We start from the raw sequence: 72,089 nt of genomic DNA, 5'->3' as shown, positions 1-72,089 counted from the left end.
GGAAGTCTGAAAAATGCCCAACAAAGACTTTGTTCTCTGGTTAAGTCTGATGAAGAGAATTTTGAACAAACATAGAAAACTGAGAAAGGAAAAGTACAAAATATATAGTTTGAGTATTAAAGGGGCTCCGGGGAGTGAGGTGGAGCTGAATTCAAGGATATTAAATTGAATTAAGGGAGTGGTGACCTGGGGGCAAGATTCCTCTCTGCTAAATTTAGGTCCAGGTGAGATAGTACAAGCCATTAATCCCAGGAGGCAAAGATAAGCAGATCTCTGAGTTCAAGGTCAGCCTAGAACAGAGCAAATTCTAGGTGAAGAAAAACTTAAATCCAGGTTTGGTGGACCACACCTTTAATCCCAGTGTTTAGGAGACAGGCATGCAGATCTCTGAGTTCAAAGTCAGTCTATGGAGCAAGATTCAGGACAGTCAAGCTTAGGCAGTGAAGGAGCTGTGGAAAAGGGAGCTAGTGATAATGTAATAGAACAAGGGGGCCATGTTCCAGCTCCTGCAAGCAGCAGAACTCAGCAGCTTCGGCCATGTGTCTCTGGCTCTATATTGAAGAGGAGAAGGAGACTACTGGGACAATTGATACTGGTTAGCTGGAGCTAAGAAATTAGTGGTGATTAAGAAAAGACCAGCATTACTGAGGTAAAATCTTCGGGGAAGTGTTTTCTGAGAGAACAAAGAAGCTGTATTCCAGAGAGAGCCAAGGTTGTTCCTCATGCTGCAGCTGTACTTGGTAACGTGTAAGAATCATCCAGGTGGTACTGGTTTTGAAGGCATAAAGGCATCATGAAGAATGGCTGAGGTTTGGCACTGTGAGAGGCCATGGAAAGCCATTGGTAAAAGTGCACTCTTAGTTGTAATTGACAGCCCAGGATTGAAGGGGTCGTACAAAGGAGTTGAGGCTTGGTACCATGAAGAGAGCCTATGAGAGGCTTTGGTGAAACATAGTTGCAGTGGAAGACCCCAGCATATTGGAGATGCCAGTACCATGGGATGACCACCAAGAACAGCAGTAGCAGCGGAGTGGCTCAACCTGAACTTTGAGTGCTACAGAGGGCAGAGCAGGAGAAGTGACTCCAGCTCTTTGGAGATGCACAGAAGATTATGTGTGGATCTCAGACATTATAACAAGAAGCTGTGAAGCTGAAACTGACTTGGGAACCCCAAGATGGTAAGGATGCCAGAGCCACAGGATGCCTGCCAAGGAAAGCTGCTAACAGGGAGTGGAACAAGCCCAGCAGACAGAACCTTGGTGCAGTCAACAAAGATGAAAAAGGAGTTGGAGATCTGAAGACTGCTTTGCCATCAGACAAGGAGATGCAGAGTTTGGACTTTGCCCAGCTGGTTTCCTGTCTTGCATGGGGGATTACAGTTAAGTGATTGGATGAATCTCAAAAGAGACCTTGAACTTTGAACTTGTTGAGACTGCTATAGACTACAGGGGCTTTTGAAGTTGGACTAAATATTTCTCATTATGCTATGTTTAAGTATGGCCCCCATAGACTCATGTTTGAACAAGCCTATGGGGGCCAGGGAGTGGAATGTGATGGTTCGGATATGATTGGCCCAGGGAGTGATCCTATTAGGAGGTGTGGCCTTGTTGGAGTAGGTGTTTCACTGTGGGTGTGGGCTTAAGACCCTCACCCTAGTTGCCTGGAAATCAGTCTTCTACTAGCAGCCTTCAGATGAAGATGTTGAACTCTCAGCTCCTACACCATGCCTGCCTGGATACTGCCATGTTTTTGCCTTGATGACAATGGACTGAACCTCTGAGCCTGTAAAACAGTCCCAATTAAATGTTGTCTTTTATAAAACTTGCATTGGTCATGGTGTCTGTTCACAGCAGTGAAACCCTAACTAAGACAGAGAGGATAGGAAAAGGTAGGCTGGTAAACACCTTACAGGGAAGGAAACAGAATGAAGACTCATCTCCAGGCAGAGACTGAGGAATTGTATCCCAGGCAATAGGGATAGTTGAGCTTTTAGAAGTCACAAGGAGAGAGAAAGAGAGAGAGAGAGAGAGAGAGAGAGAGAGAGAGAGAGCGAGAGAGAGCATTTCAAGGCAGAAGGCTTCCATGGTAGGCTAGAGTCCTGAAGCCTAAACAGAACTTCCAACCATTTTTCTGAGAACACCAGAAAGGATGCCTCTGAGGTCCAGAGCTCACAGGAAAGTATTGAGCCAACTGTAGTCTTGAATTCACTGCAGAGAGCAGGTAGGGAACTTGGTTCAGACCAGGAGCTACAGGGAGCTACAGGGAGCTAAGGCAAGTCATTTCCCCCCCTCCTCCTGCTCCCTCCCCTGACAAAACAGACCTGAGAATAGTCCCTGCATCTGAGCCTGGAGCCCTTTTTCCTGTGTTGGGTGTCCCCATCCCTCCACTCCCCACTCACCTAGTTTCCGGTTAGAGCCTTTTGTCAAGGTTTTAGTAATCTCAGTTTTCAGGAGTCCCTGCTGGTGTGTGTTAGTAGCTTGATGTTTCCTGGATGATTCAAATAGAGCAGCTGAAGGATGAGATAAAAAAAAAAAACAAACTGAGGTTGGCCTAGTAGGCTTAGAAAGAAGAATCTAGGGGCTGGTGAGATGGCTCAGCGGGTAAGAGCACTGACTGTTCTCCTGAAGGTCCTGAGTTCAAATCCCAGCAACCACATGGTGGTTCACAACCATCCATAATGAGATCTGACACCCTCTTCTGGTGTGTCTGAAGACAGCTACAGTACATTCACATATTATAAATAAATAAATCTTTGGGCCGGAGTAGGCAGGTACTGAGCAAGCAAGCAGGGCCGACCGGAGCGAGCAGAGGTCATAAATCCAATTCCCAGCAACCACATAAAGGCTCACAACCAGCTACAGTGTACTCACATACATTAAATAAATAAATAAATAAATTGTTAAAAAAAAAAGAAAGAAGACTCTATTAGATCGTTGTTTAAAGAGAAACCTGGGTATACATAGAAATTTGTATTCTCTTGTTTAAAGAGAAACCTGGGTATACATAGAAATTTGGAGGAAATGACGGCGGTGATAGAAGAAGATACCACTTGTTGCTTTGTGGCTTTCTGGTGGCTGCAGATGCTGCAACCTGTGCCTTATTTAGGGATCCATTGCCTAGGATGGATGATGGCTGACAGCCAGGCTAGGTCATGCTGCCAAGGACAGGGAGGTGATATGTCTTGTGTCCTCTGCACTGTGGCAGACCCAGCAAAGGCTGCACTCAATAAATGTTTGTAGGGTGAGTGAATGGAAGCAGGAAGGCATGAATTCATGAAAAGCAGCCCACGATACGGTCCCTGCCCTCTAGGAACGTACAAAGGGGCAGCTGAATAGACATTACAATGACAGTAATCGGATGGCAGTAATAGTTGCCGCATGGGTGGATCTGTATGTCTATACACGCAGCCCTGCAGCCAGGGAAACCAAGGAAGGGCTTTTGAAAACTCTGTTTGGTAGCCATGGTCTCTCTTATCTTTATTAATGTCCTGCAAAGCACTGTCACCCTGCCCCCTTCTTGATAGAACATGTCAACAGGAACATTGCAAAAGTTACCAGTTGCCAGAGATACCCGAGCTCACCTGGTGATTACAGAGAGGTGAGCAGAGGTGAGGACTGAGTCTCTTAGATGGGAGTCAGTCTGTTGACTTTGCTTGACTAAAAAGATCACCCAAGATCTGTAGCCTGTAGATAGATGAAACTGATCAAGCTAGAGCTCATTGTCAATCAATGTTTACTGTTCGTGAAAGTATACGAGGGGACAGAACACCACCAGGCTATGGGAGAATGGGGGATTCCTCTTTGGTTATCAGTCATCTACCCGACCTGACCTTCAATAACCCACACAACTTCACTGTATTGCAAAAGGAAGCAGCAGGTTGCTTTCTGTTTTCTGGGCCTAATGATTATACACATTCAGCAAAATACAATTATTGACTTCGGGGGGAAAAAAATCCAGGCAGAGGGACATTTGTCTGAAATGGTTGAGTCTCAAAGATTATGGATTTTGATCGTTTTTTTTTTTAGCTTCCTGCCTGTGTCACAGGGATAACCTTGTAAAAACTCAGAGTTTGGAATGTTGGAAGTGAAGGATGATCAATCACTCAGTGTGTTTTAATTTGCAAGTGTTTTTGGGTGTTTTAATTGCTTTGTCACTCATAAGGCTGAGAGACCACAGATCCTTCAAGCACAGACCATCCCACAGGCTGGGGATATGAGCATGGTCAGCTAAACTTATATCTCATGCTGCCTCTCCTGCACTGGGAAAGGCAGATCACCAGAGGCCCGCAGCACTAGAGTTCTATAAGGACACATGTCCCCTCCTGCTGCCCCTCTTCGCCACACATAGAGCTTCAATCATCCAGGTGCTATATGAGTATAGCCCCTCCTTTCCTGTCCACTCTCAGGCACCCCTTCCTTTGTTTCTAAGTAAAACAACAACCATTTCCTTGGTGGCCCATAACTATTTTACAGATTTCAGTGTTTTGGGATGACCTTGGATCACTGGTAGGTTGTGAGTGGTACACTACCCCGACTGCCAGCCAGTACTATTGGCTCTGAGCCCAAGGGGCAACTGTCCCATGGCTTCCCTGTGTTGTGGAGATCTGGTGGTGGAGCCTAGCCCCAGCCAGCCTGGCCCCAGTCAGCCTGGCCCCAGGCAGACTAGCACCAGCCAGCAAGTCTTTAGGCCTGGCCAAGAACTCCTATCTCATTTAACCTCTACAGTGCTCTTAAAGTATAGTGAGCTGTGTGTTCTTTCCCGGAGAAGCAGACAGACACAGGAGTAGACTCACTCATTTTACCAATGAGATTTTACTCCAGTAGCCTTCCACTGTTTTTTCTTTTTTTCTCTTCTTAATTAAATGGCTCTGATTCAAATGAATTCTTATACTGAGATATCCATCTTTAAATCAAGAAAATGCCCGATAAGCTTAGTTATTTGCTAGCATCCATCTCTTAGCTTAAAATTATAAGTTGACTTGTCATAAAGTCAAAGAGAACAAAACAATGGTTTTAAGGTTCACATCTAAGCACAGCTTATAAACGAAGCAGAGTCAGTGTGTTTATGTTATGGAAAAAATCTAATTATGTCAACTTCATCACACAGTCTAGAAGAAATGACTGGCTGCACAAATTAGGTAGAAATTTGGTTTATATATGAATTCAATCCTCAGACTGACATCAAGTGGCACACAACCACTTGTAACTCCAGTAGCAGAGGATCTAGAGCCTCAGGCCTCTGAGGGTACCCACTTCTGTGGCATACACTCACATAGACACATACCCAAGACAAATAAATAAATCTTAGAAACAACAATCATGGAAGTGAGCATTTATGGAAGATGTTGTGCTAAGAAATTCTTTCTGCAGTCTTAATGTCCTCCACAGTGTTCAGGAAAAGGCAGTGAGGCTATGTTTGGAGATTGGTACCAGAACATTCGCCTGGTGGAGTCCCCTAGAGTGTCCCAATGCGATAAGCTGTCCATAAAGTTTGCAGTTACAGACTCAAAAGCATTCCAGAATAAGTAAAGCTATTTATGTACCCAACCTCTACCTATTATTTAAAAAATCCAAAGGGCTATAGCTCAGTATATATCATAGTATATCCTGAGTGAGGACGCTTGCCTAATACCTCAAAATACACATAGAAAAACAAAATCATCTGAATGTTATTAATCCCTTAAGCAGTCTTAGGCAGCAAGAGTCTGGATGAAATAAAAAACTATTTTTACTTGAAAATAATGTCTATCTTCACATTAAATTTGAAGTGTGAAGACAATGCTGTCTTTTTAAATTTTAACTTAAAAAGTTAAGAAAGTTACGACTCTGTGTGCGTCAGAGGGTGCGTTTGTATACATGAGTGCAGAGATCGTGGAGGCCACAAACAGGCTTCAGATATAGTTTAGCTGGAGTTCAAGGCGCTTGTGAGCTGCCCCATGTCGGAGTTGGGAACCAAACTCAGGTCTGCTCAAAGTATCTTGACTTTAAAACTTTTTTCTTCAGGATCACACAATACATTGCAGCTGGGTGTGTGAGCCCATCTCTGATGAGATCTGCTAGATTCACAAGTCAATGCGGCACCATCTCCACGCTGCCTCTTCCTCTGATCTTTGGCTTCTTTGGAGTTGTCATAACAAGTAGACTTCCTCCCTTCCTTTCTCCTTCTCTTCTTCCTTCTTTTTCTTCTTTAAATGTAAAATCATTTACTTTAGGAGCCATATCTGAGAGCATTATAAGGAAAGAACTTTAAACGATACTCTTCCCCTCTTGTGCATATTCCGCGCCTACAACTGAAAATGAATATATAGTTTATGAATATTTTCCTTTATTGAAATAGATTTTTGTATACAGTGTATTCTGATTACAGTTTCCCTTCCTCCCCCTCTCAGCTCCTCCTCACCTCCTCTCTCATCTGGATCTATACACTTTTTAAACATACTATTTTATTATTCCTTAGATGCCTGTCCTTTTTCTGAGAGACAGGAAGGAGACTTTCAGTCACTTAAGGATACCCAGATGATGTGCCTGGTCCTAGGATAGATATCATTGCAGCACTTGGCATGCTTTCTAGAGAAGTACCTTTTTCCAAGGGTAGTTGCTAGGTATTTAATTCCTTTTGACGAAATACACCACCCCCCCTCCCCCCCCCCACACACACAGATCCTCACATCCATGATTGGAATTACAGAGAGAGAGAGAGAGAGAGAGAGAGAGAGAGAGAGAGAGAGAGAGAGAGAGAGAGAGAGAGATGTTAGAGATAGATGGATGGATATTAATCTCCGTTTGGGCTGACTGGGCCCTGTGTGCTGAGGACAGGGGCCACATAGGAGCTCTGCTGCTGGTGTGACCCAGGTCTCCATCTTTTCCTCTGCGTCCATGCATCTCCTTGTAACAGACAAGGTAAGTGAGACCTAAAACTCCAGTCACTCTCTCTATGCTCGAGGCAGAATGGGAGCACTCATTTCCCCAAGCTACAGCATAAACACAGCATCATTTCTCTCAGACTCTTGAGACATTTTCAGGATTTTTTTTTTTAATGAATCCACACCTATTGCAGCATTCACATGTGGCAGATCCACTAGGGAGGTCCTAGGAAAAACTCACAAGCACACCCCACGCCAAGTGTCATAGTGACGGGTAGACTGGCTTTAAGAACCAGGGTAGTACCCTCAAGAGGAGAGGCCTCTCCACTCTTCCTCAAGAGTGGAAGTTTCTCTGCCTTCATTTGGCAGAGGATTCCCATTTACCCCTTCCCCACCCCACAGCAAAGGGAAAGAATGGTTTCTTTGTTCTGGGGCACACTTAGCTGGGCCTGCCCCCCCCCCCCATTAAAAAAACCACCTTATCTTCACTGCTGGTAGGAGACTTTTTATTTCCTCCCTGTTTGCTGAGCTTGGTTCCTCAAGGCCCCTCAGCCCAGGCCCTTTGCAGCGTACCAGGTAACATCATCATTACCAGGAGTGTTAGAGCCCATCTGTCACCTGACAAACTGTCTTTATAGCCACAACAGGCCGCCAGAGCTGGGCTTGGCTTCTGGAAAGTAGACAAACCTACTTCTTTGGCACATCAACCTACCAGACACTTCTGCACCTTTCCTTCCTTTGTGGACACCCAACAGCATTCACAGAACAGCAATCTTCATTTTGTCACTGAAGTTCAGACTTCTGCCAGCCCCTCTTTTGGCTGGAAGCCAGGCTCACCCAGAGAACAAGATTTAGGGTAATTTCACTTCAGGTATAATGTGATGGCAAGGTACACACCAACACAGATGGGTTAAGGTCCCAAGTGTGAGGATGGAAATGGAAACAGACAAGAGGGACTGCAAGGAGGGTGTGGAGGAGCGTGCTCAGGACTGGTGATCCCTCAGGCATGGCACCTGTAACAAGACTAGAAACAGATGTACCACATGTTAACCCTGCTGTGCCTTGACCCTACTCATATCATCCATGTCTTCAGTGAGGGGCGAGCAGCTGCTCTGACAGGCGAGGTGCACCACAGACAACCCCAACATAAACACAAACTTGCCCTAAAGATGGCAGTTCAGGCATGGAGAGAAAAACTTTGGGGCACAGAAGACAAACAGTGGCTCAACTGTTGAGTATACAGTCTTTCATCAGTATCTGTGAACCTGATGGCCTTCTGGAACATTCCCTGACTGGGTACCATGGATGCTCTGACTCTCCTGAACCTTTTGCTCCCAAAGCAAACCTTTTAAATGAAAGTGCCTTCAAGCTCCCATGGGTCATAAAGATCCGAATGAGCTGGGAATAAGATATTAAACTGATACCACTCAGGCCGGAGGGGATGGATTAAGTGTATGAGAAACTTTTTCTCCTTTGGGGTAAGACCTCTTGAGTACCAGAATTGCTGTGTAGAGGGAAAAAGCAAAGGTTCCCTGTGAGGGGCTGCGGGAGCTTTCTGGGTTATTGTGGTATTAGGAAGACATCTTCAGCTCCACTAACGTGGTACTATCCTGAGTAAGGAGTTAGGGTCAGAGAAATGGAGGGAACATCAGGTTTGAGCTCAGATGTATATGTAAGCTGGTATTTAAGAGGAAGCACGTTTCTTGGAAGCCTAGCAGACAGCTGTTTGGGCATCCTTGAAGGGCATATTAAAAAGGGTGTGTGTGTGTGCGCGCGCACGCGCTCGCATGCGCACGCGCCAGGGTTATATGTGGGAGGGGGAGCTTTATCTATAAAAATAGCACTGCAGAACATCTGCTGGGCACCCAGAGGACTCCCAGTCCTTGGTAAAGAGAGGAGGAGATGTGTAAACAAGACTGAAGCAGGTGTGGCCAAGCAGCCCCTGCTGAGTAAGCCTGGTGCCTGCTTACACCACCTCCCCCGCTCTGGCCACAAAGAAGTCACATGGTAAAGACAACTTCTCTCACCAAGTCAGTGAGGTGCCCCTCCAATCACCCAGCCATAGAAGAATGACTTCTCTCTAAAGATGAACAGGGTTTTTTTGTGGATACATTTGGAACTTCCTGCAGCTGAAGGAACAGAGTGGCAGAGAGAGCAGCTGGGGGTGGGGTGGGGCTCTGCCAGCAGGCAGGCAGGCAGGTGTCTCTTGTAGATCCACTTAGCAGTTCATTACCAAGCTCCATCTGCCTGGGTAACCATTACTCATGCCAATGAGTGTCGGAGGCTGTAGTGCCACTCCATCTGGGAAACTCTTTGGTGAGAGGCCATGCCTGGGACACTATCACCCAGGGAAAAGGTGGCCTCTCTTCTCTAGAGCGCACAACAATTGCAGCACTGGTTTTCATTTCCAGACGTGGTCTCCTTGGTGTCTCCATTTTGCTGAATCATCACAGCACCCCTGTTCAGCAACCACAGGCAGGACTGTGTTGACTGACGGTTGGAGATACATGTGGTGCAGTGTGAGAAGGAGTGGAGCGTGGGCATCTGAGTTGTTAGACCGCCAAACAGTTTGTTCTTATCTATGAGATCGTTTGTACCCACCTTGGGTGGTGACCAAGCTTTTGAGCATTAAGAATTGAATAGGAACTGGGGAGATGGCTCGGCTGATAAAATGCTTGCTGTGAAAAGCATGAGAATCTGAGTTTGATTCCTCAGAACCCACATCAAAAAGTCAGAACAGTGGTGTGCCATTGTAATACCAATGCTAGAGAGGCAGAGACTGGCAGGTCCCTAGGGCTCACTGACAGACTAGGGATCTAGCTTAATCAGTAAATTGCAGGTACAATGAGACATCCTGTCTCCAAAAGCAAGATAGAATGTGATCGAGGGAGACACTTGACATTGAATTTTGGCTTCCTTAGCACAGACACATGCATGCACACTAGCAGTGCAGATGTGAATACACACACACCACACACACATACACACACACACACACACACACACACTGGAATATATTAAGCTCTGTTGATAGTATGTTTGCTCAGTATGTAGGAGTCCTTGGGTTCCATCCATCCCTAGCACCATAGAAACTAGATATTTGACTCACCCCCTTCATTCTTGGCAGGTAGAGGCAGGAGGATCTGCTGCTCAAAGTCATCCTCCCCTACAAAGTAGGTTTGAGGCCAGCGCAGGCCATGTGAAAAAAAGTTAAATGCAGTTTCTAAAGTGGCACCTGGCACCCATACAATATCAAATAATACAGTTTAGTGTTTGCTTTACCATTCTGACTCTTCCTCGCTGAGCCTTTCAAGGACATTGGGGGCACCATTCAACTCCCTAGATCTCTATCCTAAAATCCAAGCTTAAGGTATTCCTCTGCAATCTACCTCTGCAGTCACTGCAATGGCCAGTGCCATCAGAAGAAGTCACTCCTGCAGTATCTCTGGCAAATCATTGGCCGGACACTTCCAGGATGCACTGGGACACAATCCGTTGCCCTGCTCACCACTCTGCTTTTATATTAATGCCATTTAGGGAGGTCGGTCTTCAGAATGACCTGGTTCGTTGGTTGTTCATGCGGAACCACCAAATTGTTCTACCACTTGTCCCAAAACTGTGTGTGGGCCCTTGTTCCATGAAGCCTTCCCGTCCACTAGTGTGGAGGGATGAGGGCTCTGTGTGTCCAGGGTCTATGGAAAACCCTGTGGTCTCTAGTAAGCACCAAGGTGGAGGAAAGACAGCCCACCCAAGAGTGCCACAAAGCTTGATTCTGGTGGAAGCCAAACAGCCCCCTTTGGGATATTTCATGGATATTCTCTGCTTGCAGATTTGAAAGTCCTCAAAATACTTAGTTCAGCAGGTAAGTCTTCAGACCTGGTGGTTCAGGACTGTGAGCTCCAAGGGGGAGGGTTGTTAGGATCTGGAGAAGGGTAAACTTATTTTTAATGGCCTTTCCCAGCTTTATATTATAAAAATCTTTGAACACTAGAAAAATTGGATAAAGGGCTAGAGAGATGGCTCAGTGGTAAAGAGCACTGGCTGCTCTTGCACAGAGGACCTGGAACTGATTCCCAGCCCCTGCATGGTAGCTCACAACTGTCTGCAACTCCAGCTCCAGGGGCATTTGACACTCTTCTTATCTCTATAGGCATGGGACATAAGTGGTGTGGAATAATGTTAAGCTTCTCCGAAGGGTCCTAAATGGTGAGAACACCCCTCGAGAGATGGGAAGAGTCTAAGAGCCAGAGGGAATGGATGACTCCAAGGAAACACGAAGGGACTGATGACCACACGAACTCTCAGAGACTCTAGCAGCGTGCACCAGGCCTATACAGGTTCAAGCCAGATGAGGTTCCAGCACTGAGAGAGGAATTGGACTCCTTGCTAAGAAGCTCTCTGCAACTGATACCAATTTGCAAAGGGAAATAGTTTTCTCCAATGAAGTATCACTGAGTATATTAACCATACTTTAAGATAGGCCACCTTCCCAACAAATTTAATAGTATTAAGTTTGTATATTTTGGTGTTGGTTTTTTTTTTTTTTTTTGGCATGGAGTTTATTTTGTGTGTTGTTTTCTCTCTCTCTCTCTCTCTCTCTCTCTCTCTCTCTCTCTCTCTCTCTCTCTCTTTCTTTCTTTCTTTCTTTCTTATTTTGGTTTTTTGGATTTGTTTTTTTCGAGACAGGGTTTCTCGGTAGAGCCCTGGCTGTCCTGGAACTCACTCTGTAGACCAGGCTGGCCCTGAACTCAGAAATCCTCCTGCCTCTGCCTCCCAGAGTGCTGGGATTACAGGTGTGTGCCACCACCGCCCAGCTTTTTTTCTTTTTCTTTTTTAAAGAGAGAAGAAAAGGATGTGGAGTTGACTCGGGAATAGTTGGGACAAGTTGGGGAAAGGGAAAATTGTGATCAGAATTTATAGTATAATTTTTTTCAATTAAAAAAGAAAGAAAGAAAAACACCCCTCAAAATTATCACAGTCAAGATTTCAAATCTGACCATGGAAAGAATAGTCTTTAAAGGTGTCTTTTACTTGAAACATCACCCAAAAGGAGGAACTAGAAGTTCCCACTTCAGTGTCCCACAGAAAGTAATCACAGAAAATTTTCACTTTTATGAAAAATAATTACTGCTGCAGAAAGCGTATGGACATACTGCTTTGTGCTTGAAAATACAAGCAAAGTGAAGTCTTAGGTTTCAGTTTTTTCCCAGTAAGTGTAGAAAATTCAGAGTTTTTGATAGTCTGAGCAAAATCATAAGTAGAATTTGGAAGCTACAAGGGTGCCTTCTGTCTTGGTTTGTGCCAAAGTCACCAGATGAGCAAGTCTATTATATCAGACACTGGGAAGAACGTAAGCATTTGTTCATCTGCTGCTGAGGAATTCTACCTGGCCCAAGTCATGTGCCTTTCCAGGATAATCCGGAGTCTGAGCAACACTAAGAAAGGGAAACATGGGAACCTCCCTAGCCCAAGCACTTCCCTTGATGTCAGCTGAGGGTTTGGGGGTGGGACTCACTCCTTCCTTCCCAGCCTATATCCTGCCTTTGTGCCTGCCTCATTTGCATGGTCAGCTCTACCATTCACAAGCCCCTGGGTGGGGTCACCCTGGAGAGGAAGGAGCACACTGCTTTCAGTCTAGCTTTGATTCAGAATTACCTTCCAGTCAGGCCAGATTATAGCAGCACTTTGGAACTTAGAAAGCAAGAGGAGTCACACACACACATGCACTTAGGGGTACTGTGCAGAGGAACAAACACCTAGGGGTGGCGTGTGTGTGTGTGTGTGTGTGTGTGTGTGTGTAGAGGCCTGAACAGGGGACAGAAGTCTTTCCATAGAGTGACTTGGGTCCCACTTGGAGGCACAGTGACCACTTAGACTCAGAGCCACCATCTTACTGTGCTGGACTTTATGCCATTCTGTTGAAGTTTTCTTGTTTGTACATTTAATATATTATTTTTATTAATTATTTGAGAATTTACTATAATGTATTTTGGTCATATCCACCCTGCTCCCCACATGTCACCTAACTCCTTCCAGGTCCACCAGACTGCTTGCTCTGTACCCTCCAATTTTTTTTAAAGTAATCCACTGAGTCCAGTTTATGCTACCCATATATTCATAGATACGATGTGTGTGGACCCATTCATTGGAGTGTAGTTGGACTAACAGGAGTGAGATAGGGTAGCACTATCAAGTCCAGGAGAGCTTCAACTTTGTACCTGTCTCAGCCTCTCAAGTACTGTAATCCCTGGATTTTAGCATTTCTCTTTGTCCTGGATTTCTCAGTGTTCAGCACGGATTCAGAGAAGGCCCGGTGCTGTCACAGTCAGAGACAAGAAGAGAAGAGTATCCATTCAGAAACCCTTGAGGTTGGAGTCTGGCCCCCAAGTGCCTGTGTTTCTGTTTCCAGGATGAATGCATGTCATATTTTCATGATTTATGAAAAACATTTTAGATGCGTGGAATACAAATCAAGACTAACCAATCTTGATAAAACTAATCTCTTGATAAAATTCCTTAAAACATGGACTTTTAAAACTGAAGAATGTTGTAAGAAGTTCTAGAAAGCTGAGAATGGGAGAGAGGGCAGAAGTTCTCAAGAGAACTATGATGCCTATCCTCTAGACATCTTAAGCATCTCTGCAGGGCTTGTTCTCAAGGTTCCACTGGGGAGATTTCTGTTGCTAGAGCTTGAGGTTTGCCTCTTGACTGAATACCTATCTGATGGTGATACTAGTTCATGATCACACTTGGAGAAACACTGACCAAAGGCACAAATTGCTGCTGTAAGGTACAGGGTCAGCTGAATGAAATGGCTAAATGTGATCTTGGGCAGGCATGGTAGAGTATGTCTTAATCCCAGCACTTGAAAGGCAGAAGCAGGCAGATCTGTGGGAGCTTTAGCTCATCCTGGTCTACATTGTGAATTAAAAGATTTTATATCTAGTAAGACTATGCGAAGACACAGTGAAACTCTATCTCAAAAAAAGGAGAGGTGACTTTGGGCAAAGAGTCTTTAAGGACCAGGGCTTTATGAATGCTGGACACCCTTATGCCACTGCCCAGTTCCTGCCATCACAAGCATCAGTGTTGCCAAGCTCCTGGGTAACTACAGAGAGTTGGGTGCCAAAGGGGAAACATGTAGCTCCCAGGAAGCATACACAAACACTTTTTGCAAACATTCTGAAGCTTGGAAGACCTCTGAGTAGGGCCTGTTACTCCATGCTAGAGAATGCTTGCTTTGTAAACAGCAGACACCAGAGTGCTGCGAAAACAGCTTAGTCAACAAAGTTCTTGCTATGCAAGCAATGACTATATCTGTTTGATCCTTAGCACCCATGTAAAAAGCTGAGCAGGGTGATGAACTGGGATACAGGAGAGTCCCTGGAGCTTACTAGCCAGCCAACCTAGCCTAACTGGCCAGCCCTGGATCAAAGTGAGAGACCTTGTCTTAAAAAACAGAGCTAAACAGAGCTGGTAGGGCTGGAGAGATGGCTCAGCAGTTAAGAGCACTGACTGCTCTTGCAGAGGTCCTGAGTTCAATTCCCAGCAACCACATGGTGTCTCACAACCATCTGTAATAGGATCTGATGCCCTCTGTCTGAAGACAGTTATGGTGTACTCATATACACAAAATAAATAAATAATTCTTAAGAAAAAAGCTAGGGTTGGTAGATGTGAGGAACAACACTAAGGTTGATTTTTTTTGACCTTCATACACTCATGCACACACACACACACACACACACACACACATACACATAGTAATACACACAAACACACATATATGTACATACATATATATGGATACATGCATACAATACACACACACACATATATACACTCTAATACACACATACACAAGAGGGAGACCTGGTAGAGGCCTGTACCCTCTTTCCTTCCAGGTTGAATTTCCTTGACTAAAGTTCTGCTTATAAGCTCTGTTCATTGGCTGAAGGCATCTCCTAGATGGGTCAGTTTCCCAGTACTCTGAACACCTCACCTGGGAAGAGCAGCACCTCTCTGTCGAGAAAATGCTCTTGGGCAGATAAAGTGATTCTGACCATTAGCAGGCCGTATGGTGGCTGTCTGAATACTCCCGTTGCTTTCTTTTCCCATATAAAGAATGGGCTCTTTCCAGGTGTGGAAGTGCAGCCATTAATTTCACTACACTAAGAGGTAGATGTGTCTCTGTGAGTTTGAGGCCCAGTCTAGTCTAGATAGAGAGTTCCAGGATATCCAAGGCTACGTAAAAGACCTTTTCCCCCCCATCTCATTCCCTCTCCTCACCAAATCAATCAATCAATCAATCAATCAATCAATCTTAATGTAGGGTTTAAATTTGGGATATCCTGAGCTAAGACATATACCTTCCTCCCAGAAAATGGGATGATGCCAATACAATCCATCGTTTTCCTCTTCATTCACTTTCTAATTACAGATTATCGATATGATTCCATCCTGGGTATAGTGTATGAGGTCATTACCATCAAGACACTGAGTAAAATGTACTGTCTGACCTACATGATCATCTCCTCCAAAGTGACACCAGGCTCCAAAGTGACAGAAAGTGACACCCACTGGCAATCAGAGGGCCCATTGGCTCCAGGATCTCTCCAGCGAAACCCTGTCCACATGGTCTAATCCTCTCAGGGTCATCAGTCTGTTGCTCCAGTTCCTACAAGTTAGGCAACTTTCATGTCTTCATCTGCTTTAAAAAAAGGAAGTAAATAAAATCTGCCTTCACTTCAAATGCCCTTGATATCATAAAGATAACGGAAGAAATTGCTCTAAAGTCTTTGGCTCAGTCAAAGGGAGTTGGATGAATCTAAGGGAGGGGACCATGTAGCCTGTGAGTGTGATATCTCTCAGACAACATCTTTAATCAGCCTACATTGCCAGTGGTAACCCTCATGCTCACAATTCCCAGAAGGACATTTTTCCCTTAATAGCTCCAAGCTTTTAAATCCCTGTCCCTTGGCAAACCTATTTTGAATGAATGATGTTCTCTGATTGCTATTAGCTGCCTCTATTGACAGCCAGGATGTTTTGGTCTCAGATGCTGACAGTAAGAAAAGGTAGTGTTTTGTTTTGTTTTGTTTTTTAGCCTGTAGGGGGCAAAACATCTTGTTGGTGGTTTCAGAGACCAAGAAAGAGAGAAAGGTTCAGGAAAAGACCTGGGAGCCAAGGGTTCACCTTAGCACCAGTCATGATTTAGGGGCTACTTCTGTGAAGAAGGCTAAGGAGATGGGTGTTCTTCCTACAAAAACTGCTGTCAGCATTCCCTGAAGTGTCAAGACAGAGACAGAGACATCAGAATTGTTCAGTTGTGACTCTAAAGCCAAGTTTTAGGAAGAAAACACTCTGGCTGTTACAGCAAAATGATATTCCCCTGGACCCCATGCAAGTAAGCAAGCAAGCAGTAGGTTCATTTTTGCCCCTACCCAACCCCTTTTTTGTCCCGTTAAGGGGAGTTGTGATCCAGGGAACTGTGGGCAGAAACTCTTAATCCTCGGCCTTGCCCATCAGAGCTTAGTGTTGTACTAGGCACCAGGGTTCCAGGCTGGGGCTGTAGAATCTGAAAGAGGTGCAGGATGGATGGACAGTATGATGAAAAGGGGCTAGCCTGGGACAGGCAGGATTAGGTGGAAAGGTTACAGGCAGGTCCAGCAGGACTCAGACATTGTGTAGAGATCCTGGAGCCAACGGGCCCTTTAGTACCTGGCTCTGCCTGCAGCCGGCCCAGGGCAAATACAGGCTATCAAAGCCTTCAGCACTCCTGAATGGGACAAAGAAAAGGCGCATTAATGATTAACTCTGCTAAAAGCTCCGGCTTTTGTATTCCCATGGTGCCTGGCCTATCTGCTTGCCATGTGACCGGCTCTGGCCATTTTCTCGCAGATTGGGGAAAGCTAGTGAGCAAACACAGGTGGTTCGGAGTCGCCTGGCTGTCAGGGACAACCGCGGGCAACACCAGCTATGCCTGGCGAAATTAGCTGCTCTGTTTGCCTCCAATTTTGCTTCCTGGTGCTCCTACTTTCTAAGTCGAATGTCATTTTGCCCTTATTTTCTACTATTCACAGGAGATGCAGAAAAAGGCGGCAAAGCCCCCGTCCCACAAAAAGGGAAAAGGAGGCACACCGCCTCGTGTTCTTTGAACTCTGCAATAACGTTTGGTGATCAAATGCAAAGGCCGGGTAAACTAATTAAAACCCCTCAGGTCTTTAACTCCCTGCAAGAGCAAATTGATTCTTCTCAAAGGGAATTATTTTAGTGATCCTGACCAAATACGCAAGCCACATCAGTGACGTCATAAGCCTGCTAGCGTGGACCTCAGCTGAGTACCCTGTGATGCACGGGTCATGGCAAGCACCACTGGTGAAATCGCAAAACTGGATAGGGGGCCCCTGGAGCGTCACCTTGTCAGTGTGTCGTTCAGTGTCAAGGTCCCTCTAGTGGCATTTTTTGTTTTGTGTGTTTAAATTCATTTCTTCCTTGGCCCACATCAGGCAGACTTTCTTTTTCTTGTTCAAATATTTATATGCGTGTAGTATTGCACGCGGCTTCCATTGCTCACAATCATAGCCATAAAGCATAGATTATCAGCTCAATGTGATAAAGGCCCTTTAAGTCAACACCAGAAATGAGCAGAAAATGAAATAAAGTTATAAAAAGGAGAGCATCAGTGTCTACACCGGGTGTGTCAGTCTGCAAGGACTCAAGCCATTAGCAACAAGAAGGGAGCCATCTTATTCACACCAGCAGCGCCACAGAACCTGTTAGCGGCCTTTCATATTTAACTACAGCATCCCACTAACTCCCATTTAAAACAGAGGACAAGAAGGAACAGAGAATGAAGAGGTGGAGGAGGGGGTAGGAAAAGCAGGGGGGAGGAGGGGGAAGAAAGAAGAAGGAGGAGGAAGAGAAAGAGGAGGAGGAGGAAGAGAAGAAGAAGGAGGAGGAAAAGGAGGAAAGAGGAGAAAAGAGGAGGAAAGAGGAAGAAAGGCCGTCTGGAGTAGAGGTATTTTTGTTCAAACATTTCACAGGTGCTTCTATGCTGCCCTCTGCTTCCAGGACTGGTCACCACAGAAAAGACTCTTGCAGTCTCAAGGTTAAGCATTGTGATGAATTCGAGATGTTTTCATGCGGGACCCAGTGGTGTTGATTCTGCACTTGCCCATAGTTCCTAGGCTTTTGATTTTGGTGTGATGAAGATTGTAGGGCCACAGATCTTGGCTACAGAGGAGACTTGGTTATCCTCACGTGTATGATAAACCCAGTTAACAACCACAATTAGATAATCAATTCTGGGCTTTTGTTTGGTTTTGTTGTTGTTATGTGGAAGGATACTAAAAGATAATTCATTTCCCCTTGTAGGTGCTTACAGAACACAAGACCTGTCATTAAACAAAAGTCATATTTATTCAGCAGGTCTGTGGAGCTTGACTGTGAAACTCACATATAAGGATAATCTTTGGTGTTGGACTAAAATACTCAGCTTCTGGCTTGTTGTTCCCAGGGCATCTCCTTTACTGTTTTTAGTTATTTAACACAACCAAAAGTTGGTGCTAAACAAAGACCATGTATAGATAAATGTTTAGCTAGACTTACCAAGAAATCGTGTGTGTGTGTGTGTGTGTGAGAGAGAGAGAGAGAGAGAGAGAGAGAGAGACTGCCATAAAACAACAGGATCTCATTAACACTCATAAAAAATAACCAACCGCACCAGAACTTGTTGCGCTGCACCCTAGGCTGTACTCCACCTCCCTGTAAGAATTGAAATTATAAAAAGTATTCACTGACCAGGATAGAAGAAAATAAATTAACAACAGAAAGCCATCAGGGAAGTCCTTTAACACCTACCACCTAAATGATAGCCCAAACAACAGAAAAAAAAAATCAAGTTAATGAAACTCAACTTAAAAAAAAAAAAAAGAATAAAAGGAAATACATCCCATCAACATTGATTGTGCTCAGCTAAGGCATTGTGAAGATGGAAAGTATAATCCTAAGTGTGTAAATTAAGATAGATTAAAACCACAAATCAGTAGTAATAAGTGCTTATCCTCCAGAACCTAGAAGAAGAAAAGCAAATAAGCAACTAACATGTACAAGAAAAGAAGTCAACGAAGGAAAAAGCAAGAGGGCTTTACTAATTTTTATTAGCAAAAAAAAGCATTTTTCCCTCTTGGAAAAGACCAGTTAAACGGATAGACCAAGCAATACACAGACATAAAAAGAAGGCCACAAATCACCCATATCAGAAATAATACAGGAGATACTACTATATGCTATGCAGACAACAAAATACACACAGGAAATAATTAGTATAAGTCTACATATTGACAGGGTGACTTCAATGAAATAGACAACTTCTTGAAAAGCACAGATGATCCTAACTTTTCCAATATATATAGGACGTAATTTTAAAGCCTCATAATAATGAAAAACATTGGGATCTTTTTACTAACTGACCCACTCCAAAGAAATCTCCACTCAAGCATGGGACCAGATATTTAAAGAAGAGATGGCATATTCTCTACACAATCTCTGCTAGAATATAGAGGAGAGGAAACGCTTGCCAATTTCTTATATGAAGTTAGTACAATCCGGACACCAAAACTAGACAGACAATTTAAAAAGAAAATTAAAGATCAATATCTCACTAAATACAGACAAAAGTTCTTTAGCAAAATTTTAGTAAGAGGAATTCAGTAATATATCGAAAGTTATATACCATGGCCAAATGGGATTTGTTTTGTAGCTGCAAGACTGGTTCGATATTGAAAATCAATTAAGGTAATTCACCTTTTTAAATGGCTAAAGGAGAAAATCCACACAATCATATAAATCTACAGAGTAAGTACTTACCACAATCCAACACCAATGCATGACTAAGAACTCTCAGAAAGAGGCCTGGAAAGTTGGCTGAGTGGTTGAAAGTGCTTGCTATTGTTGGAAAGGACCAAAGTTAAAATTTCAGGATCTACCTCATGTGTCTCACAAATGTAACTCCAGTTCCAGGGGATCCTCTCCTGGCCTCTGAAGGCACCTGTACACACAGACCACCCTCCTATACACACACATACTCCACACCACACACATACACACACACCACACATACACACACCATACCACTCCACACACACAGAGCACATATATCACACACACCACATACACACACTACAGCACTCACATACACACACACACCACACATACACCATACCACTCCACACACACAGAGCACATATATCACACACACCACATACAAACACTACAGCACTCACATACACACACATACCACACATACACACACCATACCACTCCACACACATAGAGTACATATATCACACACACCACATACACACACTACAGCACTCACATACACACACACACCACACATACACACACACATACACCATACCACTCCACACACACAGAGTACATATATCACACACACCACATACACACACTACAGCACTTACATACACACACACACCACACATACACACACACATACACCATACCACTCCACACACACAGAGTACATATATCACAAACACCACATACACACACTACAGCACTCACATACACACACACACCACACATACACCATACCACTCCACACACACAGAGCACATATATCACACACACCACATACACACACTACAGCACTCACATACACACACATACCACACATACACACACCATACCACTCCACACACACAGAGTACATATATCACACACACCACATACACACACTACAGCACTCACATACACACACCATACCACTCCACACACATAGAGTACATATATCACACACCACATACACACACTACAGCACTCACATACACACACACCACACATACACACACCATACCACTCCACACACACAGAGCACATATATCACACACACCACATACACACACTACAGCACTCACATACACACACACCACACATACACACACCATACCACTCCACACACACAGAGCACATATATCACACACAGCACATACACACACTACAGCACTTACATACACACACACACCACACATACACACACACATACACCATACCACTCCACACACACAGAGTACATATATCACACACACCACATACACACACTACAGCACTCATATACACACACACACCACACATACACACACCATACCACTCCACACACACAGAGCACATATATCACACACACCACATACACACACTAAAGCACTCACATACACACACACACCACACATACACACACACATACACCATACCACTCCACACACACAGAGCACATATATCACACCACACACACACACACACACACACACACACACACACACACACACAGTAAATACAAATCTGAAAAGAGAACCTTGGAAAAGTGTAGTTGGAAACAGACTCAGATTGTTAAAGACCATTTGCAGAAACACACAGCAGACACTATGTTTGGTGATAAAAGTCTGAACATCTCCTCTGTGGTCGAAAACACAGTGAGTATTCATGTCTCCATCTATCTCTACCATGGCACTGGAACTTCTTGCCAGTTTATTAAGGCAAGAAAAGTAATGAAACACATATTGACCAGGAAAAAAAAAGAATAAACTCTGGACTGGAGAGATGGCTCATCAGTTAAGAACACTACTGACTGCTCTTCCAAAGGTACTGAGTTCAATTCCCAGCAACCACATGGTGGCTCACAACCATCTATAATAGGATCTGATGTTCTCTTCTGGTGTGTCTGAAGACAGCTATAATATGCTCATATAAATAAAAGAAATAAAAAAAATTAAAACAAAGAAAGAGCAACCCCTTCTGTTTCTTGCATAGGACACCATCGTTTCTATAGAAGATTTTGAGGAATTTATAGGAAATATCTTAGTGAATAAATCAAGGCAGGGCAGAAGAACAACATGCAAGGATTAGTTGTATTTCTCTTTTCTACCAGTGACACATGGGTGCTGAAATTAAAATATAGTAACATTTATCAGTTCTAGGAAGGAAGACAGGAAGGAAGGAAGGGAGGAAGGAAGGAAGGAAGACTTAGTGTTTACCACATAGAGTGGCACATGTTGTAATTCTAGCCCATGGGAGATAGAGGTAAGAAGTTCATTAATTTGAGGCCAGTCTGGGCAGCATAATGAGAGCGTGTTTAAAAAAGGAAGTAAGGAAGAAAAGAGGGAAGGAATTGAGAAATTTAATTAATTAAACAAGTACAAGGTATCTATGCTACCAAATCCATAATGCTGATATGATGGAACTAGTCAAGACAAAAGTAGAGAAAAATATACTATGTTCATGGATTGGAAGGTTAAATATAAAGATACCAATTTTCTCCAAGGGTACTGATGAGATTCATGTAGTCCTTATCAAAACTCCAACAACAGTTTAAGTAGTATTTCTCTAAAATTGGCATGGAAAGGGTAAGGGAATTAAAATAACCTAAATTTTCTTTAGAAAAAAAAAAGAGGAGTCAGTTTTTTTATGTTTCAGTAACTTACTACGTGACTGGGGACTGCACTTGACACAGTTACAAAGGTTATCAGTGGAGGAAGACAGCACTGAAATATCTGGACATCCCTGGGGCAAATTGCACAGTGACCTAAGTTTTGAGTCTTAGACAAAAATTAACTTGAAATGGATTATGGACTTACATGTAAAATTACAACACTTTTCGAAGAAGACATAAAGCAGCCTTTCAGAGATGAGCCAAAGGTTCTTAGATTTTTATACCCAAAGTATAATCTGTAAGAGAAAAACATCATTACACATCGTAAACATTGCAACTTATGCTTGCTGAAAGACTCTGCTAGGGAATGTATCACACACAACTTATTGAATAATGACTGAGACAAAGAATATATACAGGGCTTTCCATTCACAGCAGAAGCTCCCCAAACATTCCCACTTAAAAAAAATAACTGTGAAGGGACATTTCATAGCCGAGGTTATGAATATTAAATATAAGCACATGCAAATATATTCAGGACTGAGGAAAATCATCAGGCATTGAGGATGCTAATAAAAGTCAGAATGAGAAATAGTGACAGTATCTAACACTAGCAAGGAAGTAGGGAAACTGCATCTGAGATTGCCAGTAAGAAGGTCAAGCAGTACAAATAATTTGAAGAACAGTTACTTTTAAAAGAAATGTGGGGCTGGAGAGGTGACTTAGTGGTTAAGATCACTTGTTTTTTCTCTCAGAAGATCTGTACAACCATTTGTAACTCCACTTCTGGAGGGTCCAGTGCCTTCTTTCTGACTGCCACAGGCACCAGGTATGTGCATGGTGCACGTACATACATGCAAGCAAAGCAAGTACACACCAAAAGATAAAATAAATAAATATAAAATGATAAAAAGTAAACGTGTTGCCACCTATGATCAGAGTTCTTAGACATTTCTGCCCAAAGGGATGAAGGCTTATATTTCCACAAACACTTTTGTGCAAATGACCGTTTCATTCACGACAACCTCAAGCTGATGCAATGTACATAGGTTTCAAGGAGTGACTTATTAGATACAATGTGATAAATCACATCATAGGATACTACTTGGCAATAAAAAGGGAACCAGGGCTGGACAGATGACTCATCCATGTATGTATGTGTATATTTATATACACATATAATGCATATATGTATGTTTATAGATATACACACATACACACATATGTATATACACATATATCTATATGCACACATATATGTTTATACACATATATGTATATACACACATATATGTATATGCACGCATATGTATATACACACATATATGTTTATACACACATATGTATATACACATATATGTATACACATATATGTATATACACACATGTATATACACACATATATGTGTGTATGCACATATATGTGTATACACACATATGTATACACACATATGCATATACACATATATGTATATACACACATATACACACATATATGTATATACACACATATGTATATACACACATATGTATGCACACATATATGTATATACACACATATATGTATATATACACACATATATGTATACACACACATATATACATATATATATATGTATATATATATATATATGAATACCATTGATGGTTTCCAGATAACTATATGAAGCAGAAAAAAATGTAATGTGTGATTCCATATACGCAACATTCTTTGTATGTAAATGAATGAAATGGAAGACAGTTTAATAGTGGTTATGAAGAGTATAGGATGGGAAAGAAACTAGTAGCTGTGACAATTTGTAGTGTCCTTTGTTTCTCACTGTGTCTTCTTTATGCCTCTTCCAGGTAGTGTGCATTTTCTCCAGAATTGCTACCTAAGTAAACACATTTCTTACTATTTGAAGCAACTTGTGAGGATGGTTGATGCCTCTTCTAGGCACAGGGAGTCCCACACCTTCATAAGCAACATAACAGTGTGGCTTTTTTGAGCCCCACAAAGGGTTGTGTTCCCAAGGGGAGCTTGCTTCCTTTGTGAAAGTGTGGGGAGGGAAGCGATATGGTGTTAATCAATACACCCAGTGATAAATGTTTATCTTGAGCAGAAAGCAAATAAAGGCGGGTTAGCGAGACCTTTATTGCCTGCAGTGGAGTCAGATCCACCTAGAGCAGCTGGAGTCTTTTCTAGGTCATGCAGCAGAAAAGTTGAACAACCGTTTTAATTTTTTTTTCCTGAAGTGCTAGGACATAGAAGAAAATCTTTTCCAACCCCAATATGTATTATTTATAGACTCTAAAAGTTGCATGAATGGTGTGTGTTTCTCAAAAGCATAGTATCAAAACTGGAAAACTATGTTGATTGAAAGCATGTGGAGGCATTATTTTGGGGTAAGAGGAATTAAGACTAGCTTGAGAGTTTTAGAGATGTTCTTGTCTATACCTTTAGGGTTTATTTACTTTCTAGAGCTCCTCTGAAGAACAGTTGAAACATAGCATGTTAGGTCCTGCTTCTGAATACCTAGCCCAGGTTATCTTCTTGGATTGGGAGCCAAGAACTTGAAGCATTTGTGACAAGTTCCCAGCTGTCACTGTTCCTGGTCAAAGGACCCTGCTGTGAGAGTCCTTGTTGGAAGGCACAGGGTCTGGTCCCAGGCCATTCAGTTAGATGTACCTGGAGAACTCAGTGTTGTTCTTGGGAAGGAGTACTCTTGCTGTTTCATAATTTCTCTGAGCTGAGTGAATTGCCAGACAGGTGGGAGTGTGGTTCTGTATTTGGCAGCAACTGGAGTGGCCCTGAAAGGTCAAAGAGCAAAGATGCAACATCAGGCAGGGTTGCTGTGTGTGAGGAAAGGAGTCAGACTGACTGTCACTGGAGAATGAGCCCTTGGCACGTGAGACTGAAATCTTTCTGAGGATCTTTTAAAATTTACAAAGTTCTTCAAGAAAATGAAAGCCATCTTCTTTACCTTTTTGGCAAATAAATCCTACTCAAAAATCACATTTATGTATAAACTTGTGTGTGTATATGTATGTTGGTGCATATACTTGCATGGGTGGAGGTCAAAGGACAGCTTGAAGAAGCCAACTCCCTATGGGCCCCAGGGACCAGACTCAAGTGGTCAAAGCTACTGGAAAACTCCTTCACATCTTCATCATTTGGCTAGGACTCCACATTAGCCTCAGACACACAGGAAGCAGGAAGGAAAATGGCAGCTTCCGATGACTCAGTTAATATGGCGGAGTGGAGATGGATTCTGGGAGCATTTTTACTCCCCGCACAAAAGCACATCCCACCTAAAAACAATCACTATCCCTTGTGTCCACAAACAAGGTCCCTAGGTGGTAATGAAGGGACTTCCAGGGTGAGAGATGTGTTGAGCACAGCCAACCTTCTTCAGAATTCCTGGATGAGATGGGACTGTCCTTAGAGGTGTGATTCAGTATGAACTTCAGGGGCATCAATGGGAAGCAGCTTTTAGGGTAGATAGGGGTCAGGTGTAGATTTGTTAGCTGTGGAAGGTGGAGGAAGAAAAGCTTAGCAAAGAGCCCACTGAGCTATGCTGTAGCTCATAAGAGGCAATTATAAATGCCTCTGTGGTTGAATCCTGCTGTGTGTGTGTGTGTGTGTGTGTGTGTGTGTGTGTGTGTGTGTGGGCTTTGTCAGCATTGTCCCATATGTTAACCTTGGATACAAGGATGTTTTGGTTAATCTTTTGCTGCAGTGAAAAGTCTGACAGAATCAACTGAGAGGAGGAAATCTTTCCTTTGGCTTATGGAATCAGCGGTTCAGTTCTCACTAGAAAGGAAAATCAGGAAAGTGGCTTGGTATGGATAGAGGGAGTGTGGCAAAGACAGGGCATGTGGCAATGGGTCAGGAAGCTGAGAGAACTCTGCAGTCAGGGGCTGGGATAACCTGCAAAGTCTTGCCTCTAGCCATCATCTTCTGCCAGAGAGCTGTCACTTTCTAAAGGTGCCACAGCCTTCAAATAAGCACCAGAAGTTGAGGAACAAATATTCAAAAAGTAAGCCCGTGGGGGGACATTTTAGATGTAAACCTTAACACTGGGTTGCAGGAAAGAGAAGACACTTGGTAGCATCGTCTCTGTTTCCCAAGTCAATAAAGAGATCTCTTGCAGAATCCCACAATGATGAAGGGATCCAGTATAAATTGACTTCCCATGGTTCAAAAGCCTTTATTCCAAATTACAGTTGATCATGAATATAATCTCTGTCCTGGAATAAGTAAGTCAAGAGCTAAGGGGAATTCCTTTTAATAGGAAAGAAGCATGAGTAATTCTTACTGAAATAAATAAGATAAAAATATCCACAGGAATTACCACAGATCCTTAAGCAAAGGCTGTTTTTATTTCCATAAATCTATTTGCTTTTATATACTATAGCAATGCATTCCTGGATGTTAGCAGGATCTTGGTTATTGATATAAACAATTACATTTCACAGCATCCTCTGCATATAGCCATGTAACTAGGGTCTGGCCAGGAAGCTCTAAAAAGAAGAGTTATAACAGAAATCTTTTCATGAAGGTATGTTGATCTGAGCTGGGCACAGTAGCTTGGGCAAGACTAGCAGAGAGATCAAGGCTAGCTTATGATACACAGTGAGAGTTTTGTCTCAAACAAACAAGTAAATGTTATAAATCTATCATCTTACCTACCTACTGCCATCTTGGATTATAAAGACGAAACTATAGCATAGAGATAGTTGATAAGTTAGTGAGTTGAGGGGGACTGCAAAGAATATGTAGAGCAGAGCCTGGGTCCACAGCAGAGAATAAGAAGCTGTTTCTTTTGTAAATAAACAGTTTTAGATCTCTCCTACTTACAGTTAAACTCCATCCTAAGTAACAGGAGTGCATGGTATTTGGTGGTGGTGGTGGTGGTGGTGGTGGTGGTGGTGGTGGTGGTGGTGGTGGTGTGTGTGTGTGTGTGTTTATTTTGGGACAGGAGAAATGCCTTCCTCCATAAGGACATAGCTTTCTCACATGCATAAGACAGGTGATTCTTATTTACCACTTGAGACTCATTTCTTTTCCAGGCTATTTGGTGCCAGTATCGAGTATTGAATATCTTCTTAAAATATCCTGTATAGTCTGGAACTCAAAAGCAGTGGTGCATCACTTAGATGTTGATTACATTTAAACCAATGACACTCTAGGCAAAGCACACATCTGGAGTATGTGCAAAACATATGGGCATTCATCTACAAGGGGTTATTAATTTTATACCTTCCATCTGGAACCCATGAAGCAGCCATTCTCTGAGATACTAAAGATCCAAGGTCACCTAAAACATACATTTGCAGTGAAGACCAAGATCTGGAAAAGTTTGGAATTAAGAGTTATCAGGCCCCAGCGAGTCTGAAAAGACAGTATTACCCCCTACTCCCTCATTTGCATAGTGAAAGCTGTGTGTGTTGAGAAATTCAAACATTATGCCGAAAAGTCAATTGGAAAATAACAAGTTCAGAGAATGGTATTTAATATGTCCATTTTTCTAAGTACCTGCTTTGTCTTTTCTATTATAAGCAAAGTAAGTGTCAGAAGACACTACTGTAAATTAGTTGGGGAAGGTATGCTGGGAGGTTATACTGACCCTGAATGGTCAAATACTTTGTGGTTTAATATTGGTGTCACATTGACCTGGTGAACAAAAAGTAAGTAGGCATGTAAAAGAATAGCCAAGAAAACAAAAACAAATGCTTAAGTGTTAGGGCAAATTCTTTTTGGTTCGTTTGTTTGAAGACAGAGTCTCTCTCTATGTAGGCGTGGCTGTCCTGGAACTTGATCTGTAGACCATGGTGTACTCAATCTCTTTGAGATCCACCTATCTTTGCCTCTTAAGCACTGGGATCAAAGGCATGCGCCACTACCACCCCACGTGGTAAGATAGTTTCTAAACACGAGAAGATCGAGTAGAAGTTAGCTTGCTTGGACCTCACCAGGGTGGTTTCCACATACAGGCTACCTTTCCAAGTTCTGTCTTCTCTGGATCGTGAATACTTTTCCTTTCAATAGCACAGACTCCTTTACTACACAGGAGAAAGATCCAGAAATGCCCGGGAGTTACGCATACCCTAAGAGGGCCCTGTAGCCTGTTAGCTAAGGGTCTCAGAGGAGGCATGAACTCCACATCATGATGGAAGAAGTCTGGGATACCATGTTACCTAGTTCTCCTGATTTAGCAGGATGAAGCCACCATCCTGTTACCTTTTCAAGAAACAACCCCATTATAATCTTTTCTTTCTTTCCCTCTTCCTGACGTGATTATGGCTTGCTCAGGCTCTCTCCTGTATCAGGGCTTTTCTGGGTGAACTGGGGCACATTCATTTTGTGTTTTAGACAAGTGATTTCCTCCCTGTGTCTTTGTCTGAAAGTTATAGGCAATCACTGATCTCTATTCCTGGGGTTGTTCTGAGGTGTAGACAGGATAGTGTGTAGCACTCAGCCCATGTCTGAAATGCATTTAGGGTAGAGCCAATTTTATTCAAAGGGCACCAATGAGGTCCGGGTTGCAGGCTTTTAACGTTATCCACATCTTTCCCCCTTTATAGTTGCTTTTAGAACAACTTGCAGTTGATCAGAAATCTGCTGTGGTTTGCTTTGCTTTGCTGCTTTGCTTATCAGTAGGACAAAGCCCAGGGCCTAACAAATCCTAGGCACATGCTATGTCCTGGGCTACCCTCACTGCCCCTTGACTGTGTTTCATTGATGCTTCTGGTTGAATTGTAAAGTATTGGGTGACAGACTGCATCCAAGGTGACTAGCTATCTCAGAGTTCTGGGAATGTTCTGGTTTTACGGGACTTTCGGGGAGTGGGGGGGCTAGGAAAGGGGAAATCATTTGAAATGTAAATCAAAAATATATCGAATAAAAAAAATTAAAAAAAAAAACAAGAAAACTTGAATTGAGGGAAACACCCCAGGTCAGGAAACCAAGATGGCTGCCACAACTACATTGTTTTTTTTAACTTGTAGTTACATCTCCCTGTCTGGCATAGAGTACGCACTCAAGAAGAATTTGACTAAATACTCATGAAAGAACAGGTGCGACCTTTTGTTGTTGTTTTTCTTTGGGAAAGTGTTCATAGATCTGAAGGTCAGTTAAAATGTCCTTGCATAGACTTAAGGATACCTATACCCTAAAACTTCATTGTACTGTGTGACATGGTCAAGGGTCACAGTGTGGATATAATTAATGTTGCTAAGAAACTCACTCTTAAATACACAGGTGATCTTGGGCAGTCTAGATAGGACCCTGGAAACCACAAGGCTCTTGTGGGCAGAAAAGAGGCAGTTCAGAGGTAGAAGTGACTATAAGGGACAGAAGGGAGGAGGGCTGAAATTCTCACCACCCTTCTCTGACCTTGAATGTGAAAGAAAGCTGACAGTCAAGCAGCACAGGCACTTTCTAGAATACTGGGAGAGCAAAAACTGAGTGTGCCATTGGAGTCTCCTAAAGGAAACTGTCCATCCCTCTCTCAACATTCCACAGAGACCAATGCTGAGTTACAGAAAGGAGGAAGGATGTGGTTTATACCACTATGCTACTTTGTTACTGCAGCAAGAGAAGACTCATACAGACTTCAGAATCTTTTGTTTAAGTTGTATCAACTTTTATAAGAGATTCTTGCCCTCCACACACCACCATCTCCTCAGGAAGGTCCTAGACTTTGGCCTATAGATGAATAACTGTAGCCCTGATGCTGAGCCATGTTCCCACTGAACACAAGATGGGGCTTTCAGGAAAGCTAGGGGTACTCAGAATGTCTGGCTGCCAGACAGCTCTCATGGCTTTATAGAACAAGAGTCTTGGGTGACAGTCATGTGTCACCCTCAGAGTGTGAGGGGTCAGTTTATAGCATCAGAAAGCACAAACCTGGAAAGATAGGAAAAGGTGCCAATCACTTAACTTTAAAAATAAATTCTTGTTTAGTTAGTATATAAAACAATGGGTTTTATTATTTATAAAATTTTATGTATTTAATATTTAATTCATTTAATATTTATAAATATTATATTTATTTCCATACATATGTAGTTATATTTTGCTTATATTTACTTAGATTTATTACCCTCCTTTGTTCCTTTCTCCACCTCCCACAGGTATCCTATCTTCTCTAAAAAGTCTCATTTCTGTTTTCATGCTGTGGTGAATTCTACAGCATCTGCAAGCGTTAACAGATCTGGTACCAGTGCATAAGACTTCTTTTCTCCCACATCCTTCCTAATGCCTGTTGGTCATTTTCTAGTCATTCTGACTACGGTCCTGATGGCCAAGAATATTGATTTTTTTCTAATATTTATTAGACTGTTTTTATTTCTTCCTTTGAGAATTATCTTTTTAATTCAGTTGCCCACTTATTGACTGGATGATTTACATCTTGTTTTAAACTTTTTAAATTCTTTCTATATACTGGCTAAACACAACCCCTCCTCCCCACCCCCCCCCACCCCCCCCCCACCCCCGGCAGAGGGAGAGAGAGAGAGAGAGAGAGAGAGAGAGGCAAAGATTTTTACCCATTCTGTAGGCTGTTTCTTAGGTCTGCTGTAGGTTTTTGTTGTTGTTCGTTGTTGTTGTTGTTGTTATTGCTTGTGATGCAGAGTACTTTAGTTTTACAGTATCCTATGCATCAATTTTTGCTATTATTTCCTGAGCTATTGAAGTTCCTTTAAGAAAGACCTTACATGCTTGTCTCTATTAAGTGTTTTTCTAAGTAGTTCCAGAGTTGTAGACATTGCATTGCTGCATTGGTTCATCTGAACTACAATTTGTGTGGGGCGAGTCCTCCTACAGGAAGTATTTAATTTTCCAAGCAGCATTTATGGAATGTATGTTTTGGTCATTTTTGTTGAAAATCAGGTGACTTTACTGTGTGGATTTATTTCTGGGTATTCCATTCTATCCTATCCTGCCCTGTCCTGTCCTCTCCTATCCTGTTCTACTGATCCACACATCTGTACCCGTGCTGGTATCATAGCGAATGTATTTTTTATTTTTATTTATTTATTTATTTATTTATTTATTTATTTATTTATTCGTTTATTTATTCATTTATTTATTTTGGTTTTTCGAGACAGGGTTTCTCTGTGTAGCCCTGGCTGTCCTAGAACTCACTCTGTAGACCAGGCTGGCACTGAAATCAGAAATCCTCCTGCCTCTGCCTCCCAAGTGCTGGGATTAAAGGCATGTGCCACCACCTCCCGGCTTATTTTTTATTTTTAACTATGTCTCTGCAGTATAATTTGAAATTAGGTACTGTGGTATCTCCAGCACCGCCTTTGGCTTAGGATTGCTTTGGCTAGTCCATGTCCCTTATGACTTCCTACACACTGTAGGATTAATTTTATATCTCTGTGAGGAATGCTACTGGAATTCTGATGGGGATTGCATTGACTCAGTTGGTCACTTCTGGTGATGTCAGTTCTGCTGATCTATGAGCATCAGATCTTTTTCTTTCTTTCTTTCTTTTCTTTTTTTAATTTATTCACTTTGCCCCCTCCCGGTCCCCCCTTCAGTCCCCTCTTCCACAGTTCCTCCCCCCATTCCTCCCTCCACTTCTCCTCTGAGAGCGAGATGGTCCCCTGGGTATCTCCCTACCCTATGAGATCTTTTACATCTTCTGGTTTCCTCTTCAAGTTCTTTCTTCAGTCTTCTAATGTTTTTACTGTAGGAGTCATGTACTATCTAGGTTAGGTTCGTTCCTAGATATTTTACTTTTAAAATCTATAGAAGATGATGATTTTTTTAAAGTGACTTTTTTTTAATCATTTCTTTCTTAGTAAGTTCATTATCAAAGTATGGGAATAGGAATTGGTTTTTATACATTGATTTTGAATCCTGCTACTTTGCCGAAAGTGTTTATTAGACCTAAGGATTTTCTGGTGGACTCTGTGAATTTTTTTTTAATTTAAACTTATTCATTTATTTGCAACCCAAACTCTGTCCCCCTCCTTCCGGTTCCCACCTCACAGAGCCCTGTCCTCTTCCCCTTCTCCTCTGAGAGGGTCCCCTCCATCCCCTCACACTGGCACTTCAAGTCCTTGCTGGATTAGGGACATCCTCTCCCACTGAGGCCAGAAAAGGCAGCCCTGTTGGGGAACACAGTCAGGCGTCTGTCTGCTCCAGTTGTTGGGAGACTCACATGGAGATAAGCGGCACATGTTCTCATATGTGCAGGGGCTTCATCTTAGTCTCCTGGCCCTCTGGGCCTCTCTACTGTCTCTCTCCACACCTGATCCCACTTCCCCCCATTCCCATCCTTGTTCCCCTTCCATCCAGTTCCCTCCCTCTGCCTCCTATTACTATTTCATTCCCCCTTCTAAGTGTGATTCAAGTATCCTTGATTGGGCCCTTGTTCCTGTTAAACTTCTTTGGGGTGTATCATGGTTATCCTGTACTTTATGGCTTATCAGTGAGTACATGCAATGCATGTCTGCTTGGGTCTGGATTACCTCACTCAGGATGATATTTTCTAGTTCCATCCATTTGCCTGCAAAATTCATGATGTTCTTGTTTTTAATAGCCGAATAGTACTCTATTGTGTAAATGAACCACATTTTCTGTATCCATTCTTTGGTCAAGGGACATTTGGATTGTTTCCAGTTTCTGCCTATTACAAATAAAGCTGCCATGAACATAGTGGTTCATGTGTCCTTGTGGTATGGTTGGCCATATTTTGAGTATATGCCCAGGAGTGATATAGCTGGATCTTCAGGTATAACTATTTTTAATTTTGAATCCACTAAATTGATTTCCAAAGTGATTGTACAAGTTTGCAATCCCACTGGCAGCGGAGTATTCCTCTTTCTCCACATCCTCACCATCATGGCTGTTGTTTGAGGTTTTGATCTTAGCTATTTTGATGGGTGTAAGGTGGAATCTCTGGGTCATTTTGATTTGCATTGATAACTAAGGATGTTGAACATTTATTTAAATGTTTCTTGGCCTTTTTTTTTTTTTGAGGCAGGGTTTCTCTGTATAGACCAAGAAGCTGAACCAAAGCAAACTGAACCAAAACAAAAACATTTGAAGCACTGTACTGAACAGAGTGCGGAGAATAGATAGCCTCGTTTTGTTGATAATTTCAGGGAGAATACTTTCAGTTTTCTCCATTTGGTATAAAGTTGGCTATAGATTTGTAGTATGTATCCTTATGTTAGATATTTTTATTATATCCTTAACATAATATATTTTTGAATATATTCAAAGAATTATGAATATTTTAAATATGTTCAAAGAATGTTAAGAATTTTATTATATCCTTAACATAAGATATTTTATATATATTCATAACATAATATCTTATGTTAAGATATTAATATGTTAAGATATTTTTAGCCGGGTGGTAGTGGCACACGCCTGTAATCCCAGCCCTCTGGGAGGCAGAGGCAGGAGGATTTCTGCGTTCAAGGCCAGCCTGGTTTACAGAGTGAGTTCCAGGACAGCCAGGGCTACACAGAGAAACCCTGTCTTGAAAAAAAAAAACCAAAAATCCAAAAAACCAAAAAAAAAAAAAAAGATATTTTTATTCAGGTTTCTGGTTTCTTCTTGGTTTTTGTCATGAAGGGTAGTTGAATTTTGTCAAAAGCTTTTTCAGTACTATTGAGATGAGCACATGGTTTCTGTCCCCAAATTTATGTACTATGTTACCTTCATTGATTTATATATGTTAGGCATCCTTGTATTCCTGGCAAAACAACCCACCAACAAGCCAAACAAACAAACAAACAACAACAAACAAGTTGAACATGTAGTATCTTTTTGATGTGTTGTCAAATTCAGTTTTCTGGTATTTCAGTGAGAATTTTCATGTCTGTGTTTATCAGGGAACTTGATCTAAAGTGTTATTATTATTATTGTTATTGTCATTGTTGTTGTTGTCATTGTTGTTGTTGTTATCGTTGTTGTTGTTGTTGTTGTTGTTGTTGTTGTTAAGCTCTTACCTGGTTTAGGTTTGGGTTAATACTGGCCTTAAATATGAGTTTAAGAGGATTAATTTTCTGCTGTATGGGATAGTTTGAGATGCTTTGGTGTTAGCTCATCTTTAAATGTCTCATAGAATTCATCTGTGAATGTGTCTAGTTCTGGGGTTTTCTTTATGCTTACAGACCTGAGGTTGATAATGTGTACACTATTGATGATTCCTTTGGCTGCTTTATATCAGTTTTACTTGTTTTTATCCTCTTGGTTGAATTTTGGAAACTTAAAACTGTTTGCAGATAATACCACTGAGAAGTACTTTATAGCTTCTCTTCATAGCTCCCCCTGGGAGATTTGCAGCCAGGGCCAAATGTCTCACATCAGTTGATTCCCATGGCAGGGGTGGGGGTGGGGGTGGGGGTGTGCATTGTTTTGCAGGGCCTCTCAGCTCAAGGTCTCCCTGGAACCTCTCACTTGCAGGGCAGATAGCAAGCATGAAGATCATTTATAGAACTCAACAGAGCAGCTTGGACATTCCAGTTTCTTGTTCTCTGAGGCACAAGACGTGGCCTGGTGCAAAACCCAGAGGGAAGCAGGCAAACAGAGTACCCAGAGCAGGGCTGGTCCACCTAGAGGGACAAGATATCCTTGCTTTATAAGAACTTACGATTCTCAGCTCTGTGCGTCCAGACACGTGACAGTATGTTAAGAATGTAATCTCAGGGAAATCAGGTAAGGACAAGGAAAGGAAGAGCTGAAGCCCAGAGGCATGCTATTTCACAGGTGTCTATGGGCATTTTCAGTCTGGCCCCATGGATGCTAATAGATATGGCCTTGGTATATCCCAAGACAAGGCAGCATTGCTTCTACATGCTCCCACTGCCAATCACTGACTATAGCCTGATACAGGGGTATGCACCTGCAGGTCCTTCTGGTGTCTACACGAAGGGGCAAAAGATCAAACCCCAACGCAAGCCATGATGATATCATTCCTCCATAGAAGTGATGGCATTAGTCCTCGTCAATCCACTGTATGGTACCCATAGGACTGTGAGCTCACACATTGTCAGACTCTGCGTGGGGAGGTCAAACTCTGAGGCCCTTATTATCCTCTTGACTTGGTTGTAACCAACAGTTCAAAGCCAAATAGTAAGTAAGACACGTGCTCATCTCACTGCGAGCACAATTCTCTTTGTTAGAGTACAGTGTCATAGGTTGGAAAAGGAACACACACACACACACACACACACACACACACACACACACACACACACCATCACTCTTACACAGAAACATCAGTAGATTTAATTGCAACATAAAAGGGCTGGTTTGACTGCTTTCTTGCCAAGGATTCTGAGATCTAGTATGAATTAGGGTGGGGTAGGTAGACAATCAATTTATGAGGTCTACCATGTGTGAATTCTGAGGGACAAATGGGTGCAGTGGCTTGGTCAAGGGCTAGGGAATGGGAGAATAAAGACCAGTCAGGTAGATCTCATTCCTACTTTTTTCTGTCGATCAGAGCTCATCTGGGTGGATTTACCTTACCATCTGCACCTTTAGCTTAGCTCAATGGTCAAGAAAACCTTGCCTTTTTCTTCTAAAAATATCCTTCCTCGATCTCCCCTTCCTCTCCCATTTTCTCTTACTTTGGTGCTCATAGGTTTTTATTCTATAAACACTCTGTCGTCTTTGTGACATGGACTCATTCAGGACATGTTTACAGTACTTAATGACATCTCCCTGAGAAATAATGAGAATGCCTTTAAAGGTTGTCTTCTTCCCGTGCGTGCAGCGGGACTGCACGCCAGGCCTGCGAGATGAGAGCCGAGGGTCTGGCAGGGGGAAAATTGACTTAATTTCTTTTCACCACATGAAATGGGGTGTCTGGGAGAGATGACCTAAATGCAGAGCCTAAAAACCAATTAATTCTGAATTGTGAATTTGTGAGCGCATCAAGCTGTGTGCAGAATTTCCGATGAGGCAGACAAGGCATACCTGGCTTGTTTGCAAAATGTGAAGATTTTCCCACCTAAATACACCTAATGGTCTGTTATTAAAGTGCAGCTTCAATCCTATCACACTCCAGCTTGTAGACCCACGGTGGTTCCGCATGAGATAGCAGATCAGCCCTCAACCTGGCTGCTGATGCTGGGTGTTACCACTCTAGTCTCCCTAGAGTTGGCTGAACTCTTTCCTGAGGTGCTTTGTATGCTACTGACACTGTTATAAAGTCAGGCTGTATATAGCAGTCCCCATCTTCAGTAGGTAAGGCAATTGGTCCTTGGCATCTTAGGATCAGTGACAAAGGCCTTGGTCCACATTCCCTAAGAAGGTCCCTGGTGCTCTGCTGATGTCCAGTCCATTCATTCTGATTTCTCTGCCATGATTATCAACCTGATTTTTACCATATCTGGGTTAACTCATCGAGGGTTCTCTGAGTTGGCTTTGCAAATGGTACCAGTTTATGTGTGTGAAACAAAAATGAGTCAGGCACAGCACATACTCAAGGACTCCATGGGAAAATGTGAGGTGTGAATAGAAGTAATTGTCATCACTCAAGGTTAAATTTGGTGACCTTTAATAGAATTATAACTAAAATAGTGTAACACATGAGGCAGAGGGCTCAAACATGGAGAGGATGTGTGTGTATCTGTGTGTGTGTGAGAGAGAGAGAGACAGAGACAGAGAAAGAGACAGACAGATAGACAGAAATCTCTGTTCACTGGATGGTAGAGTATAAGGTAAGTGATCTGTTGGGCAGCACATGTATGGAACATGTTCAGTCTGTTGGGGGGAGGGACATGAGGTGATTACATGTGTGAGCTATGTATGGATGTGTGGCATGTAGATGAGTTGTGTGCTTGCTGGGTGTTGGTATATGTGTGCATGCATTCATGTTGTGTGTGTGTCCTATGCGTCTACTGTATGGTGGGATATGAACTGTGTATGAGTTGTGAGTGTGGTGGGTGGCATTTATGGCACAGTCCTGTATGTCTACTGGATGGATGTGGGGAATGTGACTCATGTGGCTGTATGTGTGAGTGTGCTGTGTCTGTGCTGTGTAGACAGATATAAGATGCATGCTGTTTGCTAGGTGAGCAAATGTGAAGCTGTGTGTGTGAGTTATAATGTGCTGGGTAGCATACATGGGGCAGTCATCTGTGTTTGATGGTGTGTATGTATGTGTGTGTGTGTGTGGTGTGTGTGTGCTGCATGGGGAGATGTGAGGATGTATGTGTGTGCTGTGTGCCCTGTGTGTTTGTGTGTCTATAGAAGAAATTTCTAATAGAAGAAATAAACTTCTAATAGAAGAAATCAAGTACACAAATCTCACAGTGTTTTAAGTAAGTTTACAGTCTTGTGTGGCCCTACACTCACACTCACAGATATCCTTTGTTACATACAGCCTGTGGGTCCCAGGTTAAATGTGCCTGAAGCCATTTTGCTTGTACCATTTTTTTATTTTTCCCCTAGCAGCTCTTATAAACTCTACAGCTCACAGATGAAAATCTTTTGGCATAGTCAGTCTTTTAACACTTGCAGACTAACGTTAAATTTCAGGTCTAATGGTTTATGTTTTTCTCTACTCTGATTTTTTTTTTAAGAACATAAACAGAGAACCAAGCAAGTGTCCAGGTGACTGTTGGGTTTGACTGTGGGGTCGTGGGCTTGTTTTGTTTGTGGTAGCTGACATTGTTGTCACCTGCCAATTCACTGAAGTCCTTTTGCCCTGCCCGACCCAGGGCACATTCGCCTGGGCCTGGCTAAGCTGGATAAAGTCAGCTGGACTGTCACCCACACTGTTGTTGCAGACAAATCCTTTCATTCTTGTCTTTTCTTTTGCAGCCCGGTCTTCTGTTTTAAACCCACTGACCCTTCCCTGCCTCCTCCCCTCTTGCTTTCTTTTTTGGAGGGAAAAAAAAAAACATTTCAGAGCTCTGCTGAATTTACTCATAAAGACTCAACCAATAAATTCCTAACTCAAAAGATTAAAGACATTTATGTACTACATACAAAAAGAAAAAGTCTTGCTTACATCAGAGCCCCTGTGTTTGCATAGCTTAACCAAACAGAGAATAATGTTTGAAAGACGGAGACTAACACAGACATTTTTTTTTTTTTTTGCTTTTTAAAACGAGGCTCAATTACTCAAAAATGTTGCCTGCTTTGTTGGCTTTAAATGCTTTTATCTCGTTTTGATTTATGGCTGTCCCTTGTATAGAGGCAGATCTCTGCTTAGCCACCTGTAGGCAGGTGTATCTTTTTTAAGCACAGTCCCTGGAGCAGAAATCCATCCGTCAACGGCTCACGTGGAGCCAGAGCATTGAGCATCCTTTATCTCTGTGACCCAGTCACTAGGTCTATTTCACTACAAATATTTAATTCTGGGTGGCAGCCATGACTGGAGAAGAGAAAGGAAAGGGGAGAAAAGGCACACAAATTTGGGGTGAAAGGAAAGAAACTAATGTTTCTTAGGTATGTATGTAGGTCCAGAAGCAGAAGACACATTTCCCAGTCTCCTCCCCCTCCCACCACTCCTCTACTCCCAATTTTTTCATCCCTTCCTCTCCTCTCCCCTGACTCCTCTATTTTGCTCCTCTCCTCTCTTCCCTCCCCCTCCCCTCTCCTCTCCTTTCCTCCCCTCCCCTCTCCTCTCCTCCCCTCTCCTGTCTCCTCCTCTCCTCCCTTTCCCTTTCCTGTTCTCTCTTCCTCTCCTCTCCTTTCCTCCCCTCCCCTCCCCTCCCCTCCCCTCCCCTCTCCTCTCTTCTCCTCTCCTCTCCTCTCGTCTCTCTTGTCCTCTCCTCTCCTCCCCTTCCCTCCCTTTCCCTCTCTCCTCCCCCTCCCTTCTCCTCCCCTCCCCCTCCTCTCCTTTCCTGTCCTCCCCTCCTCTGCCTTCCCCACTTCTCTTCCCTTCCCCTCCTCTCTTCTCTCCTCCCTTTCACTCTCCTCCCCTTTCTTTTCCTTCCCTTTTTTTCTCATTTTTTGAAATATGACTTTCAACACATTACCAAATCCTTAAAAAAAAAATCTTCCTAAAAGACAGACTCATTAAGTCCCAACTATTCCCTAAAAATATCTGGTTACTACATAACACCAACTTACATATATGATGAGGGTTTTTTTTTCTGTTATATTCCCATTATCTGCATTTTAAACTCCCCCATTCAAAATACACACCTTAGAAGACACTGTGAGTTCTGTTGGACAGATCTGTAAATGAATGTCTTAAAAGTCTGGGGAATAGAGCACTGGGGTTACCCCCAAAGAAGTTCTTGAACATGGATCCAGGTTCCTGTTTGTTCATGAAGGACAACAGCTTTGCCTTTTAGAATCAAGTGATCTTTACCCCTTTGTAATATAATTTAACTGTTTTATAAAGATGCATGTGGAAAAATATAAGGGGACATTATCTAGATAATTTCTGAATACTCTCATTGACAGTGCATTATAAGGATGCTAAGCTCTGATGTGGAGGGGTGAGGCATGCTGATGGCATAGCAGGAGAAGGCTGGTACCATCTTGGCACAATGATTGTCAAGGGAGAATAAATAACCCAGGTGAGGATTCTGAAGGTTTGCAGCAGCCAGCAAGATTGTAAGAAGGAAAGCAGCTTCTTGGCATTACCAAGTTTGAGGACAAAGTACCCATCTTGACAGAGCTGATCAGTTCCAGTAGCCGCCGTTCTCAGGTACCATTTGGTATCTTCAGCTTTTCACTGGTGAACACCTCCTGGGACTTTCTAGTCTACTCATGGTTTCTATACATGGGGATTTTTCAAGGACCTCTGCTCATTATCTATAGCACATATCAGAGTCATACAAGAGACTGAATGGATTCTATATTAAAAGGAAGCAATTGCAACAGGTCTAGCAGATGATAAAGCTCCAGTCCTTCAGTAATCCAAGACCAGTCAAACTGGGGCTTATTGTATACCCCACTCTAGCCTTCATAGGGGAGCAAACAAATGGAGTATTCCTCCCTGAAGGGCCTGGCGATGGAAGAGAGACATCCTCTCCAGTGTAGACTACAGCTTCCATTCCCCCATCTCAGGTAACACAACAGGCACAAATCCTGCCATGGGTTAGTTCAGTACTCTTTCCAAAGGGCAGGGCTGGAGACTCTTTATTCTCTGTTCTGTTCACTCCTTTTGCCCAGCTCTCTTCTGCATGTGGATGTTAAAACCATCCTGTAGGCAGCTGAGCACAGGTGAAGGGACTCTGTGTGTCTATCCATCCCTAATGTGTTCACCTTGACATAATGGTACCTCCCTTAAAAAGAGAAGGGCCTGCATGGGAGATGGTTTACTAATGCTTTTTTTTTCTTATTTCTTCAGTGTGCATACATTGCTCAGCCTTCTGAAAACTTTTGGTCAAGGGAGAAAGCTCAGAGCTTGGCTGATAGACTGGACTTGTCAAAGGTATTCTTCCATGTCTTCACATATGGGACTGTAGATACAGCTCAGTGGTAGAGTACTTGCCAATTATTCTCAAGGCCTTAGGTTCCCTTTACTCTCCTGCTAGACCTTCATTCTTTATTTTGAAGCTAAACTTGATGAAAAACTTGGGTAATTTTGGATCTAGAACCTCTTTTTACTCTTAAAAAAAAAGACCCTGGAGAGCTTGTGTTTCCATAGGTAACATCTTTTGATATCTACTGGTATTTCTTACACATAAAATATTTAATTCAAAATTAACAACAAACCCACTAGTTGTGGACATGAGCAAAGTACTTTTTAAATACAAAATAGATTTTCCCAAAATAACCAATTATTAGATTAAAAGTACAGGTATTTGAGTATTTGGCTAAACAAAGATGACTGAATTTTCTTTCGTCTGTCCGTATTCATCTGTTGTGTCTGGCTGAAGAAAATGAAGGAGATCTTCATGCTTATGATTGTAGGAAAGGGTTCTGAAATAGCACATTCATCTCATTGTGAATATTCTTTCTTTTGCCACCTATGTCCAAGTTTCTTAGAGAGTAGCTGCCGTGACACACAAAAGACCTGACATCCATGGAGATGTCCAAGTCTTCCAAGTCTTAGAAGACTTGCTCCATGCAAACAATGTGTGTGTTCAGAAATAGCACACTGAACCTCATTCATATATGTAGTTAAGCATGCAGTGAATATGTCTGATTAATGCAAGTGATATGTTTAATTAATTAAAAAATAAGACATTTATGTATTAAATGAAGAGGTCTGTTTTATTATTTTGAAAGTACAGGTAAGCCATCTTTCCTGTATTAGAATGCCTGTAATGGCTGTATGTAATAGATAGATAGATAGATAGATATGCACATGCCTATAGCGCCAGTATTCAGGAGGCTCAGAAAGAAGTACATGAGTATACCAACTTTGGCTGCACATTAAGTTTGAGGCCACAATGGGTTGCAGAGGGATGCACTACCTCAAACAAAACAAAAATCTGAACAAACCCAGAGTATCTTAATTGGGCCTCAGTGGTCACAGTCCATCTTTTCCTTAACTCTCACTCCGTATTTGCAGAATCCTCTAAGGTCTATACCTCCCTCCTGTATGAATTCACTAAGTGCCTTTAAGAGATGGAGGATACTCAAACAGGCTGTGTTATTTAACACAAAGACATTCCTCTGAGGCTCTGCTTAGTTTCTCCCTCTCCTTCTGCCTGAATCAGAGGCAGACCAAATGACACCAGATTTAGCTTCTGTTAAATGCTTTATTGCCTGAAATGAGATGTGGAGACAGATGAACAGAGCCAAAGCTCCCTTAACCTGGTTACCTCACTCTCCTAACAACTTCTCTACAATGTCAGGGCAAAGCCTTCAGAATTCAACATTGAGCTAGGCTCTGGCTTGGGCAGAGTATCTTGATGCATAGTGGGGATAGGGAAAAGAACGGTTTCCTCATATGAATGAGGGATTCAGGAAGAGCGTGAATGGTTCCCTGAAGATGTTACAGGTGAATACAATACTCTAGTAAACATGCTTCTCTTTCATATGTGCTTCTTTCTGTGTGAGGCAGCTGCTTTCCAAGCTCAACACAATGTGGGTTGGACAGGTGATATTTTCATTCTCTTTTTGGTATTTACCCACCTTCTTGTTGTTGGACTATTGTCTCCAACCTGTATGACTGTAAATGTGTATCTCTATTAGGGATCAGAATTTAGTTAGTCCAACCTGGTAACATGAAGCTGTCTGTAGGAAGATAAATCTATTAGCCACGTACTTGCCCCACCTCTAAACATTGACATTTCCGCCATGTGTCACAGAAAACCCAGAACAGTGAGTCTCAGCATAGAGGGTCCTGCTGATTTGATCCCATCTATCCAAGTCAGTGGGACGTTAGTTCAGTATACTTGCTCCTCACAGGAAGGCTTTGGTAAAGGACTTGCTGGGTTTATCAGCCACATACACTGAGCTAAGACCTCACAGTGCTTTTTCAGCAGATCTGAGACCATCTTTCCCCTCTAAAGACTCCACAGGTTCTACCTCAATTTTCATTGTGGACTCTATTCCCCTTGTGGCTTGTTTCTAGAAAACTAATCTCTGTTCATATGCTTTCAGTCTCCAGGGACTGTGCCTGTAACTTACCTGAAGAGGAACTGGTAGACAAGGCATCAGAAAACAACTGAGGAATCCTGCCACGACCACTCAGCTGCCTGCTGTCTCCCAACTCTTGCAGTCTTGGGAGAGGCACATTCGCTTGGAAATGAACAGGGGTCCATTTACTTTGGAGTCAGGCCAAAGAATTGAGCCAATGCCATTTGTAGGCACAGTCATCTTAACTTCAGACCCATGAAGATCTTTTCTGGTACTTTTGTCTGAGCTAGAGATGCAACTTAATGCTGTTGTGCTTGGGGGTACTAATTTTAGGAGGCCACTTTGGAGGCACAACTTCCTAGGATAAAGAAGAAATAGCTTCCCATCTTCCTGTAGAGGAATGTGCTGAAATAGCCAGCTCTACCCTCAAAGTTTAGAGTTCATGTCCTCTGTGTACTTGGGTCCATATGTTCAAAGTGGCTTGGGAAATAATTTATCAGTAGTTAACATCCCTTTCCTATCAGCTGTTTCCAGGAAAAAGAGCTAATGTTGAGCAATGGAAGTTGGTCCAACCTACATCTGAAAGGTTGTTTTTGCTATGTGTTTCTGAGAAAAGGCAAATTGTCAACACCACTGTCCCAGAGAGCACTGACCGATAAGCGCTTCACAGGAGGAGGACTTCAACTAGAGGTGAAGCCAGGGCAGTTTGGAGCTGGAGTTAGCTTTGGGAAGTCTTTGAGTGAGCTATGAGAATGGGGGTGGTTCTGCTTCATTCCTCATGTGTTTGCTAGAGACCATCTTTTTGATAAAAAACAGGGTTGAAAACTTTAGGCAGGGAGTCCATGGGGCATACTCCTGTTCCAACCTTAAGTGTCAGGGAGGAGAGCAAGGAAGGATTCTGAGAAGAGGTGAGTTCTGCATTGAAGGATGCATTTCAGTCAATGCATTGGTCTGTTCCCTGGAACAATGTCCCCTAAAGATCATCAGAAACAATGATGTATAGGCTGGGCATGGTGGCACACTCCTTCAATCCCAGCACCCAGGAGTCAAGAAGAGGAAGGAGGAAGAGAGGAAGAAAAGGAGGAGAAAGGGAGAAAGAAAGGAAGGAAGTAACAAAGGTATAGGGACAATACATTTATTTAGAATAGTAATTTAGGAAGCACCAGAAAGAGATGGGGAGTAGGGATGGGAAGGGAGGGGGAAGAGAGAGAAAAGGAAGAAAGGCTAAGAGAGAAGCTGGAAGAGACAATGGAAGGGAAGGGAGAGGGTAGTAGGGGAAAGAGAGGGAGAGGGAAGTAGACAGGGGTGGAAGGAAGGAAGGAAGAGGAGAGGCAAGTCAGCCAGTAGAGGGTTGGTCCGTCAAGGAACCACTGGGGATGACCTTGGCTCTGTCCTTCTGGGGGCCTTTAGGAGTATCTTTGTCAAGCTTCACTTCCCAAGGAGAGGGAAGTGAGCATTGTCCAATCTGCTTTCCCTCTGACTTAACTACCAGTCTATAGGGTTCTTAAGGTACTATTTTCTGAAATCCACATGTGCACCACAAACAGGCCTAGCCCTGAAGAGAAATATCATTGGAGGTTTGGGTGTCCAATGGAGAGGTGACACTGTGCCAACTCCAGGCCTTCCAGGCATCCTAGCCCTTCCTTATCCTTGTACTACTAGTCCTGAGAGTCAGGGTATGGCCACGTCCATAGTAATGTATGTGTATGTGAGAGTAAATTGGGCTTGTCTTCTCCAACATGGAGCATTAAAAAATGTATCTTTTCACTTGATTGCCCCCAAACTTCCTCTGGACCTGCACACTTTGGCAGAGAGGAAATAGCTGATTTCTGTGCAGCCGAGTAAATTTAGTAGACTGCACAGCAGCTTTTTCTTTTATGTGACTCTAGGATTTAGTGGGTCACAGTACTTGACCAGAAAGGAAAGCCCTTCCTGTCCTCTTGGCATCATCAAGCTGAGCTAGTTCTGTGCAAAGTCCTTATTGGAGGGAACCTTAGAAGATGGAATAACACTAGGGTCACTCACTCTCCTGGCCGGAGCTGAGCACCTTTGTCCTACTGAACTAGGGACTCTGGATCTGTAAACATCCAGAGAAGGCTGCTGAAGCTGGGAGCAGAGAACACGTGTGAGCTGGCAGGTGGAGGGAGGCCCAGTGGCGTCTCACCCTTCCCTGCCCTCTCCCTGACATGGGGACTGCTTCTCACGTCCCTTCCCTTTCCTCGGAAACTGGCCTGTTTTCTCATGCTTCTTGACTTTCCCATTCACTTTTAACACATCTTGGAGCGATTCCTTTGCACATCAACTCTGTTGATAAACATGTGTTCCTGTTTCACACTTTCTATAGAAGTTGGGGAAGTCACAGCAAAGACTGGACACATGCTTTGTAAGCAGTGTGGAGGCTGACTTTAGAAGCAGGATCACAGTCATTTCCCTGGATGTGACAGATTTTTGGGAGGATTTTTTTTAACTTGTTTCTTTTTGTCTAACTGCATTCAGTGTATAAAAGTAATCTTTCCACAAGAGCCCTTGTTTTCTAGACCAGAGGAGGAAATACTGTAAATTATTTTTAAAACCCCAGAAGGAATTACTGGTCAGGTTTCTAAGGTCAAGGGCTTGGGGCCTGCCAGGCTGCTTTTTATGCAGAATAAAAACTTAAAGATTGCTGGGTGGTGGTAGTGCATGCCTTTAATCCCAGCACTTGGGAGACAGAGGCAGGTGTATTTGTGAGTGCAAGGCCAGCCTGGTCTACAGAGTGAGTTCCAAACAGCCAGGCTACATAGAGAAACCCTATCTTGAAAAACCAAATCAAATGAAACAAAAAAAAACCTTAATTATTAAACTAGACAGCCCAGCTCTCAGTGAAACCCCGGTCCTGTCATAGGATGGAGTCCACTTCACTAAGTTTGGGTCTGCTGTGGACGTTAGAATATATATGTCTATATATAGTCTGAAGAACTAGCTACTGTCTGGGTTCCATTGTTCTGTGGACCAGAGCCATCTCTATTAGACACTTTATTCTATGTGGCTGCCCATCACATGCTCATTCAGGTGTCACTGGAGTCAGGGGCCCTGCTGTCCCTGGTAAGTGGTCCTAATCAACCCAGTGTGACAATCTTTGTGAATTTCCCAGTTTGGTCTATGGGTGGGTAAGGAGCAAGGATAGTGAGGCACTCTTCTGGGCTGCAGGGAGGGAACAGAGGGCCCTGGAGTCTGGGCAGGTCTAAGAACTACTAGGACTCAAGCCCAGTGGGTGGGCTAGGTGCTGATAAGTAAGATTCAGAATCCAGAAGCTCCAGCTTCTGGAACCTAAGCCAAGCCTGCAGGCCTTTTCTGTGACTCTCTAGTCCGTATCTAGGACCTTTCCTTGGGATTAAATGAAACTTAAACCTGCTAAATAAACACAGGCATAAAGAAAAATCATTGGGAGTTGTTCACCTGCTATCAATCATCACTCCCAGGGTGTTCCTTGTCTTGACAGCTTACTGTAGGGAGGGAGCCCTGGGCTCCCAAGAACAAAAGCAGGAGAGAAAGAAAGAAAAATAGCAACGGAGGAGGAGATTTACCCTGCAGGCTCAGGAAGGAAATTAATTGGAGAGAGACAGCAACAGGAAGACCGTTCCAAATCAGGCCAGTGGTTGCCATGGAAGACTTCACAATGAGTTCTGTTTTCTCTGTTCACTTCACGAATAATAGTGAAATTATCATCATTCTCATTATTATTGAAAAGCTTTGGGAGATGGTCAGTTGCTAAACTGTGTGCCCAGCAAGCACAAGGACCTGAGTTTGGTCTTCAAAGCTTCTGCAAAGGCCAAGAGCATGACTTATGCCTATGTTCCCAGGCGACTTCCATAAACGTACGCCTGTGTTCCCGAGTGAGTAATGCTGGGCAGCCACAGGGAATAAAGTGCATATTAGACGTGTTTCCGGTTCACAGGACAATGCAACCGACACAGTAAGTAACTAATTCTATAGACATATTCTAATGTCCAGAACATATACAAACTTAGTGGGGAGAGAGTTACAGGAAGATCCATGGATCTCACTGGACAGCCATTCTAGCCAAATTGGTGAAACACAGGTTCAGTGAAAGACTCTATCTCAAAAAATAATGGGGAGAATGATTGAGGAAGACACCCTGTGCTGATATCTCACCTACACCTACACACACACATACACACACACACACACACACACACAGAGAGAGAGAGAGACAGACAGACAGACAGACAGACACAGAGACATACAAATATACAGGCAATTGACTTACTTAATGTTCTCTATGGTAAACATTATAAATACTTCATTCATTCATTTGTTCATTCATTAATTCACTAATTTGCTCACTCACTCAGCAATGTATCTGAGGCACTGGAACACAATGGAAAAGAAGGCTGAGCCCCTACCAAGTCAAGAAAACATATATCTTAAAAGTAAATGCATGAATAGACAAAATATTAGAGAATGATATGTGCTATGGAGCAGATTATGCCCAGTGGATGGATGAGTCTGGGAGTTGGAAGGCTGCTTATGAGATCAGGTAAGAGGAGGCCTCTCTAAGCACTGGCTCTAATGCTCAGCGTTAAGCAGGAGTTATGACTGACTGACTGGCACAGGTAAGGCGTTTCCTCGGAAATTGCAAAGGCCCTGTGGTGCCTTGCATGTGGCAGAGCTGAGATCTATCAGAAGGCCTGAAGACTGAGCTGCCATATGTCTGACCCATGGAAATTTAGAAAATAGAAGAGTCCCGGAGGTTGGGTCGGCCAAATGGGACAAAGCATTCTGCAGGCTGATTAGCACCAAAATAAAGCACTTTTTAAAGCAGATATCCCGTTGTTCCTCTATTCTCATAACTTTTCCACGAATTTGACAAATGTATACAAAAGAAATATGTGGCCTGACCCTCACCAAGACTCAGCCATGAGTGTCTCCCTGCACTGTAAACACACATTCCAGAGGAGTCTTATTTTCAGGAATATGATAAAGCCAGACTATGCTGACCAAGTCAACTGTCATCCAGCCTTCTAGGACAGTTCTTAACTCCATCCACAGACTCAGCTCTCCACTGGCTCGAACAGCTAGTGATTCTTGCCTCTTGCTTCCCTCTATGTGTGTCCTGCTAGCAAGTGGACATTCCTTCCTGTGCTCAGGTGTCTTCTTCCAGTCCCTAGTACCTCTATTCCGACACATCTCGTTCATGATCAAGTACTTTCTCTCAGTGGCTTTCGAAGAATGGACATAAATGTCGGGATGAAATCTGGAAGCAAATCACAATGAAATGGAGAATTTGCCTAGAGGACAGAGAGCCTTTGGAATGAATGAAACATACAGTGAGAGTCTGGGTTTCCCTGGGGTGTGTGACAGAGATTTAGTGTGACTAAGCCTCCTTTGCCAAGCCGAGAAACCGACCCTGGCATTAGCCCTTCAGCTCCCAGGCAGCTGCAACGCATGGCTTTCATTCTAGAATGAGCTACTCAATTCCAAGTAGAATGTGTTCTCTGATATTGAACCTAATATCCACAACTCATCCAAACTGGTATTATTTGTGCAGGCAAAGCAGAAGTGGAAAGAAACCCAAATGCACACAGAGCCAGTCGAAGGTCAGCGCTGATTACATCAGGCTGGCAATTTAACACTAACTCTGCACTTTGCAGAGCATAGGCACTATTTGCTTCTTTCAAAAGTTCATATTTGAGAATAACTGAGTTTGTGTATGAGTGAGATGGAAATTTGTGTCTAGAAGAGGTCTATGTGATGTCATTTGGACCAAGTAGCCTATAGTTTATAAGAAGAGCACATGGCTCAAACATGTGAATGCTCTCTCTCTCTCTCTCTCTCTCTCTCTCTCTCTGTGTGTGTGTGTGTGTGTGTGTTGGTTCTTTCCTTCTCCTGTTGAGTCCCAGATTGTTTTTAGGTGAGGTTACCAGGCTAGATGGAAAGCAGCTATATCCACTAACCCATCTTGCTGCCACAATTTGATTTTTTAAGTGGTCAGAGTACCTATTTTCTTCCTACATTCCAATGGGGTTTGTTTGTTCTCTTCCTAGAGTGCAAGTCAGTTGGATATTCCAAGGAGTTATAGAATCTAGAACAGATACAGGATTGTAGAGAGAACAAGGGCTGTTCAAAGAGATGTAGAGGATAAATGAAGTCAGGAGTGAAATTTCTCTTTGGTGCCATTTAAACAGGAAAGTCTTGAGGTATGTGCACCTTATTGTAGGATACATTGGTGGTCAGGTTTCCATTCAGAAGCAAGCTTCCCACTTAGAGGTTGGTCACAGTGATAGGAGAGTCCCACCTCTGTCTTTAGTGTCAGGGACCAGTAAGTCATCCTATGATCCTCTACTGCCTGATGTTGAAGAAGCTCAGGGTCCTTACCAACCATCCAGAGATCTGTGTGCCATTTTTATAGTACACCTGAGCTGCAGGAGAAAGGGAGGTCCCCCAATAGTTGGGGCCATATTGCTTCATCTTTTCTTTCAAATAAAAAGGCAACAATGGCCATGGTTGTCCTGTTTTCCTTTAGACAGACTGGCTAAATGGGGTCACTTGTGAAGGTAGAGAGCAGTTAACCACATTGCCTCTATTCACTTTTGGGGGTGCTTCAATCACAGCTGTAGCCAACTTAGTATGCTCTTTCTTGTATTGTGAGGTCCTAATAGAGTCATAGGAAAAGTGAAAACAGAAAAGAATATGAAAGTACTGTCCATCTTTCAAAGAGTTCAGATAAGAGTCAACAAATGTCTGTGGGTTTGATATGTAGCCCTCTCTTAAAACTCCACTCAGTACTTTAGGCTGTTGTAGAGAGATTTTAATCCACCAACATGGCTACTCTGTCTGGAATACAGACATGCCCTTAGCATCTTTAATCCCTCTGAATACAGATAGTATTAGTACTTGCCTTTAATCCCAAACAATGAAGGTCAAGTTATTTTGTAGAAGGAAGCACCTATTTTTGAAAGTGATGTCTAATCAAGAGGCAGACAAAGTGATCAATCAGAGAAAGATTTGAGAGACTCACATATGCCCAACTCTCAGAAGAACTGAAAGAACAGAGATCACTTAAGAGAGACCTGCACAGTGAGAGAAAATGAGCGAGGGCAGTTTTAGCAGGACAGTTGTACAGAAACAGGGTGCAGAGAGAGAACAAGCTAGACACGTGTGACAACAGAACACGCCAGAGAATGAGGAGTCAGAAGATTAGAACCGATTGTCAAGGTTAGTATGAGGTTAAAGAGCAATTCAGGAGAAGCTGAGAGAAGTCAGATTGAATCAGTCAGCTTGGAGAGGAGTTTGAGCCAGAACAGCTGAGTCGAATCAACCATCCAGAGATCAGAAAGAACTAGGAAGGGGTGAGTATATTCAGCAGCAAGTCTCAGAGGTTGAAAACATTCTAGGTCTAGACTAGAGTGTATGGAGGCTAGAAGTTCCCAGGACTAGGTTAGAAGACAGAGGCAGTAAGCCTCAGAGATGACATTTACATTAGGAGAGTAAAAGTTGCTTTCACCAGTTGAAATGGGGATTTTAAAGGATACAGCAATGGGATATGTGGCCAGAATTTTCACCTGGGGGTCAAAATTGATTTGCACATGCTTCAACTCCATCTTTAGAACCACACTAAATAGAATTTGAAAGTCTCTTTACAACTGAGATTCAGAGCCATACCATGTGTCACTGGAGTACCAGTGCAGGTGGGACAGTCTAGGGTTGAGACTGAACACCTGGGGAGGGATAGTGTCAGCTGTGATGTCACAGAGAGAAGTACAGACAGAAACTTCCAGAAGTCCTCATTTTTTTCTTTGCACTTTGTAAACCCCAAGATGAACTACAAGTCAAGGGGTGCATGTCATGAAGAGATGGCTTGACAGACTCTAAAATCTCATGAGAGAGGAATTTCTGAGCATGCTTTCGGGGAATTATCCTGATTATGTTAATTGAGGTGTGGAAGACCTGCCACTGTGGATAGCATCATTGCCTGGATGGGATCCTTGATTGTACAGACAGAGTTCTTGCAATGGCCTCTGTTGATCTCTCTCTGCTTCCTGATTGCGGATACAATGTAACTCACCTATTGCAAGTTTTTGCTACCTTGGCTTTTCCAGCATGAGGGATCATCCTGGAAATGTGAGCTAGAATAAATCCATTCTCCGTCAAATTGCTTTGCATATAGTGTTTTTATCACAACAACAGAAAAAGAAACCAAGACAGATGTTGAGGTGCACATTGGCTAACCAAAGGAGTAAATGAGACCTCAAGTAAAACAGAAGACAGAACTGAAAAACCAGAACAAACATCCAAGTATAATTTCCTCAATAGTGCGCTAGATTTCTAGACCCATGTCCATATGACATGAACCACCACACCAGGCTTTGCATGTTGTTACCTAGGATAGTGAACAATGGCAGTGGATCGGGTTCTCACCGAGGATTTTTCTTTGCAGAGTGCTCATATCTGTGAGTCTTTGCTGTTCACACTCTGAATGCCAACTGAAGGGTTGGTCATGGGGAAGCCCGTGCTCTTTGCTGTGCTCCATGTGCCATAAGCCACTCAGAGTTCCTTTCAATTGAGGGCTCTTTCATTACATCTTGATGACTAGGTTGAGTTGGCAGATGCACCTAAGGCTTGATTTTTTTTTTCCAGAATGCCCCCTGGACAGTACCAGAGCTGGTCAGGAGTCCAACACCTGAATAGCCTCTGTGGAACAGGAGATTATTCCAGTAAACCATTTTGCTCTGAGCGCCCCTGAGTGTCGACTTTGCTAGGACTGCACCCTCCTTTATATTTTATTTTATTTTATTTTATTTTATTTTATTTTATTTTATTTAATTAATTAATTAATTTATTTATTTATTTTTGGTTTTTTGAGACAGGGTTTCTCTGTGTAGCCCTGGCTGTCCTGGAACTCACTTTGTAGACCAGGCTGGCCTTGAACACAGAAATCCACCTGCCTCTGCCTCCCAACTGCTCAAGTGCTAGGATTAAAGGTGTGTGTCGCTGCTGCTGCTGCTGCTGCTGCTGCTGCTGCTGCTGCTGCTGCTGCTGCTGCTGCTGCCACCCCCCGGCTGCACCCTCCTCTTATCCCTCTCCTTTTCCTTTGACACCAGTATTCCCACAATGAACTTCACGCACGTCACTTCACATTAAGGGCGGGTAGGAAACCCACCTGAGAGAGGGACAGGAGTAATAAAAATTCCTTATATGAGGCGAGTAGAGTGGGCTGAGAGGAGTCTTGGTGATGCTCCTAAGATTATTGTAAAGACTTGACTGTTTATAAACTGCTTTAAGTACCTATAGGTTAGTCTGCTCAGAGGAAGCCCCCCCGTCTGCCTTAGAGACTCCCTAATGAGACTCAATTAAACCTTGGACTGGGTGGGAGTTGGTACTTTTCACTTTGTTCTGTCTGCTTATCATTTTCTTTTTGCTTCCAAACCACAGGTAGTCCAATCCCTAAACCACCATCTTTCCTAAATAGCCACTCTTTATGTTTTCACCTATGGACTTGTCAAGGGGTAAGTTTAGGGGTAAAAACCCTGAACTTTTACCCCTTTGTTTCCTTAGAGTAGAAAATCCTCCCCAGTGGGTTTTTAATGGAGGAGATTCACAGAGCCAAGTCCTAGCTCATAGATCCTTAAAAAGAGAGAGGATCTGTTTTTCCACATGAGGTACTAAACCCCAGAGTCCTTGGCCAGATGAAGAGTCACCTGGATCTCTGAACTCAACTTAAGGCCTTACATGGGTAACACGCCTGGCCTACCTCCTAAAAATACACCAAGGCCCCAACGCAGGTGAGTTTATTGAGAAAATGGTTCCCCTGGTGGTGGTACAGGGTTTCCTTCACCCCTGAAGGTTGTCATTGATGTTATTAGCCTTCACTTTCTTTCCTGTTGCATCCTGGGTCGAGTGGGATACACCTTTTGTCTCTAAGGCACAAATGGAGCAGACCTTGTTTCTGAGTGTCTCTGAGAGGAGCAGGCTGAGATGTGCTTTGCCTTTTTACCCTGAGCTTCAAGGGGTGGGAGAGACTTAAAAGAGCTATGTTAGAGCCTTGAAGACAGAAGATAGCTTCTAAGCTGACAGGATGGCATGGTAATTTGACCCAACGATATAGTCATTACTTGCCTGTGAGAACAAAGAATAGTTTTTCCCCTAAAGGAGGTCAAGGGGTCAGAAGGACACACCCAGCGCCAGACACTCCCCATCCCATATCCCACTAGACCAGAGATAGATGCTCAGTTTTTCCCACAAAGACTGGGGAGGGGAAGACTGTCATGAAATGGTTTTCTCCTCTCCTGAAGAAAATCAGAACCCTTCCTCGTAGCTCTTGCTAAATTGAAAGGCAAAGAGGCATTCAGTTTTGTTGACATTTAAGAAAACCTGTATTCATGCAGACACAGAGGGAGCCTGTTTATTACCTCAGCTCTCACTCCCTTCAGAACATTTTGTGGAGCAAAACATGAATGCAAAGTTGTATCAGTTACACGCTTAGCCATGGGTTTTTCTGATGGGGTCTTAATTATGTTGGGATGTACTGTGGGAACGCTCTCCCCACCCTCTCCAAAGCTCCAGATATTTATGACCAGGGCAAGCCGCCGGCGACAGCATCTGACTCCGCCTGTGGCAGTCTGGCTCTTATTCTTGCTGACAATGGATGTGTGGAGGGGAGAAGTATTTCACTGTTTACTACTTCAGGGCATTTTAAAAGGTAATGAATGTACAAACATCACAGGGAAAAAAGAGCCCTCTGTAAGGTGGTTCAGAGTCGGACAGAAAATTCAAACAATATTAGCCTCAAAAAGTCAACATCAGCCACCCTTCTACTAAGGACCTACAAACAAACAGAGTTACTCTGTGCACACATTAACAACCGCAACACCAGGCTGCTGGGCTGTCGCTTACTCAGAGCCACAGGTTCATAACATGAGTCTGCAGAGGACTCAGAAAGTTCCAGGAGCCTTGAGGAGCTTTGTCTCCGGAGGGCCTTCACTATCACGGTTTTCATCCTTGATGCCTAGGGCACAAGAAGTGCATGGAAAAAGTGAGGTTCAGGCCTGATTGAGATGCATTTGGCTCTAATACTTCCCTGTCCTAGTGTGAGTAACAGGAGGGGGTCACTCCGGGTTTCTAGCTCTTCACAGTCCATGGAGACAGAGTGCCACCAGGCAAACACCTCTCTGCCCTTACGGCCCCACATTGGACAAAATTTAAAGGCACAAGTTATTGTTTGCAAATGTACAACAGACACCTGTTCATGCAGTCACCTAGGACAAGTTATTTCCGTCCCTTCACTCACTGAATGATGAACTAAGCAAATTATAATAAGAAGAAAACATTTTATTGTTAGCTTCAATACTTTTGAGCAATTGGCTTTCCAGCTCTTTAAAGGTTGTCCTACATCTAGTTGGCCAAGTCTTTGTGTATTGTAAACAAGGTGGCTTGTTTATTTATGGTTACAACTCTCTAGAAGCATGAGTTTGTGTGGTTTCAGAGGAGACAGGTTTCTGGCCTGGTACTGGAAGGGCTCTTCATGCTGCTTGTGCTAATCGGACTTCCTAATGCTTTCTGAATCAAACTTGCCTGCCCAGGGCTGTCGCCAGGAAAACTGGCTACAACAGTGTTCTGAGCACTGTGCTTTTCCCATTCTATGCCACACGCTGCCTCTCTCACTTTATTCAGTCTTAACCAGTGTTACTTTTTCTGTAGTTTATGTGCATTTTTGATCAAGGTAGTTACTTTTTGCCACAATTTATCAAAAGGACACAGACTCACACACAAAGTAGAAAGCAAACTACTTCTTAACCTATCTTTTCCATATTAAACTGTCAACAGATTTCCTCAACCTGTTCTTTTTTTTAATAATCATTCCATTCATTTACATCTTAAATGAGCTCCCATTTCTGTTTCCCCTCCATAAACCCTCCACCCACCTTTGAATGCCCCACCGCTCCAGCCTGCCCCTATACTGGGGCATCAACCCCCCACCCCAGGACCAAGTACCCCCCTCCCACTGATGTCAGACACAGCCTGTTCTTTTTAGAAGCAAGTGTGCAAAAAGTTTCATCTTGTACTCACTGTTTTATAATACCTGATCTGAACTCCCACTGATTTTTTTTGAGGGGGTGGGAAGGGCTAGCTGTACAAACGTAATTATTCACAGAGAACTTTCAGGCCACAATGAAGAGAAAACTACTTTTCTTGCTTTCGTGAATCATGAGAACAGTAAGCATGAACTCAAATGTGGGAGACTCACTCTTGGTGTTTAAGTACCACACTAGGGGAAGACAGGGAAAGCCACAGGGTCGCCTTTAACAGATTCAAATGCAGAAGATGCCTTGCAAGATGAGGACTCCTGACTTGTTTTTTGCTAGGTCAGCATGGGAGGAACAGGATTCTTGCAAAGGCATACAAACAACAAACAAACCCAACCAACAAACAAAACACTTCAGCCGTAATTGTAGTTGGCTTAACGCATCTCCTGAGCCAGTCAATAGCAGGTGGTCTCTCCGGCTGCCCCCTCCCGGTGCTGATAAAACTAGCCTCTTCTCAGGATCAAGGTATTAAGGTTTCGGTTATTTGTATTGATTTTATGTGCTGCCAGCCATGCTGATCTGTGGTTCACAGATTCCTCTTTTAAAATGTCACCACCGTTTCATTTTCTCTGCCATCAATATTGTAGTCCAGGGGCTGCTTGCTAACCTCCAGGGCTTGTCAGATGTGCTGTGTGTGTGTGTGTGTGTGTGTGTGTGTGTGTGTGTGTGTGAGGGGGGGGGGAAGTGGGGGTGGGTGGGTATGGCAGGTTCCCAAAATTTTCACAGGTGTCATCAAAACAGGCTGAGCGACCATGAGATTTTCCAAGAAGAAAGAAAGGGAGGGAAGGAAGGAGGGAAGGGCAGCAAAATGAAAGGAAGCCTTCAAATATTTTTCTCTGATACTTCAAACCATGTTTCTCTATTGTCTTTCCACTGGAAACAGACAAGCCCTCTAGTGGTTAACAAGGGAGCTCAAACACAATGGGAGGCTCAATAGCTAGCTTTTGACATCACCCTCATGTCAGGCCACACCCATATACAGGTGTGTGTGTGTGTGTGTGTGTGTGTGCAGGAATTTCTATGCCTGAACACAGGTTGTACCAGCTGCATCCACACCCTCAGTTCTACTTGAAATAATTCTCAAAGATGCTTTGAATTGGGAGATAATTGAAATCAATAAAGATTTATTCCCCTCCCCCCCAGAAGTGCTAGTCTTCGGTCGAATATGGCAACTTGGCCAGTTAGCAATTTTAAATATATCCTTTCTCTTTTCAGTCCAGAATAAGCCCACTTTCACTGGAAGCCAGACAGAAACTTACACACACAGGCTGTATTTATCAGTCTACGGCGATCCTTTAACAAACATGCGGCAGGTAAAAATAAAACACATGTTTTCCCTTACTTCTCTGTAAGCGCTTACTTAAGGTTTTATTATATTTGGCCCTGGGACATTCAGTAAACTTACTGATGATATCAAAGAATGATTTTACAAACAGTAAAAGTTACACTATTGACACCTCCAAATTCTGGTGTATTTACATTGTGTTAGGGGCACACTTGCTCAGGGAGATTAACAAACATTACTAGGAAGGCTGTGGCCAAATCCACCCTGGTTGTTTATAAAACCTTTACAATTCATCAGCTTCCACTAACACACTGGCACTGTTCAATTACCATCAGTTTTAGAGAGCTTTAGCAAAACATCTAGTGCCCATGTAAATAGACAAATCTGAAAACTAGCTGGTCTGTTGGCTTACATACTGTAGGTAATGTTTTCTTTTGCTCAAATTTGTTCTGGAAAACTAATCACGCTCTGATAAAGCCATCTGCAAATATGAGAAAGATTGACACCCACATGTCAAAGTTTACACAGCCTGACCAAGTGTACATATAGTACAGATGATGTAAGGCTGTCTCTCTGAGCTTCTCCAGGGCCATGTTCGAATGAAGCTCCCTGAAGGAGCATGAGCATGTGAAAGTGAACCTGTCAGTCTCCTCATCAAGCTGACATACTTCTCAAGGGTTGGCGGGTGTTTTCTCCCATCCCCCTCATGGACCTTCCATACCCCCTGCATTGTCAGTCCAGGATCTTGGGATGATTACCACTCAACTAATTCCAAACACTAGCCTTACTCCCCCTGCTTCCACACAATGTCAACTTACAATGCGTGTGGCAGAAAGAATGTCATTAAATGTCAGTGGTGGTGATGATGTGAAATGACACTTGTATAGTCACTCAAAAGTTGGCCACTTTTCACTGTGCACCATTTACTCTGTAGGAAGGACTAGTCTATACATTGATTTGTACACTCCTTTCAAAGAAAACCTGGATCCAACGCAGATGGATTAGCTAATGGGACTGAACACAGAGGAAGTTCATGGAAATTTATCCATGGCTCATTTTGATGACAAGTTCATCTGAGGGTTGGTGTGTCCAGTGCAAACCTCTGCTGGCAGAGTGAAAAGTTGGAAGTTGGAAGGTAGTTCTAAGATTTTTGTATTTTATGAACATGACAAATATTTAGCTCTTATTGTTGTTTCCATAAAACTTTGATGGATGACATAGCTGTTTGTTCTGACCAATTTATGTATGTTTTGAAGACAGAAGCACAGTAGAAATCTCAGCCGAGACACAGCCAATTATTTGCCTTCTTTGATCTTTATTTCTGCATATTCCAACATTACATACTCTCAAGTCTTATTTAATTGCACATTTTTGTGCCTGTGACTTTGACCTAATTAGCTATCCTGTTATACCAGATACTTTCCCTAGTTCCCAGAAAATTAATTTAGCCAGTGCTCAAAAGGCTGAGATGAGAGAATCTCTATAGGTTTGAGGGTAACCTTGTCTATATAATACCAGGCCAGCTTTGGCTGAATATATTTTTACCTATGAGTGTGTTCGTATGTGGAATATGTGTGTGTGTGTGTGTGTGTGTGTGTATGGATAGTATAGAGTGTATAGAGGCTATATACATACATACATATACTATACACACATACATACACACATATATAGAGTGTGCTTTATACTCATATCTACAAAATATACAATGTGTGTTTGTGTGCCTGTGTGTGCATGTATGTGTGTGGTGTGTGGAGACCTCTTCCAAATGGAATATAACCAACTGCCGAGACACTTTAAAGACATATACTTCAGTCTTTGAGTATTGCTCAATCCTTTGAGCAGCCTTTTGTCCCATAATGCTGCTTTTAGGACATATAACCTCTTTTGTGCTTCCCTACCTATACTGATATGAAAAGTGTAACGATTTTTACAATGATCCTTATCAAACAGAAGCCTCTTCTATGTTAGCTCATAAAACTTAATTTCCAATTTCCTCCTAGCAAACAATAAATGATCTTTGTCCCCATGTGGGTAATTGGATCATGGCAGTAGGTGATGGCTTCCCAGTTACCAGGTAATTCTGCCTTAGAGCTTAGCTTAAGAACAGGGTAGTAATTCTTGTTTCTGGGATGGGAGGAGAGGGGCCTCTGCTTCCATTGGTTGATGCCTGGGCTGTGCTAGCCCCTGGATGGTGACTTATGCTGTTATCTCTTTTATCATCAGCTCTTTTCTGCCTCTTCATTTAGTTGAGCTACCTATTCCCTCCTTAATAGCCTTTGATAGTTTCCACAGCTCTTAACACAAAGACTCAGCTCATTCGAGACTGGTGTGGTTTGGCTAGTGCCAAGCTGTCAGTCACGGCTCTTTTCTCCATCTCTTTGTTTCCTTACCATTGGCTCACGGTTGTTCAATTCACCTGTATATCGCCGAGACCAGGACAGTTCTGGCACAGTGCAGATGCTAAATCAACTTCTCAGATGTGGAGGATAAATAAATGAATGCATTTCATCCTTTTTGGCAATCCTAAAATAAGGAAATAGAGGATCAAAGGGAGTTAGTCACATGTCCAAGTCTCAGCTAATAGCAACCAGAGGTTAATGTCTCAGCAATTCTCGAAGGTCTCACGTAGGATCCTTCGTAAAGCCCCTCTGCAGATGAAGGAGCTCAGACTAGAGGAGCATGCTGCCCAAATGCATGGCAGAAATGCCCGAGGAGTATGCCCTCTCTCTGCAATTTTCTTTCCCCTCCAATGTGTTTGCAGCCGATGGTGTTCCTGGAGAGATTTTATTTATCTGTGGATTTTCTTTGAAGAAAGGCAGCCGGAGGATATTTTTTAGAAGCCAAGGTGAGAATTAGTGAGACGCTTTGCCATGGCACCTTTTACAACATCGAAAAATGATCATTAGACTCCCTCTCAAGGATAAAGGATTTGCATCTGGCTTGCGTTGTGCAAACAGGGCTTTTGTTGATTTATCAACAGGACTTCGCTTGGGGTTTTGGATTGGATTGCAGAGGTTGGCACCTACACTCTAAAAATCTAAACAGAAGGAGAAAATAAATCACCAACTGGCACTTTAAAGGCAAAGATTTATACCAAACTTAATGAACTTCCTGTCTTGCTGAGCGTGAGGAAAATGTCATGTTTACCCCAATGCTCTCTGCTCCTGGCAGACGATGTGCTGGGTTGGAAGGGATGCAGAAGTGGGTCAGACTCACCCAGCTGGAACTCAGGAAACTCATTAAGAGTGCCAGCTCTCCACAAGCACTGTGGCCTTCCTAGTCCACCCCACCCCCTGGCTGCTTAACTGGCCCAAGGCTAATCAGAGGAGAAATGGACACTAAGTTGCAGTACGTTAGAAGCAAACTAGGGATTGGTGACTTAAGGTACAAGTTGCTCACTTGCACTAAGTAGGAGTGTACTACGATTCTTGGAAACTCTAGGGCTGGCGAAAGTGGGACATAAAAGCAGTTAGAGAAGGACACATCATCAAACTATTACAGCTTAGTCATTCTGGGACCCCAAGAAACAAGTATGGAGTTACAAGGGTGAAGGAGCTGGAGTGCCTACTACCAAACTCCTACTGACAAGCTAAGAGCTGCTCCCAAGGGTGTAAATTCTCCAGTATTCACAGCCAGCAGAGTTTCATGGTGGAGAAGATATCATACCACCAAGGAAAACTTCAAAAAAAGGGGTACAAATGTGGGCAGCCAGGAGTGAGAGCATTCAGAGCAACAGGAAGGAATTGAGAGGGTGGATCAGACACTTGTCATGTTGACACCCTGAAATTTCTATTTCTACCGTGCATGCCACCTAGGAAGGAGAAATATCTTGGCATCCTAGCCAGCTGAAGAGACTTTCCTTCTTTATAATGGTTGCAACATAAAACTTTCTCAGATTATAATGCTTGTCTGCGCATCATTTGACTTCCACCACTGACACTGTAAGATCTAACATCCTAGTAATTGCTTGGTTTGCATTTTCCTACTATCCTTCCATCCTTGATATCCTGGATTATCAAACGAGGTAATCCAGATTCAAATTGATGTGAACAGTCCTTCCACCATTATATTCCAGAGTCTACAATGGACCTGATTTCAGATAGGGAGTAAATCCTCTTACTAGACTAAATGTACCCAACTATTGCAGATGAAACAAGAAAGGAATATGGTTAAGCAGTTCACTTATTTTTAAAATGACTGGGAGATCTGCAAGTGTGGTGACACTAAGGGGCGTCTACTTAATTGTTACTATTAAGGACATCATGGAGAGCCCAGTGCATGCCCGATTCCCTTAGGAAGCCCCAACTTCCCAGTCTGTTAGTGTAGTCCGAATCTTATGGGTCTAGGCCCACTCACCCTCTTCCTTTGCTCTTAAATGTCAGGAAATAGTTGTGTTCTGATGCAACAGAACAGGTAGCAGTGTCAGGGCAGGTGAGCTGCTGCGTTTCCACACCCATCTCCATTGTTGCCCAAACCGCAGTGTGCTATGGTTAGAAGGCCACAGGGTTTTTGCTTGGTATTTCCTTATCTTGGGATTTAAACACCCCAGAGCTGAAGAACAGTAGTCAATATTTAAACACATTACGAAATCATGCCAGTTTTTCTTGATTGAGAGTCTCTTTGCATTTGCCAAATTGATAGTTTCTAAAATCAGAACCCTACATTGTATAAGCATGGCTTTTTGAAATATTTTTAAGCAACTCTTAAGTAATAGGGACAAATGGCAGTTCACTTGTTTTGTTTATTCACTTATTAGAATGGAATAATTCTCCAGATAGAAATTTTGGATAAGAATAAAAAAAACCACATGTATCAAAAACATCCTTTCAGTCATGGTCAATTGATATGGAAAACTAAAGATAGAACCTGGAACTGAATATGAATTTTTATGTCATTCATTCATGGTGGCACAAGCTGTGTTTGAATACCTGGTGCATATTTGTAGATTTGTGTTTTTAATGTTATTAATAAATGACTGGGGCTTGGTCTCAGGTGACAGAAGTTTACCTGTGTTTCTTCAAGATACCACAGAGAGGGGATAGTCTGTAAGAGAGGCCCCCATTACCTTTCATTCTAGCACCATGCCTACCGCATTGGTAACCTACATAGTCCAAAGTAGTACTTTGGTAATTACCACCTTTGCCTTTTCACCTTTTTGTAGTGCTGGGAGTTGAACCCAGGGTCTCATACATATTAGGCAAATGCCCTATTACTTCACTACACCCCACCCTGGTCCTTTCTTTTATAGTCACTGTTTATAAACAAACAAACAAACAAACAAGCAAATCTTAGGCATTCTCCCACCTTTTCCCTAATTCCTAATAAATTAGATTTCCTTGCAGTGTTTTTTTTTCTTCTTAAAGATTTATTTATTTATTTATTATATGTGAGTATACTGTAGCTGTCTTCAAACACTCCAAAAGAGGGGGTCAGATCTCATTATGGATGGTTGTGAGCCACCACTTGGTTGCTGGGAATTGAACTCAGGACCTTTGGAAGAGCAGTAGTGCTCTTAACCGCTGAGCCATCTCTCCAGTCCCCTGCAGTGTTTTTCAAGTAGTAAGCATGAATACTATAGCAAGTTATGAAGTTTATCGATGGAGCTAATCAAGGAGCCTCAAAGAGAGGCCTCACTGTCATTTTAATCTGTTCCTTAAAATTTTCTCCTGCAGGTCTAGCCTGTGACCACATAGAGGACCACAGAATGGTTTGGGCCCAAGCCCTGAGGACAGGACAGCGTGGTTAAGAGAAGGCATTTGTTCTCACACCTCTCTTTGAATCTTCTTGAGCTGATGCCCTTTTAGACCTTCAACCAGATGCCACACTGGAGACTTACCCAACTTCTTCTACCTACCCCATTGTCTGTGCAGCCAGCCAACGATCTTGTCCACTCACCTCTCCCTATCTCTGGTCACTTTTCTTTCTGTTATTCCATCAACTCTGGTTCTTAGCTTTGTTCTCGCCCACTTGCACTGTTGGAAGAGCTCCCTCGCTCATATCCTAACATGCACCAGGCACACCTTTCTCCACCCATGCTTCAAAGAGTCTGATTGGACTGTCTTTCTCTGATCTCCGTGTCTCCACACCCAGGACCAGTGAGTGGCTGTGTGGTGTCCCCTCCAGGGAGCTCTGCATCCTTCTCTTCCTTTCCACTGTCATTCTTTTAGCCATTGTTGTTATAGCCATCAAAACACTCACTCAAAAGCCTAGCGCCATCTTGTATTTAACCTCCTCTGCACCTTCCCAACTCCCTACTTCCTACTTCTTACAATGTCCACCTTCATTTTGTTTTGTGATGGTGGATCTGAGTCAGGGCATTGTCCTTTTTTCTTTCCTTTTATTAAACTCAAATCTAAGCATTCACTAATTTTTGTGAATGAATCTCATGACTTCCTATCAGCTGTGATACATGGAATGGATATTGCTTTTCCTGGTTTCACCAAGTTCTTCATGTTTTAAATGCTTTTGTAATGTATGCAAATTCGAGATTGTACTTTTGTTATTTAGTGATTAGTGTTATAATTACTTATACTGCATTTAAGTGAACAACAAATTTCATCTTATTGTTGTTTACAATATGTTTCTCCTCCCAAATAAGACCTCATCAGAGAGTTGCTTCCTCCAATTTTCCTACTACATTGAGATCATCTGAACCTGCTGGTCTACGGTCACTACTAGCCACATATGGCCATTCTGAGCACTCTAAATACAACTAGCCAAACAGAGATGTCCTCAGCATCAAATACATGCTGCCATTCAGAGATTTGGAAAAAAAAACTGTGAAATGTTTTGTTACTAGACCTTAGGACCAGCTGAATAGTGAAATCAGAATATTATGGCTACCATGGTTAAATGTAATTGTAAAATTATTTCACTTTTTCCTCTACTGTTCTTAGATATACCTACAAGAAAAGTTAAGATCAGATCTTGAAAATATGGTTTCCATTGTATTTCCAGGAATCAGAACTGCCCTTTATTCTGGTTTGCTGTTAGTTATTTTCAAAACAACAGACTGATTTTTCTCTTTAGCACTTCCAGCATTCTAGTGTGTGCTGCATCACTCTCTGAGCCTTTGCTTTGCTCCCTTGCTCTTGGGTGGCAGTGGCAGGCAGGCAGGTGGGCGGGCGGGGCAGGCAGACAGGCACAGACTTCTAGATGTTGCTTTCAGATCTTGTAGACTCTATGTCTGTTCAATTACAGATTTTAGGAATTACCTTTCACTTTAAGTCCTTCCAAATTTTATTCAGTTGTTCTTCATTTTTGCTGTGTCTTGGTTCTGGAATGCTCCCTAACAGTCCCCATGCTAAAGGCTTAGTTCCTATCTTGGTGCTATTAACAGGTGTTGAGGTAACTTTCTTTTCTTTCCTGTTTTCCCTCCCCAACCATGGAGGAACAGATTGGCTCTGCATTCCCCACTGGGATTGTGCTGCTTCAACACCAGCCCCAAGAAGTAGGGACTGGTGATCAGTCTCTAAAACTAAACCCTCTAAAACAGTAAGCCCAGGGCGACCATTTTTCTTCCCCAAGTTTGTAATGTCCAGTATGTGATATGTATCTGGGAGCCAAACCAATGTGTTATTCCTCATTTTTAACCATCATAATACTCTAAAACTATTTTTGTAGCTCAAAGGAAATGTCTTAGACAACTATTTTATCTATTTTGTACCCTCTCTGAAGTCTACTTTCTCCCCCCCCCCTCTCTCTCTTTCTCTCTCTCTCAAAAATATTATCATTCCCTTAAAGGAATTTGTGTCTTTTGGACCCTGTTCTCAATCCACACTTCTTTTATGTTCCTTTTTTTCTTTTATGTTTCTGTTTGTTCTTCTTGCCTCACACCCTTGTGCTTGCTTCTCTTTAGGAATTTGTACGTCACTGGATCTTTTTTTTTTTTTAATTGTAGTTTAGCCCCTCAATGGCAGTTCTGGATTCTCTCTTAGACACTCTTATTTTCTTCTCTTTTATGGCTTCCCTTTCCTGTGTCATAAAAGGAATCTCTCTACTTGTCCTGTGGAGGATTTTGACTTTGCTCCTTCTTAAAGAGCAAGCCTTCAGTTACAGAAATGGGAAAACGCGAGTTCTCAAGACTACTTACATTTTGTAGCTACTTTCCTAGTCTACAGATTCTCATGGACTTTAATCCAGACCACTAAAATAACTCCAGACCTTGATTTCCCATTACTAACATCCTGTAATTCCACCTCTTAGGACAACTGAGACTTCTTTATGTGGTACTCATAGGTTGCAGACCTTGGAAGTCTGTAAAAGGGATTTTTATATCTATTTTATTGTTTACCTTTGAGCATATATCAACTAGATTTATATTAATGTGACAAAATACCTGAAATAATCAACTTAATATGAGGGAAGGTTTATTTTGACTCATGATTTCAGAAGGCTCACATAGTCTAGGGTCACATGGCCTTGTCACTTTGCATGTAAGCCACTGTTGAAGGAGCATGTGACAGAGACCCATTGCTATCACACCTAGAAACAGAAAGAGCAAGACTAGAGGAAGCAAGGTCCCTCCAATACCAGAGCATGTCACCAGTGGCCTGACTTCCCTCTCCTATGCTTTACCTATAAGCAATTGCAACTTCTCCTAAAGGTACAACATATGGCCAACACATGGGCCATTAGGAGATATGGTGGCCCAGGGAGTGGCACTATTTGGAAGTGTGGCCCTGTTGGAGTAGGTGTGTTACTGCCGGAATGGGCTTTCCTTGTCCCCACTGCCTGGACGCCAGTCTTCCCTGTCTGCCTTTGGATGAAGATATAGAACACTCATCTCCTCCTGCATCATGCCTGTCTAGATGCTGTCACGCTCCCACCATGATGATAATGGACTGAACCTCTGAACCTGAAAGCTAGCCCCAGTTAAATATTGTCCTTTATAAAAGTTACCTTGGTCACAGTGTCTGTTCACAGCAGTAAAGCCCTAACCAAGACAGGAGACATGCACAATCCAAACTCGAGCAGAGTTAGACAATCCTGGTTGCATTCTTCCCTTGTTTTGACACTCTCCATTTATTTATTCTCAAGAAGCCCATCTGTCCTACTTGCTTCACGTGCTGATACTTGAGTTCCAGAAGGTGGACTCATGCTCCACTTCAGGAGTGGGAACTCTTGCTACCTCCTGGCATTAGCACCCCTGGACTGCACTTCCCCTATAGCCAGGGATCTTACCTTTTAGTTCCAGCTCTTAAGGTCCTTTTTTGCTGCCTGTGGTTTGGTATAGGCAGTAAAAGCAGAATACTTTCTTGTTAAGCCTCTTGATAGCCTCTCAGGCCATCAAGTGACCAACCTGGGACACTTTAAGACTCCCTCCATCCCGGCTCACAGTCACCTCAGAGCTTCATAGCTGTGCCCTTCCCCCGACCCCGAAAGAGCCCAAGATATGTGATTCACTAGACCACTGCCTTTGCTTTGGACAGCATTCTATTTTTGTCCAATTTTGTTAGTCTTCCATAAATTGTGGGTCCCCTGATATTGTGTTTTTTACTTTCTAACATTTGGGGTGGGGGCTTTCCAAGAACCTATGCTTGCTTTCACGTTCTGTTTGGACCAGGATTTGGGTGCCAAGCACGTTGTTTATTATCTGTCTTGACAGTGTGCTCACAGCATACCACGCTTTACGCTATTCCCTGGGTCAGAATTGGCCCTCTCTACCTTGTCCTTATTACCTCAGAGCCCAACACGGGAGAGACTCATCTAGGAAATCTTTCCAAGTTTTTATAAGTGACTTCAACCTCTTAACGTTACACTTCTTTTATATACTATATAGATCAGGTTTTTTTTTCTTTCCCCAAAAACTTTTGGTCAATCACATATAATTAATTTATACATAGTCAATGTTTTTCCTATGACCTTCTATGTCTCCCAGGAAAGAAAAAAACATACAATCCTGATCTAGCTCAGAGGGAGATATTCAATAAATTTTGTTGAATCGAAACCCTGGACTGCCAACAAAGGTGGCAGAATTTTTTTTGTGTAATGTTGGCTCCATCTCAGAGCCTGCAGGACAGTCTAACCTCGTGGGAAAATGACACTCTATTTTGCATGTAAAATCCAGCCCAGGTTCTTTATCTGCTATTGCATCCCATTCCTGTTATTTTTAAGTGAAGGGATGAAGGGCAGGGGTGATATGTCCTCTTTGGAGACAATCGGCTTTTCTCTCTACACAGTGGCCAGCTTCCGTTGAAAGGTAAAAAGATCTGCTGAAACCTGAAGTACTGTCTTCCGCCATCCTCCCCTCTCTTTGTGTCTTCTCCACCTCCCGCCCAATCATGGAAATATTGAGAAACAAGACAGCATCCAAAGACACAGCATTCTAACTGCTACCCTGATTTGTCCTTATCTGCAATATATATGCAAGCCAGACTCAGTTGATAAACACAGACAGCCCACCTGACTTCACAAAACAAACAAATAAATATCCAGGCAGATGCTGATTTCCCTGTGGAAATTTTACAGGGGAGTTAAGTTATGGAATGTACACAGACCTGCAATTGTCATGCAAAATGGGTTGGCAGGGATTTCAGTGTCTATACGTGGGCTGAGTAAACCAGTTCAAATTAGGAGACCCCGTGACTTTGGCTGAATATTGGAATGGAAGCAACTGGAAAGTCAGAGTGCGGAATTGCTCTTCTCTTATTGAATCTCCCTCATCAGCAACTGTGGCAGGTTGCTTTTACTTTAACTGGCCAAGCCACAAGCCTCTATGACAGTGATGTTCAAGGATGCTCTGATCTGAGAAAGATGATGCCGAGCTGGGAGACCAAACAAATAGGTCTTCTGGGAGGTGCCTACGGAGTAGTACAGATGTCCACAGGCACATTAAATGTTGGCATCATATCATTACTAATAAGACTTTAAAAATGTTTTTGTACCCATGTCCTGTACCATGATTTTATTACTGACAGATTCTATGTAAAAGTGCAAATTATTTTAGGTATTATTTTATCTTCATTATAATTTCTTAACTGAAAAGTAGTTACTTTACTTCCATTGTCCAAATAGATGATTTCTGAACAAGTATATAATTCATTCATCACAGAAGTCAACAGTTAATATGAAAAGAAGAAAGAAATTAAAGTGGAAAGATGTGGGTGCTGTGTGATAGCATCTCCTTAAGGAGGTAGCCTTTGTTTGGGTAAGAGTTTGAGTCGGTGTTTGACACGTGGCACCCCTCAGTGCTTCTCAGAGAGTCACTAGTCACTTGAGGACAGTGTGTTTTCCACACAAAGGCCACACCCACATGACTATGGTGCAGAGCAAAGCTTATTGGCTCCTTATCTCTGACTTTCCATTTAGCCAGAGAACCCGAGCCCCTCCACTCCCTGTTCCATAAGACTGTAAAGATTTAAAAAGGAATCTTTTAAATGGGGCATTGTGGTGTCTTTAATCACAACACTTAGGAAGCAGAAACAGATCTTTATATGAGTTTAATGCCAGACTGGTCTACATGGTAAATTTCAACCCATCAAAGAATATGTAGTCTGATCCTGTCTTGAAACTAAAATATAGTAAGATGGAGTGTTTCATATACAAAACAATACTTGTTTGAATTTTCTAATATACAGCTTAAAAGCCCAGCCTGTTATAGACAAGATTTGACTTTCATTCATTTTCCCCCTTTCATTGAAAAACGCAGATATTGGCAACTTGCATCAAGGCTTGAATGGATAAATAAGATGTACTTTTTTACATGAAAGAGAATATTAATTCAAATTAGGTTGTCATACTTTAGACTTGAAAACTATGAAAAAGCAAATATAAACTACTACTAGAAATAACTACAGACTCCATTATTTTATGCATTTCTATTGTGGGTGGTGAAATACAGAGACAGATGTTCTATCTAGGTGCAGATATTGAAGGACACTCAGTGGTCATCTTGCACACTCACCTAAAGGGAATCCTGATTTGTAGGAAGCTGCTAAGCGCTGCGCCTTAAAGTTTCCGCCTTCTGCCCCCTCGCTGGCAGAAGCCCCCTGAGATGAACAACACATTATTTAGAAAGCCTGCTGCTTCTTGCCCCTTCCGCATAGAGACAGCCTACCAGCAGTTCCCACGGGACTTAACCTGATTTGATCTTGGGACAGCATAAAAAGGGTTGGTGGGCACTCCCCGGAAGAAGAAGAAGCTTTGTTCAAGGTTCCCGAATAAACTGTTTGAGGAAGAAACTCTCCGGTGTGGCGTCATCTCTTGCTGGTCAAGGGTGGTCGTGACACTGATTTCCAGGTAAATTGATCAGCCGAGCCTCAGAACACTTGCAAGGAACTTTTTGACACTTTATTTTTATTTCATTAACTCAAAAACTGGAGTAGAGGATTCAGATTTCCAAGGCCATGGTGGATACTGTGTAGTCCGAAAGGGGCTTCAGTTTTTAAAGAGAAGGTCAAACAAGTTAAACCAAGCTGCTGCCGCATATGTCTCCCGAGCCTGCCAACAAGTAGGCTGAGATGAAGGTTAGCTGTAAATTATTCTGAAAATGAGTCTCAGAGCAAACCCCCACATGCAGATTCTCATTGCTGTAATTAGCAAGTGGCCAAGGGACAGATCCAGCCCCTAGCCTGTGGGATTGTCTCAGCATCCTTGCTCCCACCCTTTTAGGTGTTTCTGACTTTGGTTTACAGGGGACAACCCTCAAGGTCGGTACAGTGTGTCTGGGGAGACTTTGGTTACACTGAGAGGCAAGTTCAGGCTCCAACTGTTCTCTTATCGACTGGTACTGCTTCAAATGGGTACCACTAGAAGCAGCAAGGAAACAGTCTGTGAGTGGTTTGTGTACCATCCTTGGAGGGTGGAGGGTCTCTCCATTTCTCCAGGTTTTGAGCATCATGATGCAACATCACTACCACCCCAGCTCCCCTCACCTCCCTCTCCGCACCTCTCACCCCCCCTCCCCTCTCAGTGGGCTGCTGAGTGAGCCACAGGCTTGGCTTGCTTTCCTGAGAGCCCCTCTTTTCCTGAAGGTTCAGGTGCTGGTCTCCAGCTCTGAAGTATGGGGTTGCCAGGGCACTCTATACTCTGCCATGGTGCTTAACCTCTGTCCTAGTTCCTTTCTGTTACTGTGGTAAACACCAGGATCAACAGCAACTTGGGGGAGGCTGGTTTGGCTTATATATCTAGGTCATAATCCATCACTAAGAGAAAGTCAGGGCAGGAACTCAAGCCAGGCATGTCAAGGAGAAACCACAGAGGAGCACTGCTTACTGGTTTGCTCTCTGGCTCAGGTTCAGCTAACTTTCTTATATAGGCTATGCCCACCTGCCCAGAGATGGCACTACCCACACTGGGTACTGCCCACAATTAGCAATCAGTAAAATTGTCCACAGACATGCCTACAGGTAATTCCAATCAAGGCAAATGAAACTCCCCACAGAAAACTCTGGGCTGTGTTGAGGTGAGAGCTGGAACTAAACAGGGTAGCCTTTGAACCCTATTTGCAGCCATATGACCCAGACTGGAATGTCATCCCTTAGAGTCCTCAGGGCATTGGCTCCAAACCTCCTTCCATAGGTATCCTCAAAGCACACACGTCCGTACTTAAGTCTCTTGTATAAAATAGATGAGTGTTTGCCTTTAACCCATGCACAACTTCCTATGAGCTTCAGATTATATTTAGAAGATTTATGACCCCTAATGCAATGTAAATGTGGTATAAATAGTTACCTCTCTTGTTAAGGAAAAAATAAAACCCTTTACCTGGCTGTTGGCATCATTGCTGCTCATCATCTTCCTAAGTTCAGTTTAGAGGCAACTTTTAAAAATTTAATTATTTCCCATCTTCTGTTGGTTGATCATGGCGACTGTGAGTATGGAGATCCAATTATACAGCAATTATTGTGTGTCACAATAATTTATGTTTTGCGTAGGTGTGGCAAAACAGAATTAATGCAAATGGAATATATCAATTGCTTTTATGTCACTGTGACCAAAACACCTGACAACAATTTAAGGAAGGAAAGATTTATTTTGGCTCACGGGTTCCTAAGATTTCAGTCCATTATAGGGAGGTGATGGCAGGTTATCCCAGTTCATGGCAGCTTGAGAATGTAATGGAGACTGTTCGCACCACTGCAGACTGAGAAACAAAGTCGAGAGGCCACAGCCAGAGTCTAGGAGTAACTTTTAGAAAAGATTGGATATGTTCTGGGTGGTATGTCCATAAATCTTGGAATAACTCAAAGTCCCAATGCCACTGATTAATTTTTGCAAGCTATGACCCATCTTTCAGAGGTTCCACAGTCTCCCCAATATGTTATATATTGAGGAACAAGTGTTCAAAATGGGAGCTTGTAGAGGACACTTCAGATTTAAACCATAGCAAGGACCACTGCTTCCACTTGGAAAGACAGGGATGACTCCTTCCAGTCTCTAGCCAAAACATTTAGTAAGTTGATTATCACAGAGCTTTGGGATGCGGATGTAACTTAGTGGGAGAGTACCTTTCTAATATGCAGGAGGCCCTGGGTTCAAGCCTAGTACCAGAGTAAACCAAACAACTATAGCTTGACTTTAGGATAATTTATGCTTAGTTAATTAAAGGACACTTTATTTTTTATATGTATATAATTTATCTAGAATGAATTTGTGGCAAACAGCACTATAACTCATGCATGGATGAAATGAATTTAACATGCATTGTTTTCTGTAAAGCAAATCCCAGGCTTCCTGCACTCTGGAAAGTTCACACCACATTTGGGGCCACATGAAACAGCACCATCACTAGCAAAAAGCACAAAGACACAAACACGGCATTAAGACAATCAAGACAATCCTGTTCATAGAGTATGAGCTAGACAGGAAAGCAGAGTTCTGCGTTGTCCAACTTCAGCTGCCGAGATGTGATAAACATTTGTAAATGGCGTTGAGTGTTGACTTGGGGTTGTGAAGAGATGGTAAGTAAGGCTAGTTCACGGATATCTATTTGTGAATAATGACAATGTGCTTCATTAGAGTGATCACAGATGTCAGAGCAATCAGAAGATTGAAGAAGAGGTGCAGAGTAGAGGCAGGAACAGGCAATGATTCCCTTGACTGTCTGCAGGAAGCTCTTAAGAACATGGCTTCCAGCTTAGATCTCAAAAGAGACTATCTTAGAGTAAGATTGATAGATGCAATTGGTCGTTGCTGAACTCTGCACAGCTCTGGAACTTGACCTGATTCGGGCAGTGAGGGGATGAAAAGCTAGACACACAGACAACCTGAGATTGGATGTTCAGGGTTCTCCAAGGGTAAAGTTGTAGCACTTTGGAAAATCACTGTGTTTAACATACAAGTTAAACAGGGAGATGTGATTATTGTATACAGTTGAATCAAGCAAATGGGATCTATGGTATATGGCTGAACAGGGAGGCAGATTTAGTTGATCTTGATAGGAGCAATCTTTATAGAGGAGCAGTCTTCAGGCCATAAACATCCAGGGATGAGAAAGCTACAGTGGACATTTTCTGCACACACTGTTAACATTTGCACTAGGACCAGAGGAAGGCTTCACCATCCCTCTGAGCCTCACCCAGGGAAGGAGTTTTCACTCCCCTGGGGCTGAGGCATTGAGATCCTGGACATGGTTGTGCCCATGTCAACAATACACATTCATTCAGAACTTCATTCATTGAGTACTCCCTCTGATGCCCCAAGTTAGTGACTGAGCATTTTGTGAGTAAAAGACTTTTTCATTGCTAAAGGGCTTTATGCTTGCTAGACAGGTGCTTTACCACTGGGCTAGGCCTCCAAGCCAAAACAATAGATAAATGACTTTTTTTTTTCTTTGTCTGTTAAACATACATAGCCATTAAGAAGGAAATAGTCCAGTTGGTTGAGAGGTAGATGCCTGCAATTCTAGTACCCAGAAGGCCAAGGCAGAAGAGTCACAAGTTCAAGACCAGCTTGGACTATGAAATAGAGACCCCCCTCTTCATATATATTTATATTTCAATTATATTAAA

Source organism: Apodemus sylvaticus, chromosome 5 (assembly GCF_947179515.1).
Source record: "Apodemus sylvaticus chromosome 5, mApoSyl1.1, whole genome shotgun sequence".
NCBI classification, from domain to species: domain Eukaryota; kingdom Metazoa; phylum Chordata; class Mammalia; order Rodentia; family Muridae; genus Apodemus; species Apodemus sylvaticus.
The sequence above is the reverse complement of the archived record's forward strand: the minus strand, read 5'-3'. Positions refer to the sequence as shown.